The following is a 72,089-nucleotide window of genomic DNA, read 5'->3' as shown; positions in this document are numbered from 1 at the left end:
TCGGTAAATGGCCCCGCGTTCCTTGATATCAGTGTATATCAAGTCGACTGTTTGTTTTTGTTCATCCCCTGCAAAGTGCAAATTGCTACGGTTCTTTTGGTATTCAATCCCTGTTTACCTTGAAGGTCTGACAGCCGCTGCTATCACCCGTTCAGGTTCCCAGTTGATTGAATAGGGGAAGCTGTAGCACCTCAAATTTGCACCCTCATTCATGCATTCATTTCATTTTTTAGGTCATTGACATTGCACTAACATTACATTAACATTGCATAGTGTATTGCATCTTATCAGTCAAGACTGGCATCAGGAGAATTCCTCAGTGCAAGAGAGCAAGGTTTTTCTTGAGATGAAGGCCCTATGGTTGTTTTAGAGAGCTTATATGAATCAAGGTTCATTTTGAAGTAATTGTACCAAGTGTTGAAGGCTCAAAGTCCACAGTGCAGTTTTAGGTCATATGGGGCCCATAAAAGTCAACTGCAAGTCATCTGAGGGCTAAGAGGTGAAGAAATGGTTTGAGACACTTCATTCATGTCCAAAAGAGGTTTATTCATCATGTCAAACATATACCTTGAAGGATTTGAAGCCAGATCAAAAGTTTCCCAAAATGGAAAGTGACCTGTAATTTCAAGTTTCCAAAAATGGCAAGTTTTTGAACCAAATTCAACTTGACTTTCCAACATCAAAGAAGTTTCAAATGAAATTTTGTCCAACATGAAAGTTGAAGATCTTTCTCTCCCATTTCCAAAAAGTCCAAGATCATGAGCATCTGATGAATGGTTGAGAAGATATGATCAAAGCATTGCTAAGTGTGCATGGAAATTCAACAAGCCATAACTTTTGATCTAAAACTCCAAATTGAGTGCCTCTTTTTGCATAATGCTTGTCATGACTCATATTTTCCAAATCCATCAAGGCATTGCATGAAATTTCATCACATGACCATTTGCTCATTCATGCTCATTTTGGAGGGAAAATCATGAATTTGAATTTGGTGCATCATATGAGCTTTTTAACCATTCCAACATGTTCATAAGATGATTTTAAGTGAAATTGCATGGCTATGTGGTACTGCTCACGTGCATGTTGCATGCATGGGGTGAAAAATCAATTTTTGCACTACACCTTATTTCTCACTAAAATTTCATTAACCATGCTTAATTCTAATTAGCAAATGGATTAACACAGCATATAAAAGGATAATCCTAACAGAATTTTTAGATTTTCATCATTCTAGATCTAGATTCAAACTTTCCCTCCAAAATTTCTCCAATTTGAAACTTCAATTTCTTCCTCATAAGCCTTTGATTTTATTGCATATTGTGGTTCTCTGAGCATCATTAGGTATAGATCAAGCTCTTGATTGCAGCATTTGGCCAAGATTCGTGTTGTGCAAGCTCAAGAACAATGAATATGGAAGCTTCCATCTGAGCTAGATCCAAGCATCTCCAAGCTTCAATTCACACATAAAGCTTCATAACATCATCTCAGGACTGATTTTGGAGCTTGTCAAGCCTTGAATTGCTCGTTTACTCATACTGCTCTTCAAGAGGTAGGTTTTTCGAAGCTCTTAATTCTCCAATATTTTGCCATGTTTATGTAGAGCTTCTCATGTTGAGCGTTCTGGTAGTTGTAGAATTGAAATTGGTCGTATATTGAGCAAGTTATGATGATTAGAAGTTTTGGATGTCAAACTGTTTTTGCTCGATTTGCATTTGTTATGATGAATTAATATGATTTGATGATGGATTCGTGTTCCTCGTGTGATAACGGTTCGAATGATATAAATTTTGGCCGATTCTGCAAAAAAAAATTGGAAGCAGTTACTGTTCCTCCACCGTCTTCATGAAGAAGACGGTGGTTTCCACCGTGCGCGGCCGTAGGTGAATAGTTTTAGGGTTTGTCTGGTTCATGCATTGCCAGATCACTGTAGAAGTGCCCTTTACTTCGCTATTGTGCGTTCGATCCCTCCATATTGCATTTGTTTTGTCTAATTCGTTTTGACCTGGCGCTTGCATGGCTCTCTCGTGGCACTTCTATTGGACCACGCTTCATTGACTCATCCACGCAAGCTTGACCATTGATGTCGCTAGCCACATCAGATTAGTGGAACGCAGTGTTTAGACGCGCTTCCTTGAGCCAAACGACCGTGTTTTGGATGTACACGATTCGAATCCTGCTGATGCAATTGCCATTTTATTCATTCATTTCATTATTTTCATTTTTTACATTTTTATTTCATTTTATGCATGCTCATTCAAAAAATCATAAAAAATAGCTTGATGATCCAAATAATTCCAGATTTTTTTCTACATGATCCTTGAGATGTCTACTATTTTATGGTTGTGATTTCATGATTTTATCTCTTCTGGATTTTTAATGGTGTTTGATTGTTTGAGTATGTACACAATCATGTTATGCCTCATTCAAATTGGTGTGAAATGCTCAATACTTGACCAATTGCCATTAAATTTTATATGTTGATTCCTAACATGTTGTAGGATGCTTGAGATTTTATTTGGCATTTTTAGCATTTTCCTTTTCTGTTTTAGGCATGTGTTAATATGGTATGACAATGTGTGTCACACAATTTGATGTTGATCTTATTCATTTTCATTGCCTTATCAAATGAGCTCCTCTGTTTCCAACTTTTGGCATGATGATTGTGTTTGACATATTGTATGCTCATAAAAATTTCCATGATTGTTTGAGTCATTTCTGTTTTAATATGGAATTTTGATTCTTGTTGACCAATTGTATGCACCTTTTGCTTGCCTTGCCTTCTCTTGGTTGAATGATGACTTTGCTTAATGCTTTTGACTTGGTCCTTTTTAGGACATGTTCTTACTTGTTTAAAGTTGCTTCATGTTGAGTATTAGCTTCTGTTTTGAATTTTTTTCCCCACCTTTGACCCTAGGCTTTGCCCTAGGGGTTTGTACTCATCTTTTGAGTTTTGCATTTCAGGTTCAAGCTTATAGTCCTAAGGGATGATGTTGATCTCATGATTTGAGATGCCTTTACTTTGTCCACTAACCCTTGCTGTTTGTAGGTCATTTGAGATGATGAAACAATTTGAATGCTTGCACATAAAGCTTGCTTGTTGTGTATATTGGGAACCACTGTTGTTAACTGTTGATTGTTTGTCGGAACATAGTACTGATTGGTTAGCTTTTCTTACAGGTACTTTAGCCGCTTTAACTCATTGCTTGAGTTGCTTTGCTTTGCTTGTGGTTGGCATACCACCTAGGTAACTTCCTATTCTCCATGTAGTCTGGAAGACCTGTCATTTTCTTTTGGCAGGCACCTGTCTAAAGCCCTCCTTAAGAGGCAATGTTTGTGGTTGTTTATGTTTGTGCCATGTACTTCAAAGACCTCCTAAGTGAAGAGGCATTGGCAGATAGAAGGGATGTGCAATCCATCCCCTGCTATTCAATTGAGTCTTTCGTCTTGCTCACACTATGTGCTGATGCATTTTGAATAAACACCCAAGATCCTTTGTATATAGAGTCGGTCAAGTGGAGTAGAGTCCCACATTCTGGACTCCCACGTTTTTATTGATTGAAGCTCACCCAGACCCGGGTTAAGAGCTATGAGGACCAATCCTCATCGCCTTTCATCTGCTCACCCTGACGGTCAATGTCAGTGGTTAAGAGCCCTCAGATACCCTTCCAGCCGGCTTGTTTGTCGAGGTTGATATGACCCCTTGACTAAAGCCTCACCCTTGATGTTTGAGCCCCTTGTTGGTGTGTTTACTTCATGTTGTATGTTTGTGTGGTGTGATTGTATCCCCATAGGATTGCTAGACTTCGCATAGTCTCGTTTGCATGTCAATTAAGGTAGCACGGTTCCTTCGTCTAGGACTTCCTTTCTTGCGTGAGCTTTCCTAAAACACAAACCAACTTTATCCCCTCTTAAGAACACGTTAACTCCTTCTACTACAGGTGAGTAAGTCTCCAAAGGTCGAGCATCTGGTAGATTGCGTAGTGACGTTGTTCATCTAAAAACACAAAATAAATAGAAATAGTTTAGCCGAACTACGGCAACTCTGATTCTCATGTCCAGATGAGATACGTAGGCACGAGATGCGATGTCTTGTCGAGTTTGACTAACAACTAACTGTGATCCTTTTCTCTCGCCCTCGTTGCGATTGAGACCTTCCCTTTCTCTTGCCCTAGTTGCAATCGAGACCCTTCTGTTTTGTGTGCGTGTTTGGAGTCTGACGTAAGCCCAGCGATTGGCAGTCGGTTTCCTGTTTGCAATTCTTTGTTTGGAGTCTGATGTAAGTCCAGCGATTGGCATTCGGTTTCCTGTTTGCGTTTCTTTTGTGGAGTTGGATGTAAGCCCAGCGATTGGCATTCCATTTCCAGTTTGTGTTTGTGTGTTTGCTCTGACATCTCAGCGTCTTCTTTCAGCGTTTATTTGGCATGCATTAGCCGAGCTACGAGTTCTCTGATTCTTCCTCTGGTTAGAGAAGATACGTATGCATAGGATGCGATGTCCTAGCGAGCACGTTCCCCATATCCCTTCTCCCGTCTTCTTCCATCTGTGTTTTACTCCAGTTCTGTGCAGTTTTGAGCAGTTTCTTTTAGCAACCTTTCTTCTATTCTTTCTGAGCGTGGATCCCGTCGAGTACGACAGATGCGTAGGGATGCTAATACCTTCCCTTCGTATAACCGACTCCCGATCCTTGCATCTCTGGTCGTAAGACCATTTCCTTTCCAGGTTTACTTCGAGCGTTTCCTTTCCCTCCTTTGGGATAAATAACGCACGGTGGCGGCTCTGTGTCTTTTCCCGCCGGTTTTTCGCGTAATGCGACACTTATATTTATGAAGCACTTTCTGAAGATGGATGGATGGTGGCAACGCAAGAAGAGATGAATCAGTTCCAAAGGAATGATGTCTAGGATATGGTACCCAAACATTATTAGAGGAAAATCATTGCAAAAAAGTGAGAATTCAGAAACAAGTTTAATGAGCAAGGAGAAGTGGTAAGAAATAAATCTAGGCTTGTAGCTCAAGGCTACAGTCAGCAAGAAGGTATAGACTTCTCTGAAACCTTTGCACCTATTGAAAGGTTAGAGGAAATCATGTTACTTCTCTCCTATGCTATTAATCATGATATTATTTTATACCAAATGGATGTTAAAAGTGAATTTTTAAATGGATGTATTTATCAGGAAGTGTATGTCAAACAGCCACCTGGGTTTGAGGATTCAATCCACCCAGATCATGTTCTCAAACTTAAGATATCACTCTATGGATTCAAACAAGCTCCCAGTGCTTGGTATGAGAGACTGAGTAACTCTCTATTAGAAAATGATTTTCAAAAAGGGAAAGTAAAAACTACACTCTTTAGAAATACACTTAAAAATGATATCTTAATTGTCCAAGTATATGTGGATGATATTAAGTTTGGTTCTACTAATGCTTTCCTTTGCAAATAATTTTCAAAGTCAATGTTGGCTAAGTTGGAGATGAGTATGATGGGAGAGCTGAAGTTCTTTCTTGGTATTCAAATTAATCAATGTAAGGGTGGGGTCTATGTTCATCAGAGAAAATACATAAAGGAGCTTCTGAAGAAGTTCAAGCTAGATGATTGCAAGTTCATGACAACTCATATGCATCAAACCTGCAATTTGAGCAAAGAGGAAAGTAGCATTAAAGTTTGTCAGAAGTTGTATAGAGGTATAATTGGCTCTTTACTTTATTTAACAACTTCTAGACCACATATTTTGTTCAGTGTCTGCTTGTGTGCAAGATTTAAGGCAAATCGTATAGAGGCTCACTTAATTGTTGTTAAGAGGATCTTTAGGTATCTGAAGGGAACAACCAATCTAGGGTTGATTTATAATAAAAAAAATCCCTAGATTATAAGCTAGTTGAATTTTGTGATGCTGACTACGTTGGGGATATAATTAAGAGAAAATCCACTAGTGGAAACTATCAGGTCAAAGGTGAAAACCAAATATCTTGGGCTAGTAAAAGACAAGCAACTATTGTTTTATCTATAACAAAAGCATAATACATCTCTGTTGCAAGTTGTCGCACACAAATACTTTGGATGAAATATCATTTGGAAGACTATCAGATATGTGGAAGCAGTATTTGAAGGTGAGAAAAACAAGAAAGGGGGGGTTTGAATTGTTTTGAAAAAATAAGCGCTTTTCAAAATGAAAATCACACAAGGATTTTATACTGGTTCGCTTATAACACAAAGCTACTCCAGTCCACCCGGCCAAGGTGATTTCGCCTTCAACAAGGACTTAATCCACTAATCTTGAAAGATTACAAACAACACCTAAGAGAGAAGAAAATCTCTTAGTCTTCTCAAGTCTACAGACCACACAAAGTCACTTGAGGAAATCAAACAAATAAAAGATACAAGATATGTAATCTAGAGTGCTTCTAAGAAAGCAAGTATTACAAACTTAAGAACAGATTTTTCACTTAATAAACAAAAGCTTAGTGAAATTCTTTGAGAGCAAAGATGATTTTCTTGAGCGTGAAATAATTCAGTATAGTTTTGGCTAGTTGATTTCTTGCTTACTGAATGTTGATTGCATCTCTATTTATATAAGAGTTGGAGTAGAGTTGAATCTGGTGGATATTAAACTGAGTTTACTCCATCACTTAAATAGCTTCTGCAGTTTAACTTTTCATCCTTGAAGTGACTACTTACCACAAGTAGTATCTTCTCTCTTGGAAGTGGAGATTAACGTCTCTTTCTCAATTAGGAAATCCATTTGAAAAACTTTACTTGTCTTCAACGTTACTCTTTCATGATTAGCAAATCCATAATCAGAGTATTTGTGTATCTGGAAAACCTTGGAATCTTGCTTCTGATGTTGATCTAAATAGAGAGTTCAGATGGCGCTGATAACTTTCAGAATATACAGATAACGTTTCTCCAGAGTCAGAGCTTCTTGAACGAGATTCCACTTCAGATGCTTCTGATACTTGAGAATTTGTATCTGATCTTGTTGTGCATCTGATGACATCATCAGATTTATTACTTCTTTCTTTAGAACCCTGCACACTTAGAAACTTTTCGTTAGGGTGCCATTTTTCGTTTCATCCTTTGTTATCATCAAAATCAAGGAATCTGTTGTAGAACAATTTTTGTTCTTACAATCTCCCCCTTTTTGATGATGACAAAACAACTTAAAATAGCAGATGAAACATGAATAAAATAAGATCAGATAGACAAAAGCTCCCCCTGAGTTAGTGCTAGGGAGTTCAGAAGGTCTTACCAGAGCTTTCCAAGTAATGAGATTTCTGAAAACTTTCTGCAATTTCTTAAATTTAATGTTAGAGCTATTTAATCAGAGTTATTTTTATCAGAGCCATTTCTACAATTGTTGCAGAGTGCATAAGGTTTTTAGACAATTTTCATCAGAGCTATTTAATGATTTCTCCCCCTTTTTGTCAGAATCAAAAAGACACAGTAATAAAAATTGAATTAAAGAGAAAAACATTTCATTAAAAATAGAAACACAAAACATCATATTCAAAAAAAATCAAGAACAAAACATCAGATCCAAAAAGAAGACAGAAGCAAAAACAACAAAAGGCAAGCAAAACATAAAATCCTAAGTGCCTAAGGGTTCTGAGGCAATTTCTGCAAGATCATGGCAAGCATCTTCTGGATGTTCTCATTGACCGTATCTTGCTTGTCCATTCTGTCTCGGAGGATGTTCTGATCTTCCTTAAGGTCCTTCAGAGTCTGAAGGATCATGGGAACAGCAGTTGAAGACTCCCCCTGAGTCAGAGCCTGCTGGGCTTCAGCTTCTGCAGCAGCTTGAGCTTCTGCATCTGCCAGAGCCTTAGCTTCAGCTTCTTGTTGCCTTAGGATTTCTGCTTCCTGAGCAATTCTTTCCTCTTCTAACCTTTTTGCTTCTTCTGCTTCTCTAGCCAACCTTTCTTCCTCAAGCCTTCTGGCTTCAGCCTCTCTGGCAAGTCTCTCCTGGAGTCTTGCCTCAGCATTTCTGATGTAGTCATTTTTGACTTGTTCAGATATGCTCTTCAGCCTAAAGGACTCTGATGTCATCCAGCCAATGACTCTGTTCCAGTGTGTCCTTACAGATTCAGGATCATCACTGATTTCAGAGTTAGTGACCAGGGAATCAACCTTTTGAGCTGAAGCCTCTGCAATCATAAAGATGGCTTCCTTAAGGGTAGGTTTAGAAAGCTCAGGTTCAGGTTCTGGTTCAGAGGTATGAGGTGGAGGGCTGAGATTCAAGGTTTGAGGTTCAGATTCTGACTCAGGTTGGAGTTCAGATTCTGCTTCTGGTTGAAGATTGGGGGATGAAGCATAAAGTGGGTTTAAATCTAAAGGGTCAGAGTCTGGTTCAGGTACAGCGGGAAGGATTGGTGGGGTGATATCAGAAGTGTGGGGATCGGATGGTTGAATTTCAGAGGGTATGGTGGTTGTTTGTTGTAGTGGTGAAGTTATTTCAGGTTCTGTGGTTTGTGGTTGTTGTGAAGCAAGTCTATGAGCATATAGAGTGGCTATTGTTGGGGAGTCAGGATCAGAAGGTTCAGGGTCAGAGGAAACAGTAACGTAGGGAGGTGATTCAGGTTCAGAGGATGAAGAAGAAGAAGTGCTTTGGTGAGTTTGTGCAGGTATAGAGGGAGGAATGAAAGTTCTAGCTATGTTTAGAACTGGTGTAGGTTGGGAGGTTCTGGTGATTGAGGGTGAAATGTCGGAGGTTGTATAAATGGTTTGAGAGGAGAGAGGTTTAGAGGAAGCCATCAAAAATTCAGAGGTAGCAGGAGGAACAGACTTACCAGTAGAAAATTGCAGAGGAGCTGAAGATCCGCTTCCAGAAGCTCCTTCAAATCTGGCTTTCTTTGCTGGTGGTGCTATCTTCTTCTCAGAAATACCTCTCTTGTATCTGACTAAATCTTCTTCAGAGTCCAGACAGTCATCGAGGCTGAAATCAGAGACATCAATACCTTCTTCCAGCAGACGATGAAGATAGAGAGCAACAGCGTCTCTGGGCTCATTCTTGAAGAATCTGGCCAGGCCATGAGGCATCTTCCTCTGATCTTTCAAGTTATTCCAGGTTGTATCCAGAGTTGGCTTGACTTGTATTTTCTTGATTATCCCCATACTCTTGAGGTTTCTGGCATTCAGAGGCTTCCCCACATCAATTGCCAGATCATCCATACATCTGGTCTTTTCCAGATCGTCTACCAGTCCATGCTCAATGAAGATGTCAGATAGCAATCTTCCCAGAGGAATGTAGGATCTGGGCTTCATGTTATTCCTGGTTTCTCTGACTGAATCTCTCAGATATCTGAACAGGAGAGCAGGGAGGTTGATCTTCACACCTTTCTGGATGCAGTACAGAATGCATTTCTGGTCTGCATTAATGTAATCAGAAGAGTTGGAGGCTGGACGATGGTGGATAGTTCCCAGAATAATCTTCAGCCACACTCTGAGGTTCTGGTGTAGCTCCTTGTTCTTAGAGGGGTTTCCTTCAACATTGGGTTTGAAGATTGTTGGGTTTATCACATCTGTGATGCGTTTTGACCTAGGAGGAATGTTGTAGATCCTTTTTCCTCCACAACTTTCCATATTCAACAGAGAGGCAATGGATGCTTCTGTAATAACAATCTTCACTCCCAGAACGAATGAGACTATGAAGTTGTCATCTGCATCTGCATGTCTCCAGAACTCTTTGACCAAAAGAGGGTAGATTGGACCATACAACCTTAGGAAATAGTTCTCCCACCCTTGTTGATGCAGTTCTCCAGTTAGATCAACGCCATTTCTTCTTAGGTTGTCGAAATCAACCAATGATTCACACAATACATCCAAACCTTCAAAGGGAGTTGAAAGGTTTATGTGGCGTTCACGGTCAAGAACGTGAGGTTCTTTGTAAACAGGGGTTATGGTGACGCCGGTAACAGTAGGAGTTTGAGTGTTTGAGGTTTGGGGATTAGAACTGGATTCCATCTGTTGAGAGAAGTTAAAAACTTCTTGTTGTTGAGCATCCATGAAGAAGAAAAAGATGAAGATTGAAGAACTTGCAGAGAAAGCTGAGAGAAGGGTTTAGGGTTTTAGAGTGAGTGAAAGTGATAAGTGTGTGAAGTGTGAGAAAAGTGTTTATATACCTAAGTTCAAACACATGCAAAACGACACACATTCCAGCGTTAGCACAAAAATCAAAATAGCACGTTTGGGGGGAAAAAATAATTACAGCTAATAAATGAATGTCTAATCCCAACAGTACGCACACTGCTCAAGGAGATTTCAAACATTCTGACCTTTGATTTCTTTTGACAGCTGTCTAGAAGTTCTAGGGTTAGACGTTTTAATGCTCCACGTGTTGATGTATCTGATCTTCAGGAATACCAAAGGATTGGTTTCTGAAGATTTCTAACTCAGATATCTTCTTAACTTGTAGAAGTATCAGAGTCAGAGGCAGAAGTGTATTTGTTTTTATCAGAGTCTCATTTTACATGTTCAGAGCCAAATTTTACTCAGGGCAATTTTTAATGTTCAGATTTTCTAATATAAAAAGAAATCTATCTTCAGCTAGAGGCTTAGTAAAGATATCTGCCCATTGATGTTCTGTATCAATGAACTTCAATGTTACTATCCCTTTCTGAACATAGTCTCTGATAAAATGATGTTTTATTTCTATGTGTTTGGCTCTGGAATGTAGAATGGGATTCTTACTTAAACAAATAGCAGCAGTATTATCACAAAAGATAGGAATGTTACTCTCAAATATCTGAAGATCTTCTAGCTGATGTTTCATCCAGAGCATCTGAGTTGTGCACAGTGATGCTGAGATATATTCTGCTTCTGGAGTTGATAGAGCAATAGTTGACTGTCTTTTGCTAGCCCAGGAGATTAGATTGTTTCCCAGAAGCTGGCAATTTCCAGATGTGCTTTTTCGTTCTATTCTATCTCCTGCATAATCTGCATCACAATAACCCGAGAGTCTATACTCTGATGTTTTCTCATACATCAGGCCCAGGTTAGGAGTTCCTTTCAGATACTTAAGAATTCTCTTAACAGCTGTTAAATGAGATTCTCTAGGATCTGATTGGAATCTGGCACAAAGACAGACACTAAAGAGAATATCAGGACGAGTAGCAGTCAGATAGAGAAGAGAGCCTATCATACCTCGATAGAGCTTCTGACAAACTTTGCTGCTTACCTCTTCCTTCTCCAGAATGCAAGTTGGGTGCATGGGAGTCTTTGCAGAGTTGCATTCAGTCATGTCAAACTTCTGCAGAACGTCTTTAATATATTTACTTTGATGGACGTACGTGACTTCTGGAGTTTGATTAATTTGAATTCCCAGAAAGAACTTTAGTTCTTGCATTAGACTCATTTCAAATTCTGCCTGCATTAACTTAGAAAATTCTTGGCAAACAGAGATATTAGCAGAACCAAAAATAATATCATCAACATAAATTTGGCATATCATGAGATCATTATTAAGGTTTTTACAGAAGAGTGTAGAATCAACTTTCCCTCTGATAAAATTTTGTTCCAGAAGAAAATTGCTTAAGCGTTCATACCAAGCTCTGGGAGCTTGTTTAAGTCCATATAAGGATTTCTTAAGTTTAAAAACATGTTCTGGAAAATTTGAGTTTTCAAAGCCTGGAGGTTGATTGACATACACTTCTTCTGAAATATAACCATTAAGAAATGCACTCTTGACATCCATTTGATATAGTTTAATAGAATGATTAATAGCAAAAGATACAAGAAGACGAATAGATTCTAACCTCGCGACTGGAGCAAAAGTTTCGTTATAATCAATACCTTCTTGTTGACTATAACCTTGAGCTACCAGTCGTGCTTTGTTTCTGACAACTTCTCCTTTTTCGTTCAGCTTGTTTCTGAAAACCCATCTGGTTCCAATGACATGAGTGCCTCTGGGTTTAGGAACGAGATCCCAGACATCATTCTTGGAGAATTGATCTAACTCTTCTTGCATAGCTGCCACCCAATCGTTATCTTGAAGAGCTTCATCACAGGACGTAGGCTCAATCAGAGACACTAGTCCCAGAGGAATATCTTCAGAAGTTCTGAAGGTAGATCTGGTTCTAACAGGTTCATCTTTGTTTCCCAAAATCAAATCTTCAGATATGTTAATACGACTTTTAACTTTCCTTGGAATTTCTGGAGATTTAATTTCTTCAGAGTCTGGAGTGACAGTTGCTTCTGGAGTTTTCTCAGATTCTACAAGAGTGATTTCCAAATCTGCAAACTTTTCAACTAGCTTTGACTTTTCAGGGTCAAGCTTATCATCAAATCTGACATGAATTGATTCTTCCACAATTTTGGTTTCTGTGTTGTATACTCTATAGCCTTTAGAGCGTTCAGAGTATCCTAACATAATACCTTTCTGTGCTTTGGAATCAAACTTGTTCAGATGTTCTTTAGTATTTAATATAAAACAAGAGCATCCAAAAGGATGAAAATATGAGATGTTGGGTTTTCTTCCTTTACACAGTTCATAGGGAGTCTTTTCTAGAATAGGTCTTATAGAGATTCTATTCTGAATGTAACACGCTGTATTTACAGCTTCTGCCCAAAAGTGCTTTGCTACATTAGTTTCATTGATCATGGTTCTGGCCATTTCTTGGAGTGTCCTATTCTTCCTCTCTACAACTCCATTTTGTTGTGGAGTTCTAGGGCAGGAGAAATCATGGGATATTCCATTAGAGTCAAATAATTCCTCAAAATCTTTGTTTTCAAATTCTCCACCATGATCACTTCTGACTCTAACAATTTTAGAGTCAAATTCTTTTTGCACTTTAGAACAGAAACTGGTGAATACAGAGTGAGACTCACTCTTGTGCTTTAGGAATTTTACCCATGTCCAGCGACTGTAATCATCAACAATTACTAGTCCATACTTCTTTCCATTGACCGATGCTGTTTTCACAGGACCAAATAAGTCAATGTGAAGAAGTTCCAGAGGCTTAGAGGTAGAAACAACATTTTTCTTTTTAAAAGATGTTTTTGAAAACTTTCCTTTCTGACAAGCTTCACACAGAGCATCTGAAGAAAACTTCAGTTTAGGTAAGCCTCTGACTAACTCAAGTTTAGTTAGCTGAGAAAGTTTTCTCATGCTAATGTGGCCTAAGCGTCTATGCCATACCCATTGCTCTTTGTGAACTGACATTAAACATTTAACATTTTGATCTTTTAAATCAGAAAGATTTATTTTATAAATGTTGTTTTTCCTCTTGCCTGTGAAAAGGACAGAGCCATCGTTCTGATTAATGGCTTTACATGTTTTTTGATTAAAGATTACATCATAACCGTTATCACTTAATTGACTTATGGATAACAAGTTATGCATTAATCCTTCTACATAAAGAACATCAGATATAGAGGGAAGAGTACCATTACCAATAGTTTCGGAGCCTCTGATCCTTCCTTTCTGATCTCCTCCGAAGCCTACAAATCCAGCGTCTTTAAGTTCCAGGCTTTGGAACATAGACTTTCTTCCCGTCATATGTCGCGAGCATCCAGAGTCCAGGTACCATGACTGGTGTCTGAACTTTGCTGCATAGGATATCTGCAACATAGATAATCTTATCTTTCGGTACCCAGAATCTCTTGGGTCCTTTCAGATTAGTTTTCCCAGAGTTTCTTACAACTTTGGGTCTTCTAGCATTTTTAAATTTGTGTTCTTGTGTGTGTGTGTAGTGATATGAAAAAGGCGATTTAATTTGGTTACTGGTAGAGGTTTCATCTTCCTTAGGATCATACCCAATTCCCCTTTTATTATTCTGACTTACTCCATAAATCATGGATGCCATAATACTCCTATCTATTCCATTCTTCAGAAATTTTTGAAAGGCTTCTTCATATTTATAAATAATTTCATTTGAAGTTTGTGGTGCTTGAGACAACGCTTCTTCTAATTCTAAGCTTTTTGTTTTAGCTACATCTCTTTCTAACGTTAAAGACCTGATTGTATCTTCACGTGCTAGAATTGTTGTCTCAAGTTTACTACATTCTTCAGATTTTGCTTTAAGAAGGCCTTTAATGTTTTTAATTTTTTGTTTTAATTTCTGATAAGAAGTAAGAGTTTCTGACAAACATGATTCCAAGTCAGATCTAGAAAGTTCAGAAAATACCTCTTCAGATTCTTCGTCTGAGCAGCTGGATGTGGTAGCCATAAGTGCTACGTTAGCCTGTTCATCAGAGTCAGATTCTGATGATCCAGATTCACTGTCATCCCAGGTAGCCATCAGTCCTTTCTTTGTTCTGAAGGTGTTTTTCTTGAAGCTTTCTTTTCTAGGGTTGTCTTTCTTCAGCTTGGGGCATTCATTTCTGTAATGACCTGTTTCTTTACATTCATAACAGGTAATATCTTTGTTAGCTTTACCTTTTGAAGTTGACTCTGATCTATCCCCTCTGGGTCTTGGTCTTCTGAAGTTGTTGTTTCTCTTTTTCCAGAGTTGCTTGACTCTTCTGGTTAGTAGGGACAACTCTTCTTCGTCATCAGAGTCTTCTGGTTCAGAATCGTCAGTATCTTCAGTTTCTGCCTGGAGAGCTTTGGTTCTGTCAGGCTTCCGTCTTTCAGATCTGGACTTAAGCGCTACGGACTTGTTCCTTTTCTGAGGCTCATCCTCCTCTAGTTCTATCTCATGGCTTCTGAGAGAACTAACAAGTTCTTCAAGGCTGATATTGTTCAGATCCTTTGACAGCTTTAGAGCAGTAACCATAGGTCTCCATTTCTTTGGCAGACTTCTGACAATCTTCTTAACATGATCTGCAGTCGTGTATCCTTTGTCTAGCACTTTAAGACCTGCAATAAGAGTTTGGAATCTGGAAAACATAGCTTCTATAGCTTCGTCATCTTCCATTTTGAAGGCTTCATACTTCTGGATAAGAGCCAGAGCCTTCGTCTCTTTGACTTGGGAGTTTCCTTCATGAGTCATCTTCAGAGAGTCAAGAATATCTTTGGCTGTCTCTCTGTTGGTGATCTTTTCATATTCGTTGTATGATATAGCATTTAGAAGTATTGTTCTGGCCTTGTGGTGATTTTTGAAGACACGTTTCTGATCTTCTGACATCTTACTTCTGGGAACTTCAGCTCCATTTAAGACTGGAGGTTTGTATCCATCTGTGACAATGTCCCAGAGGTCAGCATCATAACCCAGAAAGAAACTTTCGATTCTGTCTTTCCAGTAATCAAATTTTTCTCCATCAAAAACAGGAGGCTTGGCATTGTAAGAATCTCTTTCATTTGAGTGGGCCATTGTTTTTCTCGTACTGGATCTCTCTACACGGTTAAGTGTTTGATTAGAAAATCAATAACAGAGCCGGAGCTCTGATACCAATTGAAGGTGAGAAAAACAAGAAAGGGGGGGTTTGAATTGTTTTGAAAAAATAAGCGCTTTTCAAAATGAAAATCACACAAGGATTTTATACTGGTTCGCTTATAACACAAAGCTACTCCAGTCCACCCGGCCAAGGTGATTTCGCCTTCAACAAGGACTTAATCCACTAATCTTGAAAGATTACAAACAACACCTAAGAGAGAAGAAAATCTCTTAGTCTTCTCAAGTCTACAGACCACACAAAGTCACTTGAGGAAATCAAACAAATAAAAGATACAAGATATGTAATCTAGAGTGCTTCTAAGAAAGCAAGTATTACAAACTTAAGAACAGATTTTTCACTTAATAAACAAAAGCTTAGTGAAATTCTTTGAGAGCAAAGATGATTTTCTTGAGCGTGAAATAATTCAGTATAGTTTTGGCTAGTTGATTTCTTGCTTACTGAATGTTGATTGCATCTCTATTTATATAAGAGTTGGAGTAGAGTTGAATCTGGTGGATATTAAACTGAGTTTACTCCATCACTTAAATAGCTTCTGCAGTTTAACTTTTCATCCTTGAAGTGACTACTTACCACAAGTAGTATCTTCTCTCTTGGAAGTGGAGATTAACGTCTCTTTCTCAATTAGGAAATCCATTTGAAAAACTTTACTTGTCTTCAACGTTACTCTTTCATGATTAGCAAATCCATAATCAGAGTATTTGTGTATCTGGAAAACCTTGGAATCTTGCTTCTGATGTTGATCTAAATAGAGAGTTCAGATGGCGCTGATAACTTTCAGAATATACAGATAACGTTTCTCCAGAGTCAGAGCTTCTTGAACGAGATTCCACTTCAGATGCTTCTGATACTTGAGAATTTGTATCTGATCTTGTTGTGCATCTGATGACATCATCAGATTTATTACTTCTTTCTTTAGAACCCTGCACACTTAGAAACTTTTCGTTAGGGTGCCATTTTTGGTTTCATCCTTTGTTATCATCAAAATCAAGGAATCTGTTGTAGAACAATTTTTGTTCTTACAGTATTCCAATATTTTTTGATAATAGTGTTGCTATCTATTTGACAAATAATCATATTCAACATTCTAGAACCAATCACATAGAAACAAAATACCATTTTATTAGAGATTATGATCAGAAGGGTGTGATAGATATACAATTCATTGATATTATTCATCAACGGGCTGATATATTTACCAAGCCTCTTACTATTGAAAGATTTGATTTTATTAAAAATAATTTGAACATGCATTTTGTAAAAGATTAATGCTTGCTTCTAAATGGAGGATCAGAATCTGATGATGATCAGAAGCTACTGTGATCAGAAGCTACTGTGATCAGAAGCTCTAAAGTAGCTTCTGATGAATAGTAACCTCTGAAACATCTTAGCCTATGATGCTCATAATATGATTAATTGTCTCTAATAGCATTTAAGTGGAAAACATTTTAGCTTCTAGTAACATATATCCCACTTATGTGTCACGAATCTGAAAGATCTTCTGTCACTTGGTTCTCTTTAGCTATTGGGTAATAATTAATGGATAGTGATGAAATTATTTTTTAGTATTGTGTCTCGCGCTCATTTGTCATTCACCTTTGTTTTATTCAAAATTAAAACCTTTTTTCACTCAAGTCACTTAAAAGTTTCAGTTTTTCACACACATTATCTCATTTCCCAACCCACGTTTTCGTTCTTAAGCTTTCTCAGAAAAACACTCATTTTTTCTCTAAACCCCTTAAGAACCCTAAACTCCACTTCAATGCCATTTATCTAAAATCAAGCTCCAATGGTTGTAGATTCTAGAAAGAATCTCTGTATCAAGCCCAGAACTTTAAAGCTCAAAGAGGAGGATATAAAGCGGATAATATAACAAATTGTTGACTTTGAATATTTTAGGGTTAATGAGTATCCTTTAAAAGTATATTTCGAAGCTCAGGGTTGGATGAACTTCTTTTATATGCTCAATGGTCCAATCTTTCCCTGCCTAGTGAAAGATTTTTGGATTAGGGTTGAAGTCTTTCATGAAGGTGTTGCTACTATTGGAGAAATTCGAAAGATTACTGAGAATAAAGATTTCAAAGGGAAATCTAGGGCTGAAATGGGTCTGAAGGAGTTCAAGGAGGTGGAAATCAGGTATGTTGTGATGGGGATAGAAGTGACCATCACTCAGAGTCACATTTCCAAACTTATGGGTATAGGAAACAAAGGAAGATGTGCTCTGAACACTAAAGACAACAACCTAGAATCTAGTGTGATCAAGCAACTTAGGTTCCTTAACTCTGATGATTTTGGTAAAGTGAAGAACATGAAGATTAAGAGTTGGCTTTTGTTCAAAATTTTGATTGGTTGTTTGATTCCAAGAGAAGGAAGTATTGATCAAATCTCTTGGGGTCGTAAACACTTTCTCTAGTTTTTAATCAATATGTAGAAGATTAACTTACCTGCATACATCTTCAACCATATGTGTGAAGCAATCAAGGAAAGCACCAAACATGATAAGAAGAATGTTCCCTGTGCAAGGCTTCTTTCTGAGTTGTTTCATCTGAGTATGTTGATTGAGGCTCTGATGGCTTTTGGTACTACAGAAGATTTGGAAGAAACTTATGGAAATATTCTTTCAGGTGTTATGCTGGGAAATATGAAGATAGTTAAGAAGAAAATATGGTGCAACCTACAGTTGGCCTAAGGATCGGAAATGTCAAAGCTACCTACATTGATGATTTACCAACCATCAACAAGATGGGAAATCCTGGAGTTATTCATGAGTACATCAAAATAACTAGGGAAGAAGTTGGAGCCATTCTGGCCATAAATGACATTCTAGAAGCCCTATAAGGTATTATGTGCAAGCCTCCAAGAAAAAGGAAGATGGTTTCTTCTAAATTTGATAAGGTAGTTAAGAAACCACGTAAGAAGAAGATTGTGCATCAGAATGAAGTTCAAAAGGAGGTACAAGAAATGGCCTCTATAACAGTTTTGATGCCTACCAAGACAAGAAATAGAGCCACTAGCAAAACTCCTTAAAAGATAACCTCTTATAATCTAGTTATGTTTGTGAAAAAGAAGAAGGTGAGGAATATGGTGTTGCAACAACATATGGTCAAGAGGACCAAGGTTGTGAAAAAGGTATCTCAGAACCTCTCTGTAGAGGCTATTCAAGAAGGATCTAGATTGGTAGCATTTGCATTTCTTAATCAACCTGTGGAACATCTTTCTATTGTTGAAGTTTTGCTGAAGCAAGTGGAAGCTAAAGTTGAAGCTGAAATTATCCCCATAGTTTATACTTCTGAAGTTGGAGCTTCTCTTGTGTTAGAAAAAGCTACTACACAGGCTTTTGGCACTATTATAGAAGAAGAGCAAGATGCTTTATATGATGTAGAGACTATCCATACAGGTAATCATATGAGTTTTATGTCTGATAATATCTTGAATTCTTCCATGTCACCTCTTATGACCAAATCACCAACTCCAACACCACCTTAATCTCATACACCATCATCATAACACACACCATCACCTAAATTTGATTAGAACCTATTTGTAGGTCCTACCATGCCTTCTCCCAAACCAATCTAAAAATAATAAATTGTTGCATCGAATTCTCACAACATTGGTCAGATGCTTAAGGACTTTATTCAACCAAAAGTTGTCCTTGGTACATCTGCCTTAGAGAATCTAACAAGTCACCTAACTGGTGAGTTACCTTCTTAACAAAACCAGATATGTCTCTATGATTATGACTAACCTCAACCCTTAAACATCATGAGTGAACCCCCTATTGAGGTTCCAGTGCTAAGTCTTCAAGCTCAAGCTCAAGTTCTGATTTTGATGAGTCATACTTTAGTCCTCTTCAAGCCATTCCTCTTGAATCCATACCCTTTATTGAACCTAAACTAACCAACCTCGTTCAATCTGAAACTGAATAAGAAATCCAAGACCAATACTAGAACCCCAAACCCAACCTGAATCTGAATAAGAAATCCCAACAATAACCATACATGTACCTTAACCAAGCCTTGTTCAGCCTTAACCTGATATTGAAACTCAAAATGACCTTGATCAAGTCACTAATAACAAACCTTAACCAGAAACCACAAAAGACCAATTTATATCAGAAACACGCCTTAACCAACAACCTCAACCATTTGATCATCACCTTTCTCCTTCTAGAGAAGTAGATGTTGTGTCAGAATCTAGCATAGTAGCTCTACCTAGTCCCTCTACACCTCACCCCGCTCTAAACCTAAACATCACACATCATATCAAATACCAAATGGAAGTGTTTAGGACTGTTATCTTTGATAGAGTTCAAAATCTAGTTGTTGAGAGGCTAATTGCATTTGATCTCATACCATATGCAGTTAAATGGGACACTCTCAAAAAATTTGTGGATACAGTTCTGCAGAATCTAGAGTCCTTCTCATCTGAGTCTAAAGCCTCTTCTAGTCAGAAGCATGAGCACTTAGAAGAGAAATTGGTTTATGTTGTTGCCACTCAAGAGGTTATGGCTGCTAAGCAAGAAGAGATGGATGTTCCGGTGAAGACTATGATTGCTAGGCAAGATATCATGGGTTCTAATCTCAAAGTTATCTTGGAGCTTCTTAAGCATAAAACCTTAGGCTTTAGGATTTAGCAGACCTTTTTTTTGTCTTATCAACTATTTTGAACTCTTACTCTCTTCTTCTTTGGTTAATAAAATACTTTCTTCAGTGTCTTTTCTATTTCCTTTATTTTTTTTTTGTTAATGACAAAATGGGGAGTAGATATATAAGTATTTAAGCACCTGAATCTGACAGTTATTATTTATACTTAAATTCTGAAGATTTATTAATTGTGCTTTGATGTTTAAATTTAATTAAACTGTATAGAACTTAGAGGGAGCTTACAAACGTCACCCTCTAGGGGAGATTACAGACCTCAGACCCTGAACTCAACTTGTTAATTAAATTAACAACCATTGTTATTAAATACATGTGTTTGTCATTATCAAAAAGAGGGAGATTGGTGGAACAAAATTGGTTTGTACCATATCCCTTAGGTTTTGATGATAACAAGTATTTAAAGAATAATTCAATATACTACTATTTGTTCAAGTATGTAGGACCATAGATTAAAATTTAATGAATAATCTAAGTATCGGTTCTGATACTGGACATCTAAGAGAAGCTTAAAGATCATAATCTAAAGGATCAGAAGTCTACTTTTGAAGAACAGACTCTGAAGATGTCAACGCCTGAAGATAAGACTCTGAAGAAGTAAGTCTATGAAGACCAGACTTCGAAAAAGTATGCTTTTGTATATCAGAATTTGATGTCAGTCAAAGTGCAAAGACCAAGGTGACTCTAATAGGTCCCTGTCAGACTCGGTGGCCATTTTGTCTTCTTCTGATCACGTGAAGACCTAAGCTATTTTTCATATAGATAGCTAGGATGCATCTGATAATTCCTTTTGAAGCAAAGGAATTTAAAATGGCCTTTCAACGACATTAACCATTTGAAGAAACATCACAACATCTCTATTCAAGATTCTCAAAGACTCTCTTGTGCAAGCTCTCCAACAACTCTTTTCCTTCTCTATATAAGGAGTTGGATGCTTGAAGAACAATAACGAACTAGTGACATTCAAAGAGTTGTTACTTTGTCAAAACATGAGCACAAGTTTTACTTAGGATTTCTTATATTTGTATATTCTATAAATACCTAAGTCTTAAGAGTTTTCTTGCATTGTATTTTGTCTACACTTCTGATTGTATATCAAGTGTATTACTGATCGGTCACCATTTCCATTGAATTCCCGCCGTTAATCCGACGTATTTTCATCACTCTGGTAATATTTATGTTTGTTTTTAGTTGCATTTGAGTCAAGTATCAAGTTTTGTTGGTTTGGTATTACATTACATTCGATTACGAGTTTAAGTCAAAAAGACCTCGTTTATGCTTCGTTTGGGTAGTGTCATTGTTCCAGGTTCAAAAGCAAGAATGGTGAAGTTCGGGACACTCTGAAGGACGAAAATATGACAGAACAGCAGGTCAACACGGCCACCCGTGTGCCACCACACGGCCGTGTTGTTGGTCAAGCAGAGAAAAAGACGAAGCAGAAAACAGGGATCAACACGGGCACCCGTGTGTACACACACGGCCGTGTTGATTAAAACAGTGCATCTACACGGGCACCCGTGTGTAGGGACACGGCCCGTGTTGTTGCTACTGTAACAAATGCTGAAATTAATTAATGCAGGAGAAAAAACACGGGCGCCCGTGTGTACACACACGGCCGTGTTGATTGCACGCAGCCTGGGAAACCTAATTTTGCATTGTGAACCGATTCTTCTCATTAAGGGCAGTATGGACCTTTTGCTTGGAGAGGAGGCATCTGAAACTATAATAAGGCTTGGAAGAGAAAGAAAAAAGGACCTTTTGACAGAGGAACGAAAGCATTACAGTGGAGAAGATAGCGAATACAACGGATTCGAAGACGGCGAGATTCAAGGGTAGCCACCATTGAAGATCAAACTCTCCTAATTCTTTGTAATGTCTAATCTTTACTTTATGAGTTCTTTAAGTACTATGAGAGGCTAAACCCCCTGATGCTAGGGGGGTGGTCCTGATGTTATCGTATGTATGAATCTGAACCGATAATTTCCTGATTTCTATGTTAAGTATTTCAATTTAATTGTGTGATGTTATTATGCTTTTGTATCGGACAAATACAAATTAATCTATGACTTCCAATAACAGGACTGTGATTGGTAGGGTTTTCACACAATTAGGTTTATGAATGCATCATCTAGGACTAGTAACTTTCGTAAATCACCGTAAACCTTGATATTTTGTATGATTAAAACCAACGATTAATTAAATGGACATTTAAGTAATAATCGGTAGTTTAATAGTTTCTTCCTTAAGGACTTAAGTAAGAGCATTCTGAGGTTAGGTGATTGAAGGCTTCATAGGCAGTAAGGAAATTGGAACGGAATTCATAACCGGGTAACTCAACCACTTACCCTAGCATCCTTTATCTTAATCTATTCTTGTTATCAATTTTGTGTTTACTATTCTAAATTCCAAAACAAACCAACCATTATCTTTTTGTTTGAATAGAATCGAATTGAAATAAGTAATTCCTACGCAATCCTCGAGATCGATACTGGGAAATAAACTCCCTATTACTACATCGGTGAAAATAGTACACTTGCTATTTTTCCGATCAAGTTTTTGGCGCCGTTGCCGGGGGATTGCCAAACTACATATTTTAATTTTCATTCTATCGAAATTTTGTTGTTTACCAACCAAAATTTTGTCTGTGACAATTTTGTTATTCAATTTTAATCTTTGTCTAACTTGTTTATGCGAGGTAAGTCCTCAGCGAATTTTTCTTTTGACGCAGATCCAGAAAGAACTCTTCGTGCTAGACTAAGACAGGCCAAGCGAGAAAAATTGGAATTAGCAGAGAAAGCAGACGAGGAAGTTGTTTCAGTGCATTCAGAGAATTCAGATTCAGAAGCGGAAACAGTTCCTGAAATCATGGCTGCAGACCCACCTCCACCGGAGAGACTTTTAGGTGACTATGGCAGACAGAATAATCCAGCAGTGCGGTTGACCATTGTGAATCAACCTGTTAATGTTGCTCACTTCCAGTTGCACCCGTCTACTATCCGCCAGTTAGAAAGCAAACCTTTTGCAGGAAAGATCAATGAGGATGCAAACAAGCATCTGCAGAGGTTTCTGACTATGACGACATCATTGAAAATTGATGGGCATTCTGAGGAAGCAAAGAGATTGGTCATGTTTCCATTCACGTTATCTGAGGACGCTGAGGAATGGTTTTATTCCCTACCTGCAGGAAGCATTACTACATGGCAACAAATGGAAACAGCATTCTTGAATGAGTATTTTCCTGCTTCTGTGTATATCCGTAAGAGGTATGACATTGTGAATTTTAAACAGAAAGAAGGAGAGACACTTGGAGATGCCTACAAAAGATTCAAAAGATGTTTAGTTGCATGTCCTACACATAATCTGGATGAAACTGAACAAATGCAGAATTTTGTGAATGGGCTGAAGATGAGAACTAAGCAACTCATTGATACAGCTGCTGGTGGCTCGTCTAATTTTTCTACAGCAACCGGTATCAAAAAAAATCATCGAAGCTATTGCAGCAAATGAGCATTTGGAATTGTATGACCGTACTGTAAATCAGCCGGAGGGAAAAATTGACTTGAAATTAGCAAATCAGGTAGTGAAAATGGAAGACCAGATTGCTGCTGAGGTTGAAAGGAGATTGAAAGCTATGAATTTAGGTACCCAGACTGTTGCTCAAGTTCAGCCGGTTCCGACCATGATTTGTGAAATTTGTAGTGGACCACACAATACTGTTCATTGTTTTGCAACACCGCAACAGATTGAAGAAATAAAATTTTTAAAGCAGAACAATCCCTACTCCAACACATACAATCCGGGGTGGAAAAATCATCCCAACTTTGCATGGAAAGATCAAAGAGGGAACGTGCAACAGCAGGCACAAGGTCAATATCAAAATCAATATCAGCAGCAGCAACAACAGGTACCTCAGAAGGCAGATTGGGAGATTGCAATTGAAAAGATGGCAGCTCAAAATATGCAATTTGAAGAAGAGACTAGAAACAATCAGAAAAACACCACCGCCTCCCTAAGGAATCTCGAAGTTCAGCTGGGGCAGATAGCACAACAACTGTCAAGTTCTAGAACACCAGGTTCCCTACCTAGTGAAACAGTTCAAAATCCAAGAGGTCAGGAGAATGTTAACATTGTCACGACGACAGAAAAAGAGGTTGCTAAGAAGGAAAAATTTATATCACCGAGCGAGCCGACTAAAGAAGAAACTACAAAAGGAACTAAACCGGTGATTAAGTTGCCCTACCCTCAGAGAGTGACAAAGAAGGAACCTAGTGAGTCAGACTTCGAGAAATTCATAAAAATGTTTAAAAGGATTGAGGGTCATATGACTTTGTTTGAAGCACTTGAAAGGATGCCCATGTACAAGAAATTCGTGGAAGAGGTAATGGCTGAAAAGAAACCAACCACTGAAGAACAGGTATCTGGTAAGGAACAATATAATGCAAACTCCCTGGAGCAGAACATTCCTAACAAACAAAAGGATCCAGGAACCGTCACAGTACCGTGCACAATCAAAGAAAGAACCTTCAAAAAGGTACTAATAGATTCGGGAGCCAGTGTGAATCTGATGCCATTATCGGTCTATCACAGGTTGGGTATTAAAAATATTAGTGATATAAAGACCAATCTGAAGTTTGCGGATCACTCAAGGAAAGATGCATATGGTATAGCTGCAGATGTGCTGGTAACAATAGCGGACTTGACTTTCCCAGTTGATTTTGTAATCCTAGACATACCTGAAGACAATGAGGTAACCATTATTCTGGGTCGACCTTTCATGAAGACGAGTCGATGCAAGCTCGACATGGATGAGTGCACGCTAACCTTGAAAGTTCACAACAAGGAAATAACATTGAATGCTATTGAAAATCAGGAGATGGAAGAAAATACAAAATCTCAGTATCAAGTAGGCTTAATCAAGACATTGAATACTATCAAAGGCTCACCACTGCCAGTAGCCACCCGAAATGGAAAGATTCCTAACACTGGAAGGATAGTTAAAAAGGAATCGTGGTACAAAGGAGTCCACACTGATAAAAGAGACAATTTCCGTGTTGTAGACAAGAGGTGCAAAAAGGTTTTGAACCGGAAATATCCCCCATGATAAGGGAAATGAACCGTCGAGCCATGCGACGTTAAACGAAGCGCTTCGTGGGAGGCAACCCACGCGTTCGATTTCTAATTTATTTCGTTTTTATATTTTTGGTGTGTGCTAAAATTTTGTGTAGGGGAGGAGGAGAATTAAAAGGGCAAAGTCACAAACACCTCCAAGTGGAAGGAAATTACACAAGTGCATTAAACCAACAATAGTCGCTGTGAGTCCCCTTAGTATCTGGATTTAAACATTGAGGTCAATGTTTAGTTCAGGTGTGGGGGGGTTTTCCTTTCATGTTTTATTTCCATCGCTTTTGTTTTTGTTTGTTTTCGTTGTTTACTTGTGTGTACAGAGTGATGAGAAATGGTTGGACGAATCCGGGATCAATGGTAGTGGATGAATGACACCCCTCATACTTATTCTGATATGGCACCCCGGAAGTTGATGCAACCATGAGAAGGTAAAGTCGGACACAATTTGGGGACACTAGACCAAGAGAGCGGTATGGAAAGACCAAGTCAGGAAAGAACCACATAATACGAAGAGACTTCAGAGCTTGCAAGCTAACCAACATGGTGAGATCACAAAAAGCCAAACACGAAATATCAACATGAGAGTTCAGCCAGGTATGACTTTATCACTCTGATTTTGCGTATGTTCTGTTGACACGTCACAGCATGACAACACACACTGAGGCAAGTTGTTTGTTTAGCCAGGGCCTTTCTAGCCATCCCTATATGTATGTTTCCCTTCGTAAACCCCGTTGAGCCTTAGCCATTTGATTCGTTGTAAACCCCATGTTAACGTTTAACCATTATTCATCGTAAACCCCCTGTTAACTTTTAATTATCCATTCCCTTTTGTGTCATAACTCGGTATGATTGTGTGAATTGCAAGATGTGCAATGAAAATAAGTTTGGGGTGAAAATTTTGAAAGGGAAGGCAAGTGCATAAGATGAGATCATACAAAAAGAAAAACAGTATGTATGTCCTTTATAAGAAAAAAAAAAGAAAATAAGAAAAGAAAAAAAATTGCACTTGCTGAGACCTTAGAGTCCAACAGATATGAAATGCTCGGAAAGTTGAGTAGAAAAAGAGTCAAAAGAGTTTTTACCCCAAAAATATATGTGATGCACAGGAAAAGAAGAAAAAGTACACAATATGATTACCGAGTTCAAAACCCTTTGTTACCCATTTTTTGTTTATCCCACCGTACCCAAGCCCCGTTACAACCTAAAAAGACCTCAAAAAGTGTGTGAAATCTGCTGTGGTAATGACATTAGAATGTGTTCAAAGTTAAGAGTCTGATACTGTATACTGTGCTGTGAGTGTACACACCTAACCCCGAGAGATATTGTGAGTGAGTGAAAAGCTTGCAGGTGAAGAGGTTTCTGATGTGGAAATATGGTAAACTGCCTGAATTGGAGAGACCTGAAACTCGATTGGAAAGGAAGAACACAAATGGTGAAAGACTAGGTTGCATTGTGGAAAACGAATTCGGAGGTAACCTTTGTTTGGACTCAATACATCACTTGAGGACAAGCAATGAGACAAGTTTGGGGTTGTGATCGGTCACCATTTCCATTGAATTCCCGCCGTTAATCCGACGTATTTTCATCACTCTGGTAAGATTTATGTTTGTTTTTAGTTGCATTTGAGTCAAGTATCAAGTTTTGTTGGTTTGGTATTACATTACATTCGATTACGAGTTTAAGTCAAAAAGACCTCGTTTATGCTTCGTTTGGGTAGTGTCATTGTTCCAGGTTCAAAAGCAAGAATGGTGAAGTTCGGGACACTCTGAAGGACGAAAATATGACAGAACAGCAGGTCAACACGGCCACCCGTGTGCCACCACACGGCCGTGTTGTTGGTCAAGCAGAGAAAAAGACGAAGCAGAAAACAGGGATCAACACGGGCACCCGTGTGTACACACACGGCCGTGTTGATTAAAACAGTGCATCTACACGGGCACCCGTGTGTAGGGACACGGCCCGTGTTGTTGCTACTGTAACAAATGCTGAAATTAATTAATGCAGGAGAAAAAACACGGGCGCCCGTGTGTACACACACGGCCGTGTTGATTGCACGCAGCCTGGGAAACCTAATTTTGCATTGTGAACCGATTCTTCTCATTAAGGGCAGTATGGACCTTTTGCTTGGAGAGGAGGCATCTGAAACTATAAGAAGGCTTGGAAGAGAAAGAAAAAAGGACCTTTTGACAGAGGAACGAAAGCATTACAGTGGAGAAGATAGCGAATACAACGGATTCGAAGACGGCGAGATTCAAGGGTAGCCACCATTGAAGATCAAACTCTCCTAATTCTTTGTAATGTCTAATCTTTACTTTATGAGTTCTTTAAGTACTATGAGAGGCTAAACCCCCTGATGCTAGGGGGGTGGTCCTGATGTTATCGTATGTATGAATCTGAACCGATAATTTCCTGATTTCTATGTTAAGTATTTCAATTTAATTGTGTGATGTTATTATGCTTTTGTATCGGACAAATACAAATTAATCTATGACTTCCAATAACAGGACTGTGATTGGTAGGGTTTTCACACAATTAGGTTTATGAATGCATCATCTAGGACTAGTAACTTTCGTAAATCACCGTAAACCTTGATATTTTGTATGATTAAAACCAACGATTAATTAAATGGACATTTAAGTAATAATCGGTAGTTTAATAGTTTCTTCCTTAAGGACTTAAGTAAGAGCATTCTGAGGTTAGGTGATTGAAGGCTTCATAGGCAGTAAGGAAATTGGAACGGAATTCATAACCGGGTAACTCAACCACTTACCCTAGCATCCTTTATCTTAATCTATTCTTGTTATCAATTTTGTGTTTACTATTCTAAATTCCAAAACAAACCAACCATTATCTTTTTGTTTGAATAGAATCGAATTGAAATAAGTAATTCCTACGCAATCCTCGAGATCGATACTGGGAAATAAACTCCCTATTACTACATCGGTGAAAATAGTACACTTGCTATTTTTCCGATCAATTACCTTAAACAATCTTTTATCTGTTAGGTAGATTTTTAGAAGTCTCTTAGTTAGTGTTTGAGTATTTGAAGTCTCTTTCTTGTATGCTTGAGCATAGAAGTCTCTTTCTTGTGTGCTTGAGCATTGGAAGTCTCTTGCTTGTGTGTTTGAGCATAAAAGTATCCTAATTAGTGTTTGAGCACTGGAAGTCTCTTGTTTGTATGCTTGATCAAGTTGTAATCTTGTGTTATTATAATGAAAATCTCCTGTAAGTACAATGGGACTTAACTAGTCTCGATTTGTGAAGAACCAGGATAACTTTACGTGACTCCTTTTTTATTTCATTTCTTATTAGCTGTTTATCACTCACCTATGATTGGTTCAAAATATAGACTTTGTGTTTAGAGTCTGACTAGACTTTTAAAAAGAAAGAAAAAGTCAACAAAATTCACCCCCCTTCTTGTATTTTTATCACCTTCAATTTGGAAGGTTGTGAATGAAGGTCCATTTTTCATATGCATAAAGTTAATGGTGTTGTAGAAAACAAACCCGAAAATGATTGGACAAAAAATGATAAAGAAAATGTCCAACGCAGTTTAAAGGTGAAAGCTATCATCACTACCGCTCTCAGTCTTAATGAGTTTTTGAAGCTTATCATTGTGAAATTGAAAAAGAAATGTGGGACATCTTCCAAATTACCCATGAAAAAACTACTGGTGTAAAGAGGAAATTACCCACAGGGACATCTCTCGAATCCTTCGTGCACAAAATAGGCTTCAATTTTGTTGTACCAAGCTCGCGACGTCTGTTTAACGCCATATAGTGCCTTCGTCAGCCTATAGACTTTATCTTATTCTCTTTTCTTTATGAATCCCTCATATTGTTGCACAAACACCTCCTTCTTGAGCTCCCCGTGAATAAAATCATTATTCACATCGAGTTGAAAAATCTCCCAACTGAGTGGAGCAGCCATTGTAAGTATCACACGAATGGTGTCAAGTCTTACCATTATAGCAAATAATGTAGTGTAATTTATTCCAGGACGTTGTGCATACCATTTTCCACCAGCCATTCTTTGAGTTTTTCCATATTCCCATCTTCATTAAGCTTAGTTTTGAACACCCACTTAACTCCAATAGGTTTGACTCCCTTAGGCAGCACAGTAAGTTCTCATGTTTGATTCTTTTCTATGGCTTAAATTTCTGTTGACATTTTTTATCTCGAATTTTTGCTTTTCATAGCTTCTTCAAATGAAATTGGATAATTTTCAGTCACCATCATCATTGCATTCAGATTTTCTTCCATCATTAAATTCAGGTTTTCTTCTTCAAATAATCCTTCCCCAATTTCATAATTATCCATCCATATTAGTCCTCTTCTTTCTCTTTAACCCCCTCATAATTATCCATTCATTCAATTCTCCATATGTATTTGGCTCATTTGGAGATGACTTTGTTGGACTGCTACTCAAACTCTTTGAACATGTTCCACCATTTTCCCTTTCATTATGGTCATCCTCTCCATCACTATCATCTTCCCATTCTAATATATCTCGCTTGATTTCTTCATTTGTTATGCCTCAGTCCCAGATTTCTTCTTCTTCAAAAATAACATATTTGCCGACAATAATATTTTTTGAAATTGGATCATATAATCTCCACGCCTTGTTCCTCCTTTGATCTGGTATATGAACATAGGTTTTTCACCACTCCAAGCCTCTTTTAGAGTCTTGTTTTCAACTTCCACAATTAGACATCAATTATAAATATGCACACACCATCTCACAGCCTCGGACAAGAAAACTTTAGAAACTTGCTTCTTATTTAACATGGATTGAACAACATTCATAATCATTCTATTTTTCCCTTCAGCAACTTCGTTTTACTGAGAAGTATAAACTACTGTCAAGTGTCTGATGATGTCATGTGATTGACATGACTCTTCAAATTCATTTGAGGTGAACTCACCACCCATGTTTGTCCTCAAACAAGTTATGTATGCACCTATCTCCTTTTCAACACAAGCCTTATAAATTTTGAATGTTGCAAAAGCTTCTGACTTCTCATGTAATAAATAACGAGTAAAATCATCAATAAAACTTAAGATGTGCCTTTTCTCACTATTCGAAGGTGGCTTGATAGGATCACATATATTTTAATGTATTAGTTGAAGTTGCTTTGATGCTTTCCACAAGCTCTTCCTCAGGATAGGATTTCTATGTTGCTTACTGGTTAACCATGTAGTGTATATCTTATTTGGAGACTTCAAACTTCTCTGAAGTTGAAATTTCATCTAACCTCGGAAGAGACGGTTGCATAAACTTCTCTAAAGTCAAATTTTGATTTTCTCCTTATTTGACTCACACTCTATCAAAACCCTTTCGAAACTCTAGTACCAGTTATTAAAACTTAAATACTAAGAGATAACAAAAAGAAAAATTATTTATTGAATGAAACAAATAGAAGTATATTATAGTCTTTTCACATAACACAAAAGTGGCAAAACCCACATTTACAAACCTACAATGTAGGACTCATAAATACTTAGGATCTGTTTGATTTAGTTTTTAAAAATAGTTTTTTTATTTTAAAAAATTAAAAAACTGTTTGATTACATTGTTTTAGAAAATTATTTTTAAAAACACTTTTCATTTTTATTGTTTTTAAAAGTAAAAAGCAAGAACAGATTAAACATGATTTCAATTTTCAATTTTGTGTTTCTGTACTTAATTTGAAATGAAAAACACGGAGAAAAGTGGTAGTTTTCATTAATGACAAAATTGTAATTATAAGTAATCTTATTTTGTTGAACCACTCAATCACGTGAATGCATAGTCAAATACAATTAAAATATGCAATGTAATGCGCTTGCTCCATTTGTAAAAGGATTTTTTTAGTTTAGTTTAATTTTCTAAACCGTCTTTGACATAGCAGAGACTCATAGTTACATGATACTACAATCTATTATATCATTTCTTATAATATTTTAATAAATGTAAAAAAGAGAATATTATAATTATTAAATATTTTTTTCCTTTCAAAATTATCAAGTTTTATTTCTATTATCATTATAAAAAATCATATTTTAAATTTTATAAAATTACCATGCAAATAGTTTTAGTCTCTAATATTAAATCAACCTATTTAAATTATTTTTGTAAATATTTTTAGAGTTTTTTTTTTTTAGAAAAATAAGTTCAAAATTTAATATTAAAATTCAATTTGTATCTTAAACTTTTGGCATTGAATATATTTATAATTAATTTTGATCATAATCCCACTTTTGAGAAGGTGAGCTTAGGTTAATGATGAATTGGAAGACTAGAATGGTATTTAGAAGCTCTAAACCTTTCTCGAGGGTTGCTATAAGGAAATATTTTAACGTTCAAGTTAGTGACTATCGAAAATGAGAGGTATTTAGAGTTACAAAAGTTTATACCTTGATGTGACCCATTATAGATACACTCGAGAGACCCAATATATCCATAATGATTTATGTGACTGATGTGACAACAAGACTAATATAGTTGACATGGATCACCTTGATTATGAAATAAATTTAGAATGAAACTTTATTATAAGTTGTAATTCGATGTTTTGTAGAAAAGTTAGTATTCGACCTTGTTGAAGTAGTTAGTTAAAATAATAAGAGTCAGACGAATACAACATATAGTTGTGTTGAAGGAAAAATATAGATGTGTGTGTGTGCGCGTGTGCGTATGTGCGTGTGTGTGTGTGTGTATGTATATGTGTGTGTGTGTGTGTATGTGTGTGTGTATGTGTGTGTACGTGTACGTGTATGTGCGTGTGTGTGTGTCTGTGTGTCTGTGTGTGCGCGCGCGTAAGCGTGCGTGTGTGCGTGTGTGTGTGTGTACAGACCTTTGTAGTTTTCAATAACACTTCATTTTGTAATCACTTTAGTTGTGGGGTGTGTGTGTATGTGTGTGCGCGCATACCTTTGTGGCTTTCAATAACACTTCATTTTGTAATCATTTTAGTTTGCTCAATAACACTTTTCTCCATTCTCTCTTCTTCTTCGTATTCTTGAAACCCTAATTGTTCCATCAGTTCTAACAAATTATTCCCAGAGATCTTCTCGAAGTTGAAGGTGTGAAAAATACAAGAAAATGGGGTTTAAATTGGGTTTTAAAAGTAAAAGTTTTTTCCAAAACAAAAACACCACTAACAAGTTAATAACAAAGAGATAAAAACACAATGATTTTTATCTTGGTTAGCTTGAACTCAAAGCTAATCCAGTCCATCCGCCAAGGTGATTTTGCCTTATACATAAGGATTTAATCCACTATAATCAACAGATTACAATAAATACAAAGAATAACCTTCTTTGTCTTCTCAAAAATCCAACTAAATCTTAGTCTCCTTAAGGACTCATAAAGAACAACTTTCTTTGTCTTCTCAAGGATAACCTTGTTAAGGACTCAAACAAAATAGTTTGAAGAAATATTTAGTGTCTTACAAGATGCTTATACACAAGTAGATTTTACACAAATGAATAACAAATACTTAAAAAAAACTATATACAAAGAATGATAGCTTTTTACAAAGAAAAATAGCTTGTCAAAAAACTTATGCAAATCCGCGTTTTCTTCAAGTCTCCAATGCATGCTTATATAGTGAAGCATGTGAACGTTGGAGGGGAAAATGGGGAAAGCTCCTTTGAGCGGCTATCCACTGTTGGATGGGAAAGGAATGATACCACGTATTATCCTTTCGTCCACAAAAGCAGTTACAGATGTGAGGAATAGTATTGTCATTGCTTACGAAATCGGATAGTGGAAAGGTTGTTTGATTTGTACCATGTACTATTTGATCACGTTCCCATTTTGATCTTATCTTCAGATTCATTGGCTTCTGATAAAATATGATTGGACAATGAAGTAAAGAAGTATAGAGTTGGATTCAGAAACTTCAGAACCTTGGGTCAGAACCTTGAAAGCGTCAGTAGTCTGGCTTGAGGTCTTTAGTATCTTCAGAATCTTCAAAATCTTCAGAATCTTCAAAATCTTCAGAATCCTCAGTCAGAACCTTGATAACTTCAATCGTCTGTCTTAAGATCTTCAGAATCTTCAGTTACATAACACAACTTCAGAAGCTTGCCATTCTTCAGAAGTTTGATGATCAGAGTCATGTCCAGAAGCAAGAATTGAGAGAATATTACAACAGCAACATAGTGTCTCCTCATAAGCTTCTGATGGATAAAATAACATAGAAACAGAAAGAACATTGCAACGTCAATATTGACATCTTTCAGAACTTCTAATTGTAAGCGCATAAGCGGATTTGGAACGCAAAGTTTAGAAATTGATGATGTTGCATATCATATGATCAGAATCAGAACTGGTTGTTAAAGGTAGACAATAACAAACCACTAGGATACCAAAATTGTTCTAAGACAAATACAACATTGTTATCATCAAAACTCAATGTATAGATGCAGAACCAAATCTTGTTCTAACAAAAGTCACTATTTTGAAAAAGAAGAGCATGATCTTTTAGATTTTCTTATAAGCAACTTATACGTTTTTGGTGGTTATGAATACTTATGTTTATTTTGTTTGATATTTATCCTTCTGATATTTATATGTGTTATAGATAACAAAATATTTTGTATAAATAAATTTATAACTCGACTCTAAAAAGAGATTCTATTATATTTTATTATAAGAAATTTATATCTCGACTTTATTTAGTAATAAAATTGTACATTTGTATATTTAAATATGATTTCTAAATATTTAATTATTAATTATAATAAAAATATTTTTAATTTTACATTAGTTAGTAAAACAATTTTAATTTTTTTTATCAAATTGATTTTTTATTTTCCCATCTCTAAAACGGTTTCTAAAAATTAATTCATCAAATAAATATTTTTACTTTTTCATTTCTAAAACTGTTTTGAAAAGTTATGTTACCAAACAAATTTTATAATAATTTTCTTCTTAAAAACACTTCTCTAAAACAATTTTATATAACATATTTTAAAAAGTAAAAAACAAAAATGATTCAACCGAACCCTTATTCTTCCTAAATATTTGATAAAAACTAGTTTCCCTTTTCTTTTATTGTGTTGGATACGCCATCATAGTCGTATTGAGAAAATGATATTTCTTAGAAATCGATGTATTTCGGTGGAAAGGTATTTAGAGGTATGACTTCTCTACTTCATAAAATAGAAATTGAAAAATGTATATCAAGTTCCCAACTTCACCCATCTCTTTTTTGGGTCAAAATTCAGTCCATCCATTTGAGAAAACGATTTATAACTAGTAGAAAATGCTAAGCAGAGAAATTGACTGAGGCCTCATCAAAACTCGTCAAGTATAAAATGCTAAGCATATTAATTGACAGCGGCTTCATCACATATAGTTTAAATTGACTTCATGAAACCATTATGCAAAACAAAAATCATTTTCGTTTCATGTCTATGAATTCTTAAGTAAGAATACATTTGGAGAAGTATCCTATTAATAACTTAGAGCAATAGCAATAAATGACTATGTTACTTATAATTCCCTATTGTTTATCAGTGGTTCGTCTATGACAAATTGATATATCTGTTACAACTGAATAAAACTTATGGCAAAAGATACTATACCTAATTTTAACCAATTCAAAAGGATGACTTCTTTATAGTCATAGAATACAAATTTCTAAAACAATATTGTTAATATTTTATACCACAAACAAATCTAAATGTTCATGCAGATAGTGTACACAATAATTAGTCAGAAATCACAAGTTAGCTTCGGCGACACCCGAATCTTCAATCTCAAATGGGGAGGCTTGCCCAGTAGATTGAACATTACTTAACTGATCAATTGAGTTTGGCTTGATTTTTTCTACAAAATTCATGGCAACATCATTTACATTATCTTGTACACTTGGATTTTCATGTTCTTTACTCCTCAACGCTACCTTAAATTCAATCAACTTAGTCTTCAGCATCATGGTAACTGCATTTGCCTGATCAGCAAATAAATCTTGTGACAAGGGTGAACCACATATTTCTTTATAAGTATCATAATTAGCAGCACATGTATTTCCACCATCCAAAAGTTTTGACAACGGATGCAAAACCAAGATTGGACCATTACTTCTCTCTAATTTTTCCTTCAATAAAAGAAAGTCGGAAACTAGTTCAGTCTTGCTAAACTGAACGAACACTGCAGTTGCATCCATTTGGTATACAGAAACTACAGAAGTTAGACCAAAAACTTTAGATATACACTCTCGTACATCGCTTGATTTCACGTTAGAAGGAAATCCCCATATAATAACTATGTTCTCAAACAAAATATTTGGGTGGCGTCTTTTGGGGCTATAGCTTGGTGAAGAATTTGAAACCTTATCACCTGTACTTAGATCAATAATATCCCCATGCATCCAACTAAGATATAGATGATTAATGTATTTCTGTAGTTTCTCATTGGAAGCTAATTTTAAAGATTCATGGAGTTTAAAATCAACTCCTAAATCACTGCATAACTGGGCAAAGATGCATCCAGTCATGAAAGCATCATATCCTGCCTCATGCTTGCCTCCAGGGTTCCAGCTAGACGATCTGCAAACACACATTTTTATTGGTATGAAAAAGATACTAATGAGGAAGCTAAGACAACACCGGGAACAGAGGGAAAGTTGAATTTAAGCAGACAAACATGAGTAATTATTTAAACTTGTCAAAATTTTAAACAAAACACCTCAAATTATATGCAAATTATGAAGACAAATATTCTGTACAAGAATAAAAATGTTATCCATCGTTGTACACATTTAAAGAAAAGGGAGAATGAATAATATATGTATATAAGTATATAAGTGTTGTCCATGGCAGAGAGCCAAAATCTCGCCATATTGGACGCTCTGCGGTGCCATCATAGCAGATTATGGCAGAAAATCAGCAATATCGACCGATATTTACCATTGTGACGAGCCCAAAAATTGCCATGTATATCCGCCATAGCGGATATTTGATAACACTATATATAAGCTTCACATTACTGAGGTAAGTTATAAAGAAACTAAGAAAGAAAAACAAAGAAAGAATGACAAAATGAATAAGGAAACAGCTCTGTCATGTATGAAAACAGTTGAAAACTGTATAACTAATATTTGAAACATAAACTCCAATGTCACAAACAGTGTTTGTGGAATCGCAAGCATGACAGTGGAGTCGCACAAATTGATCATACAATTCAGAAAGGGCTTTTCTGAGTAGCACGGTGCTGTTAAGAACGTAGCTTCTTGGATTGGTGGAATTATTGGAAGGATTGCAGAAATCGCGAGTAAGATTACCGCGAAAAGTTTCTCAATCTGGACCGGGTTCTGAGGCAAATAAAAAAACCTAATTTTTTTAATGCTGGCGTGCTCAGGTCGGGTTTAGAGAAAGAACAAGTTTATATTTTAAAATTAAAAATAAAAGAACAACATTTCAGTTTTCTTCATCTTCCTCACATGACACACCTTGTTTACCCCCAAAACACTTCCCTTCTTGCTCGCCTGCAACTGCCACTGAGATGCGGTCACGGCCTATGTTACCAGCGACTGCCACTGTGCGTGTTTCTCTGTTTTCCACGAGACACCATTGTTGCTGTGCCAAATCCTCTTTTTCATGTGATGTGCCAGTTCCTTGTTTCTGTTATTTTTCATGTTATTGGCTTCAAACAGTGCCTCTGTATTTATTAACTTACAGAATTTTATGGTTATGAGCTTATGAATATATGATTATGAACTTTGTTTAATGTTGTAATTTGAAGATTATTTCTTCATCTATGATGATTTTTATGTACGTGTATCTTTTCCCTATTACCATTAGCGGGATCTTACGATCTTTCAACCCCCTTCAATCTTGCGTAGACTCTTGATTTTTAAAACAATGGTCACAAACTCTAAAATCACTGAATTGGCATGCACTTCCGATATAAAAGAAAAAATCGTCTTGAAATCAAAGGCGAGAACAAAATCTTTTATAACTACTATACATAGATAAAAAGAGACAAACCTTGAATCATCAACTTCAACATCTACTTTTACATGGGATGGTGAAACTAGCTCAGTGCTTTTGGAGCCTGCAGCAATTTGTGGACAAAACACAGAAAATGCAGAGCCCAGTGAATTTCTGGACTTTTTCATTCTTGCTTGGAGTATATAATCAGTGTTCATGAGTACTTTGGTGTCAATAATATGTGGAAAGCACTTGTTAATAGAGACAACAAACTCTTCAGGAGTCCCAGGAAGAGGACCAATAAATTTGTTGTACACATGAGCAATATCTGTATCATGGAATTATATATTATCATCTCACTGTCTCACAAAATTATATAGCTAGTTAAGGATTAAGAATTTCAATGATACCTAGAAGACAGTTATGACCAACTATCAACTTCTGTTCTGACGAAAGGAGATCAATAACATGGCGAAATCCGACTGCAGCTTGGATCTTCGTCTTTTTGGCCCTGTGATTTTCCTCTTTTACCTCCTTCTACAAGAGATTAAATAACATTTTTCAAGAAATAGATACGGTGGTGTAGCGTCAATAAATCTCAATTCACCACTTTGTTCAGCCTTTACTATATGTGAGATTGCCTACACTAATAGAGCATAAAAGCATCACCATTTGATATAACTGTGTCCATTTATAACTAAAATTAGCGTTAAGCTTCGCTTCTAGGAAGTGCTTAGCCATCTCAAAATTCTATATTAACAATAAAGGCCAATATAAAATTATTTCAGATTTTTCCATTTTAGTTGTGGTCAAAAGATTCAGTCAGCTAACCCCTTTCGCCATCAATACAAAAGTGCAAAAAAAACTATTAGATTCCCAAAACCCATTGACAATGTAGAGCTACACATCACAAATTAAAAAGAGAAAAAACATAATATTGAGATTTAATCACCAGAAGTAAGTTTAGTTCATCCTCCGAGTCTGTATATACAACTATTTGTTGGGAACTAGAACCCGCATTGTTCACGTTGATATAAGAAAGATCTTTGAAGTGTTTTTTGATGACCTGAAATTTCAGATTATAATCCCACAAAATTTAGCAATTGTAAAACTCTAGTACATGTGCAATATATAATATCTTTAATCAAAAGAAGTGAATAGATGATGATATCACAATATAAATACGAGAGGAGAGACAAAATGTGAACATATCAACAGTAGATAGAGACAAGTTATAACAACATTACCAACTGAATTAACTTAAGCTGACGTGAGGTGAATCCTTCAAGCTTGAGAGCTGGACGCGTCTTAAAGAAAATCACTTCAAATCGTTGTTTCAAGACTTTTCGAGATCCTTGAATTTGGTCTGATTGACTTTGCTCCATTAATAATCCATCACGCCACTCACTGAACTTATTTTTCATTCGCTCAGTGAACAAAATGTCTGCCATGTTGACAGATGGTAGGTCCCTGACATCATTTAATTTAGAAATGTCTGAGCACTCACTATCATGCATCGAATTCAAACTCCTTATTGCTTCCCTTTCTTGTTCTCTGGACAAATAAGATATTCCTGACATTATCCAAGGGTGCAAAATCTCAAACTAAAGAAATCGTCAAAGTTATAATGGAATTATGCGGTAACCAAATTTCTATTCTAATTTCTTATTTCTTATAACTCTAAGAGTTGTCTATAAGGATAACGGAGCCTTTCAGGTTTGTATATAACCATGACAGTTATCTATCTAGAGTTCTTCCTATATCACTTATTTTCTAATGAACCACCACTCAAGCATCCAAGTAATAGACCCAAAAGTGTAGAATCCACGAGTTACAATGGCCAAGACCTTTTAATGCAAAGCTAAATAACAAAGACAATAGCACGAAATAGAAGGAAAAGTAAGCAACCTTCATGTATGAATGCATTGAAATCAAACTGGTATTTAGCCAAGAAATTTATCGAAGTAGTCTGACAGAGAAATTCATTACATGGGCCGAAACCATCAAGCTCCTGACGTGGAAAAACATAGAAATTGTACCTAAGAAAGAGCAAGTTTCTATATCAGAACAGCAACAGATAATTCACTGCATATTAAAGAAAAGAAAGGAAACGAAAAAGAGTAAGATGAAACCACTTCCAGCAGGTACAGTATTTACAACTATAATATTAAGTTCAACCTAACGCACACTTGAAACTTGAAACCAAACAATCTATATAGCTTTTCAATCTAATATCACTTCGCTACAATTTTCAACATAAAATCATCAATTCAATTAAACTTAATCACAAATGTGTAGGTCTTTTTTCAAAGGAGTCAGTGATACATGCTTAATTATCCATTCACCAAAAAAGAGAGAGAAAGGGAGAGAGTTTACGGATAAGCTACAAATGACTGGTTGGATGAATCCCATCGGAAGGGACAAACGCCGAACTGAACGACGGCGAACCTGCTCGCGGAGTCTCTGATCTTGAGATACCTGACGTCGGAGCGGTCAAACTCCAAGGACTCACGCCAAGGAGAACTAGTTATGCCGGTCATCTCGAGGTCGATGGCCACGAAGTCTGACGACCGGACATGGTGCCGAAGCTCCGCTAACGACGGCTCAAAGTTTGCAACGGTAACCGTCTTCAAGGGAAACGCCGATCCGCATTGAGACGGTGTGGTTGTGGCCGTTGAAGAGGTTATGGCACGTGATAGAGCACGTGAGAGTGCCGGAGAATATAGTTTTCGCGGCTTCATGGTTTATATGTGCTAATGGCATTGCATTCTTAGTTCGGGGTTTAAAATAGGGATAATGAGGTTTATATGGGTTGGGTTAAATTCATTAAAAAAAATTATAAAAGTGGTTGGACCGGGTAATTTAGTGGATATAGATTAAAAATTAAAACATATATTAAAAATTGGTTTTTAGATAATATCAAATTTAAAAATCTCATTGACTTAATAATTGAATATTTATTTTATAATTTTAATTAGAATATTAATGTAGTTGTTGTAATTTTAATCTTTTTAACCTTTATTATTTTAATGAACTATGACTTTAAGTAATTTTGAATATTTTACTCTTTGATTATTTTGATACTAATACGATTTTATGTCAAGTAAATTTTTGTTGTTAGTATTTTATGATAAATTGTATTAGTTGATGTATCATTTATTATTTTATGATGCTAAAAAATAGTAAAAACATGTTATCTAATTTTTTTTTTAAGAAGATAAAAATATTGAATAATTTTTATGAAAAAATATGATGACTCACCATTTAGTCATTTAATATTAATAAAACAGAAAAATTTATTTGGGAAACCCACTACCCAACCCAATTCAATCCGAAAATTAATGGATTTGTCCAAACCGGCTCATTGTGTAGTGGATGGTTATTTTATCCCACACAAAGCGGAGTGTCCTATATGGATTGCGTATTGAGTTTGGTCAAACCTAACCCAAATCGGCTCATGTACATCATTACGAGAGAGTATTATGTCTATGATAGTAAATCGAATGTGAATGTCAAAACGACGTCGTTTATGTCTTTTTACAATTTTAATGCCTAGCCCATATCTTTTTAAAGAATGACCCACAATTTTAATGTCTTCAATCAAACATGATGGATTTGATGGTGTGTTATCGATAGCTCGAGCTTGGTTGAGAATATATAACGATCCATATCTTCCCAAGCACAAGGTTCAAAAGGTTGAAGTGTTTGAATGGTCATGATCAATAATCGTCTAAAGATTAATTAAGGTTTATAAACCCCAAATATGATGTCTAAAAGTTTAAAGTATTTAAATGGTCATGAATTGTGATGGTCCATAGTCCCCTTTAAGTACGAGGCCTAGAAAGCTAAAGTGTTCGAATGGTCATGGACGTTGATTATCTAAAGTCTTATGACGATTCACAACCCCTTAAGAGAAGTCATAAAAGGTCTAAGTGTTTAAATCAACATAGGATGGATTTATGAAGTCGGAACCTAGAGAATCTTTAATTGAATTAGTGCATTTTGTGGCATTTGATCCACTCTTTATGATTTAATATGTTTTAACTTATTTCCTTTTTATTGTTGTTTTGTTCAAATTTTGGATAATGCAATATATCATGTTACCTTGATGACGACTTGGTTTGAGAAATAGTAGAATATCAATCGTTTAGTTTTTCATCAAATGAGAAGTCTATTTGAACAAGTTGTGTCTTAGGTATACTAACTCTTTTATATCTCTTTCATTTTCCTTCATTGTTCATCTTTTATTTTCACTTTAGTTTTTAAAAATGTATTTTCTTTTATCTTTTCCTATGGTTTGCTTCAATACTGTAATTGTAGTTCATTCAAGATACAATTTTCACACTTTTATATTGTCTTTTTTTATTTTTATTTTATTTATTAGTTTGTTTTTATTGGACAAGTTACTCCAAACATAAGAGAAGGTGAATTATGTAGGTTGAAAAAATGATATCCATTTATAAAATTCTTGATTTATAAAAACGTTTAACTTTATTTTATAAACCAAATAGAGAATAAGTAGCACAACGTTTAAAAGAATGAAAAACAAAGAGATGAAGATAAGGAAATCCAGCGAAAAAGAAATAAAAAACAGGAAGAAAAAAAGAGATAAGGGAAAAGAGAAATGCACTAACAATTTATACAGGTTTGACATAACCACTTGCCCTACTCTTTGTCCCCAAGAGTTTTTTCTTGAGATTTTTCATTATATCAAATGTGAGTTTTTCACAACTGCTTTTCAAAAATAGAATATCAGAGCTTTTTCGAAAGTGCGCATAGAAGATTTGGAACAAAAATATGAAAATTATACTTTTATTGAAACTTGACCACGTTAACGCTTAATCAATCTACAAATACCAAAGATGGTTTTATGATGAAACATAGGGTATTCAACTGATTAAATTGTATATTCCACAAGGTGTGTTTATACAACAATTCAATATCAATGGATTCTAACATCAATTGTTTCTCAGAATTTAATCACCAATTCAGTTCGATTAGGCACCAATTCTAACAAAACCTAGTCTTACATAACTAATCGCTGCCAATTGAATAAACGATAAACTATGCTAGAATTAAAATACCTAAGCATGCAAATCATATTAAAATTAAATGCAAGGGTATGGGAGAGAGATGACACTGAGATTTATAATGTTTTGGCGTTCGTCCTACTTTGCCTACGTGCACTCTTCAATGGTTTCCCATTGGAACCTGCATTGTTCATTTTTATTTGATAAATATTTGCAATAGTTCATATAATCATCAATCCACAATAATGTTGAGAAAAATAAATCTTCTATCAGGATCTTGACTTGTATACAACATAATGTCAAACTCTTCTTTGTAATCTTTACTCGATTGACGCTTCTTAAATCTTCCAATATCACCAATATGCTCCAAGCCTTCGTGTGTAGCAATTACCCCTTGATTTTATTGATTCCTTTAGAGATGAATTGTTTGAAGATTTGAGAATAACTCATTATTCAGTGGACAATGCTTCTAACTAGATACATTCTCCAATGTCTCTCTTGGCATGCTTTTTCACTAAGTTTGCTCTTATGTTCAAATCCTTCAACTACTTTTTCTCTACCTCTATAAAAGGAAGCTGAAGATTTGAAGGAAGGTGTACAAAAACAACGCAATACAATATATTTAGCATACCTATGAGCTTTCATTTGTAATTGTTATTGCATAAGATCTTAAGATTTTTTATCTTTTGTATATCTTAGAAATCTTAAGAGGTTAAGAACCTTTGTGGTTGTTTCATAACTGTTATACTTCTGATTGTGTATCTAAGTATAGAGGTTACCACTTCTACTAAACTATTTGTTTAAAGTAGAGGAAGTCTCTTGCCTGCGTGCTTGAGCAAGAAAGTATATTGTTTGTGCACTTGAGAAAGGTTAAGTTGGACGTACTTGTCCCTCTTAATCCCGAGTGCTTGGATGATGGTCGTAATTAGCCTATCGTCCGAGTATTTCCCATCCGCTCCAAAACACATTAAATAACTTAATCATGTTTATTATTTCGTGGAGGAAAAAGTCTAGTTGAACATAATTGTCCTCTTTAGTCCTAGGTACTTGTGTGATGGCCATATTTAGCCTCCCCCGCGAATACTAGTCATCAGTTGAAAAAACGTGACTTGATTCACCACACAAATTTCATAAATAACTCAAATAAAAAAAGTTTAGGTTGGACGTACATGTCTCTTCTAATCCCGAATATTTGGATGATATTCGTAATTAGCCTACTGTTCAAGCACTCATCGGCCACCCAAAAACATTCAACCCATCAAATCATTTTCTCTTCCCGTGTGATCCAAAACCTTTTCATAAAAGAGCAATGTTTAGTCGGTTCAACTGCAATACAAACAAATTCTTAAACCTCCAATTGTGAGCATAAAAGCAATGTTTAACTGCTAGAATGCGACATAAGCATTTATTCAATAAAATCAACCAACCAATACGTAGTTTTTTACAAAGAACTATGTGGCTTTCAATTCCTCGTCGCACCCGAGGATACATAGAAGTAAGACCCACAATCTTGTCAAGCACCTTTATAAAACCTTTTTGTGACATTTTATTTTTCCTTTTCAATATTCCAATAACCCGAAGAAAAAAAATGTAAGCTAACATTCTATTCACAAATCTAACTAAATGGTTTCCGCTGAGTACAACGGATGTGAGGGATGCTAATATCTTACCCTTGCATAATAGACTCCCGAAACCAAATTTGATTGCAATCACCAATTTCTTTTTCTTTTAAGGGTTTTATCGATATTTTTCTTTTTCTCCTGGAATAAATAAAATTTGGTGGCGACTCTCTTATCATCTCGAGCATATAAGTGCTCCAGGTTATTTTTTGCTCTGCGATAATTCTTAGCCATTTCATGTTAGGTTTGTGTGAAATGGTAGAACCTTGCTTAGGATATGTGAATATTTTATGTTTGTTGAATGCGTGATGAATTTAGTGTGATTAAATGTTAACAACTTGCATGTGCTATTTTAGTTGTAATTTAATCCTTATAACATACTAGTACATGTTAGGAATGAACTGATTGTGAATTGGTGTGCTGAAAATGGTGTTAGAAGATGAATTTTTGAAAAGATTTGTAGGTGCAATAGATTGCACTATGAACAACATTAGATTGTCACCCCTGAATTTGCATTATTTTTGAAACAGGATGCAGGAGCAATCAATTGCACTAAAACAACAATCGATTGAAACCTTTGAGAATTTGAAAAATGAAATGAATAATGGTTATGAAATCGGTTACACCTCTTGCAAACTTATCTCTCTTCACTTGTATGTCCTTGTCGTGTGACTTGAGTGCTAATAAGACTTGTACTTGTGATGTGATAACATGTTTGAATGTGTTGTTCATGATTAACAGTGATTGAGTTAGCATGTGTATGAGTTAAACCTTAATTGGTTAATAGATAAAAGTAAGAAACCCTAGTTGGTTGATAACGAATGTGTGAAATATAATTAAATTAGACAACTGTATGCAAACCCTAGTTAAGTTGAATAGTTGTGTATGTTCCCAATGGAGTTGATTAATTACGGATAACCTTAGTCGGTTAAAGGATTGTGTATGAGTATGCTTACCTAAAGAGTATTAATTGGCAAGTGAAGAACCTATCCCTTAAAGTAAATTAATCAGAGAAAGGATGTCAGATAACCTTTCTTTTGTATATAGACTTACCTAATGGATATTACTTGATAAGTGCGAATACATATGATCGTGTTAGAATCTGACAATGAGTATCATAATTCCTAGTACCGATCGAGAGTAGGATATGATTAGGTTTTGTAAGTCCCCAAGGTGGGTATTTCTAGAACTCCAGGGGTAGGTCCCATCGTAAAACCCTTCATAATAGATAAGGTTTAGTAATTCACTCTACTTGATGAGACTAGCCTTGCCTTAACATATCTAATTGACCATGTAGCTAGAAGCTAATCTTCATGTGTTGTGTAATCAATAAGACAGACACTCTCTTATACGCTTGCCCATTACGAGTAGGGTAATAGGTGATTACGTGATCACACATTGTGAGAACTTAAGAGTTTTAACCTCTTAGTTTGTTCTCATGATATGCGAGTATAATATTAGGTTAATGAGTAATAATAGGCACCTTTGATCGAGTAGACCCATAAGATATGGGAACTCCATTGAGATAAGTTGTATCTCACTACATGTTCAATATTTCAAGTGGATCGGGTAAGGATAAAGGTAAAGGAAAGGCATGAAGACTTTGAAGACCTTGTTGTTTTGACTTTTGTTTTCCGCTACATCTCTTTATCTTTTGTAGAATTGTATCAGACATCCTTTATATGTACACATTGTATTTTGTATCTTGGCAAATGTTATCCATATATTTAGATGTCATTCATATAATGTATGTACTCAGGATCAGTTTAACGGTTCACTATAATACCATTCTAGACGTGTATTATGTTGGGTTGTTACAATTTTGAAAGAAAAGAAATGAGACAATGACGAAGGTAAATAATACATTAATTATATATTAACTAGTTTTTTTTATGTGATTGTATTCTTGAATAAAATATTTATGATAAAATACATTACAACATTATATTTTAATTAAGCATACTATGATAAATCTATAGTATTTATAATCAATGTATTGTATTTCAAATATTTATAATGACAAATCTATAGTATTGGAGGGGATACTATGATAGAATGCACATTTCCTATAAATAACCAAGGAATGCCCTTGCTACCTAATTATTATTAATGTATGGATGATCAAGGATGAATTAAAAGTTGAAAACTTGCTTCTATAAAATTTATGTCAGCTTATTCAAGTTAGAGGCGACGGAGTTCACGTCGTGGATTAATGTGTCCTCCGAAAATAAGCATATGATAATTTGACCAAGTTATATGGTTGTTGTGTGGAAAGAAATAACATGATTTTATTCTACAATTACTTTGAAAATATATTCAAACATTTCATAGTTGTCTTAACATTCAAATAAGTGGATCTTATATAGAAGAATAGTTAACAATTATCAAATTCTATGAGTATTGAGACAAAAAAATGAAAGTCATTCCATAATCATAGGCATAACACATTACTAAATGATTTGTATTAGGATCTTGAAACTTTAATAGTTTGTAGTATTAAACAAAATACTATGATTTAACATAAAATAACAAACTCAAATGAGTCCAATTTAACTTATTTAATATTACATTCATGTTATCGAAATTTAAATCAAAGTGTTTTGTTTATTTCTTTTATAAGATGTATGTTTTTATATATAATAATTTTTGTTTCCTTTAAGAAATAAAAGTTAAGTGTCACTCTTCCATGCAATCATTCATTTTCACATATGTCATAATTGTGTCTCTCTTTAAATAAAAAAGAAGTTGAAGCATGTGTCTTACTTATGCCAAGATGGATTAAGAGCAATTGAGTTTTTCAAGGAACCATATTTACCACACACCCAACACAAGCAACCACACTCTCTCCATTCTTCCAAATCTACCCCTAATTATATATAAAAACACTTTAACTTAAGTGCAATAAAGTAATTTCATCATTTTCACATCTAAACTATGAATTACTCTCTGTCTATAAAAGCTCTCAAAACCTCTCATTGTAACAAACACTCATTTCTCACATCACATCACAGTTTCTCCCTAACAAGTTCAGTTCAGTTGTTTCTTTCATATAAATATGGTAAGAAACAACCCCAACGTTGTAGTTGTAACCATTCTATTTCTATTATTATCATTACCATTAGTCTCGTGTGAAGAATGTTCATCGAAATATGAAGGTGGTTGTCACGATAAAAATGAAGCACTAAAGTTAAAGGTAATTGCAATATTTTGCATATTATTGTCAAGCATGATTGGTGTTTGCATTCCGATTTTCACAACTTCGGTTCCGGCTTTAAAACCCGACGGAGACTTGTTCGTCGTTATAAAAGCTTTTGCATGCGGTGTTATACTTGCTACCGGTTATATGCACGTGATGCCAGATTCATTTGCGGATTTAACTTCTCCTTGTTTGCCTCAACACCCTTGACATAAATTCCCATTCACCACTTTCATTGCTATGATCTCCGCCATTTTTACTCTCATGGTTGATTCATTTTCTTTAAGTTATTTTAAAAAGAAACTTCCTATGTCTTCTTCTGTGAATAATTTGTGTCGCATCCGCGAAAAAAACAACTGGCGAGGCTCGAAAACAAAACACACACAGAGCCGCCACTGCGCGTTATTTATCCCAAGATAGGGAAAGGAAACGCTCAGAGAAACCTGGAAAGAACATGGTCTCGCGACCAAAGAGAAAGGGTAAGGGAGTCGGTTACGCAAGGGGAAGGTATTAGCACCCCTCACGTCCGTCGTACTCGACGGGATCCACGTCCTAGAATAAAGAAAAGGTTGCTAAACATCACACACACACACGGGGAACGCAGGTGGGGTTAGGAGAAGGAAGCTCGATAAGGTATCGCACCTTATGCCTACATATCTTGTCTGGAACAAGAATCAGAGCCACTGTAGTTCGGCTTACGCACGCCAAACAACACAAAACATACAAACAAGCAAGGGTGGCAAACATGGAGCCCGACAACCACTGGATGGAATTACGTCGGCATCCGAACCAAAACACACTCAAAAGGGCAAACGTGGAGCCCGACAGCCACTTACTGGACTTACGTCGGCATCCGAGCCAAACATACAGTCAGATAACAAGTAAACCCACGCAAAAAAAACAAAAGGTTGCCCGGAGTGGTCTCGCACGACCACCTGCCTACATACCTCGTCTGGCACGAGGATCAGGGCGATGTAGTTCCCCTGAAAGGGACGAAATAACATGCAAACTAGTAGGGAGTCTGGAACTCGAGCCTACAAGTCATCAAGCAAGCCAGAAGAGACGCCGAGACGTCAGAAGAAATGGCACACACAGACTAACAGGGAGTCGGGAACTCGAGCCTGATAGCTGCCAAACAAAACACACGCAAAAAAGAAAAGGGTGCCCGGAGTGGTCTCGCACGACCACCTGCCTACATACCTCGTCTGGCACGAGGATCAGGGCGATGTAGTTCCCCTGAAAGGGACTGAATTGCTAACCAGAAACCGGGGAAAGACACACTACTAGGGAGCTGGACTCGAGCCTAGTGTTGTCATGCATCGTTACCCTAAGTTCGGTTTTCTATCCTACTTGCATAAGCAAACTATTCCTATCCAGGAAAGAAGCCAGCACACAAGCATACAAAATAATTCAAGCACACATCAAATGAGAACAAGCATCTCAAACAGATATCCACACAGCACGCACTATAACCAAACAAGTGGCTCACACAATAGGTTTGACTGCCGAAGCGAGTCGTCTGTACGGGCTGGGTTTGCTCTTAACCTTGCCATTACGAGGCTAAGGTGAAGCAGATGAGAGGTGAAGTGAGGATCAGACCTCACAGCTCTTATCCCTAACCAGGGAGAGCTTCTGACAAATGAGCATGGGTCCAGAATGGGGGAACCCTTCTATACTCAGAGACTCTGACACAATGTGCACTGCACAGGATCTTGGGCTAGGATCTCAATGCTACAACCATGTAATGGGAGCAAGGAGAAGACTCAACTGAATAGTGGGGGGTAGACTGCATACCCCTACCTTCCACCAATTGCCTTATTTAAAGGACTTTCACCTGCTTGGCACAAAATTAAACAATCACAATCATTGCCTCTTAAGGAGGACTTCAGACATTTATTTGCCCGGCCCGGTAACAGCCGGGTCTCCAGACTACATGAAGTTAGGAAGTTATACCTCAATGCAAGTTGCTTAAGCAAAGCAAAGCAAAAGTTCACAAGGAACTGAGCAACTAAAAGTACCTGGAAACAGTCAAACACAGTTAGTACTCAGACAGACAAAACTAAACAGCAAAAGTTTTCACTCAATCAAACTATACAAATCAATGTACAACAAGGCAAGCTCAAAGCTTAAGCCCAAGCTTCACCACCTACAAAACAATGTTATGTTAGTGTACAAACATCAAACAACATCAATTGCATTTAACTCGATTCATTCTCCATGTGCATTATGCTTTTGATCCTGAAAAATCAAGCAAATATTAGCAACAAGACCACTAGGCTAAGCCTAGGGTCCAAAGGCAAGAAAAATTCCTAAACAGCAAGGTATTCACCAACCAAAGTCAAATTAATGTCAAACAAGAGCAAACACCATTAGTCTCATGTTTATATCATTCATCATGCTCATGTTATGCACAAAACAATCCACATTGGTCCAAATGAAGCACCAAACATGCAAACAGAACTATTGCATTCAAATCCACATCAAAACAAATCCAAAAATTCTCAAATAAATTACACCTAAACAGGGGCTAATCCAGGTATGGCACACCAAATTTCAGCTTAATTGGGCAAATGGAACCATGTCAATGAAAATCAACAAAAACAGATACAATTATAGGCTCCAAATCACAACATCAACACATACATCCACTTCAAAAATTCATAACTCAATGAAAACAAAAAAGAAATGGATGAGACCAAAACAGGGATGTCACATCATGTGTCTATTACAAGCATATCAAATTTCATGAACACTCAATACCACATGAGCATTTCACATTCAATCTACCAACCTATGTCACACAAGCTTGCACAATTGGTCAACAGAAATGAAAAATCACAATCAATTTGAAAATGCAATGTAAAATTCCACAAAAATTCATACAACATCTCAACATGTTAATGATTCACCATGCAAAATTTCATTTCATTCTAACAAGTATAGACCACTCAATTAAATCCAGCAAGTTGACATCAAGAGGTGTGACACAAATTGTCACACCTAAGTTCCAAAATTCATAACTCAATGATCAGGTATCAAAAACTCATGAAATTTATATGGAAATAAACATCAACCAGTCAACAATCATCACAAAAATTGGCAAGAATTTCTTTTACAATATGAGAATTTCATGATCAAATTGGTATAAGGTGTCAAAAATGCACATGTGTGAAAGAACCCTAGGTCAAACCAAAAATATACCATGCACAACTTTGACCAATAGGTCAAAAAAAATCTACACTCAATCACAAAGTCAACAAAACAATCCTCACATTTTTCTGATTTTTTACAATTTTCTATGAATTATTTAACATGTTTATGTATTTTTTAGAATTATTTGGAATTAATTGAATTAACACAATGGCATAATTGTAATTATGGAGGCGGGGGCGGTAAACTCCTAATTTGAATTTTCAAATGGAAAAACGGATTAAACTCAGTTTTGCGCAGAAGACTTCATCTCCTTCCTCCAGCCATTCAAGAACGCGTAAATCTCAAACCCTCACCAAAATGGACAAACCGATACTCGTTGGAATCGTCTAACTACGTGGATCACGAATATGAACTTAGTTTTGACTAACAGTCCCTAAATCTCAAGAATCGAACGCGTTAGGGTTTTAGATCTAAACTTCAGGTCACGATTTCTTAGCCTACAGTTGTCCAATTGCAAATCCAAAAGCATCATCGCATTCTACGAGCAAAGGACTACATCACGCACACAACAATTCAACAAAAGCTTGAGATCGAATTCCGATGATACCTGCTATGGCAGTAGTGAAACAGGACGAATTGGCACGTGAAAGCTCCAAACAGATGTAGAATGACCTTCCAGAAGTTGAACGCAATGCTCCAATTCGACCGAAGCTGCTCCTAATGCGCAAAAATCAAATTCACCATTGGAGGAGCTTGAAGGTGCAGTTGAGAAGGGCGCGGTTTTGGATGCTAAAAGGTACAAACAGATCGAGCATAGGCTAGTACAAGATCACTGCAAAAGGAATCTTCCAAAATGATCAAAGATTGATGGAGTTTTTTGGATTTTGGTTTTTTGAGTTCTTGAATGAATTGAGAGAATGTTGATGATTTTGATCTGAATTTTGGTGAAATGAAATTCAGTTATGATTAGAATGTGTTTAGGTTTATATATGTGAGCTTAATCATCCCTTAATCATGCTTAATCAACCAAATGCATTGTTAGTGTAAATGTCATTTTCAAGTGAGGGGTAAAATTGGAATTTCACCATGCCAGCTCAATGCCACCTATTTGACAGCTCATACACCTTCCAAATGTCATGTGTGAGCTGTAGAAACTTGTCTCACTCTCATTGGTTATGTAATTCTCAAATTCACCTTGTGTTTGCATTTGTCCAATTTTAGCCATTCCATTTTTCAAGCCAATTCTCAAATTACAAGGCCTATGCATGAAGTGATGATTCCAACAAATTTTAAATGCCATTCATGAGGTGTAGCAAAAATCCCCACTCAAAAATTCAAATTATTTTGAAAGTTGGACAATTTTGCCCTTGGTCCAATTTAACTGTCCAGTTGAAAATTGACCTTTTGCATTGACCACTTTTGGAAAAATCCAATTATGCACCATGAAATTACATGTCAAATGGAGTTTGTGCATATAAAGAACTTGCAATTTGGACAAACCATGTGGAAGTTATGGCCTCCTGATTATGGGTCATTTTTGAAATTCACTGAGCCATAATTTTCCAACCATACATTGGATTTTCAAGTTCTTGGACTTTTTGGAAAGGTAAGAACAAGATCTACAACTTTCATGTTGAACAAATTTTCATTTGAAGCTTCCTTGTACACGTGGCTTTGAGGTCAAAACTTTCCATTTTTGGAAACTTCAATTACAAGTCACTTTCTATTTTTGGCAGTTTTTGTCCTGACTTGATTTTCTTCATTCTTAAGCCTTGAGATGTCAAATAACACTTGTTCCAACATGAATGAAGTGTATCCAACTCATTTCCACCTCCAAATCCATCAGATCATGTACAGTTGACCACAGTTGACTTTTCCAACTGATAGATGAATCTGGCAATGCATAGATCAACTTTAACCCCAATCTCCAACTGAAATGGCTCAAGGGTGAAACCCTAGCCTCAATAAGCACAATATAATCATGAAATGATCCTCATATCCATCACAAACCCCATCTCCTGATTAAGCCCTGATTGGCCCAATGCAGCTGATTGGGGTTGACCAGTGGTCAAAACCCTAATCTCAAGGAATCTTCTTCAATCTTCTGATGACATCCAACCATGATGATGATGATGTATCATTGCAATCAAGATGAAGACCAACATCCATTGGAGAATCATGAAACCCTAATTCACAGCCCAATCCTCAGATGGCTAATGATCAGTCAATAAACCCTAGGCTTGCACTTTGACTTCCTCATCTCCTGATCAAGACTTGGGAGGATAGCTTGCACAATGTAACCACATGATATGCAATATGCAATGCCTAATGACCTAAAATGATATGCAACATGTTAAGCTTAGTCCCAAGAGAGGAGGGCAAATTTTGAGGTGTTACAGCTGCCCCTATTCAATCCACTGTGAACCTGTCGATACGAAATAGCCTCGGCTTTCGGATGATCAGGATGAAGAGTGATTGAATACCAAGAACAGACGAACAATTTGCACTCCGATGGGATAATAATTAACAGCGCCTGTCAGCATCGGCGAAGAAACAAACTCGAAAAACGTCAACCTGGATACCAAAATAAATGGTAACGCAGGGATAACCATGGCCTGAACACCACTCATCCGCTCGGGATTATTATTCCTTTCTTTTTTCATGCTTTTCTTGAACCCCGAAATTTCTGCTGATTTCTTTTTCTTTTCTTGAACCCCGAAATTTTCTCCGCTCTTTTTCATTTTCTTGAACCCCGAAATTTTCTCTGCGCAAACGACCCTCAGATCTCTGCATTTGAACCCCATTCTCCTGTTTGCCAAAATAAATGGACCCCATTCTCCGATTTGGACCCCAGTCGCCTGACGATAACCCGCGATCGCCAATATGAACCCCGTTCTCCAGAAAATGCCGCAACATCTCCCTTTCTCCGTTTGAACCCCATCTCCAGAAAATGTCTCCACATTTCCTTTTCTCCATTTGAACCCCGTTCTCCAATCTCTCGTGATAATTCCGCTGGCAACGCCGGAAATAACACCAAACCACTCTGAGGGCGACATGTCAGAGGGTATACCTTCACAAAAGGAAGGTAGCATGTGTATCTCTTCCTCAGAAGACACCTATAACGACCTCCACTGGCATCCGCCAAATTCTAAGGTGACACATGAACAGAAGATAATCCCAAGGACCTCACCCTGGATATAATCTTCAACTCTATCTCCATTTGAACCCCAGAAAATGCCTCAGCATATACTCTTCTCTGATTGAACCCCGATCTCCAGAAAATGTCGCAACATCTCCTTTTCTCCATTTGAACCCCGGAATCGCGCTGATCGCGTAACGTCTTCTGATATCATTTCCATCTCTGTCCGACGGAAACATTTCCTCCAATATCGCACTACTGGGGAACACTGCTGATCTGACGCCATGGTACCACACTCCTCAGAGTAACACTTTCAACCAGACACTGACTGATGACTGGGAAGAAACTCGACGTTTTACTGGACATCGAACAATGATGTTTACAGGACATCGAACAATGATGTTGACAGACATCGAACAATGATGTTGACAGGACATCGAACAATGATGTTGACAGGACATCAAACAAGGATGTTGACAGGACATCAAACAATGATGTTGACAGGACATCAAACAAGGATGTTGACAGGACATCGAACAATGATGTTGACAGGACATCAAACAATGATGTTGACAGGACATCAAACAATGATGTTGACAGGACATCAAACAAGGATGTTGACAGGACATCAAACAAGGATGTTGACAGGACATCAAACAAGGATGTTGACAGGACATCAAACAATGATGTTGACAGGACATCAAACAATGATGTTGACAGGACATCAAACAATGATGTTGACAGGACATCAAACAATGATGTTGACAGGACATCAAACAATGATGTTGACAGGACATCAAACAATGATGTTGACAGGACATCAAACAATGATGTTGACAGGACATCAAACAATGACCGACCAGACATTAAACAATGACTGGGAAATAACTCGACGTTTACTGGACATCGAATGATGATGTTTACAGGACACCAAAGAAAGCTCGACCAGACACTTACTGATGACTGGGAAATACTGTTGCTCCAAAATCCCGCTGCTGAACTCCTCGGAGTATCGTCTTCACTATCCGGCAAAACCAATCCTCAAGCGGTAACCACGGCTTGAATTGCGCTGATCGCGTAACGTCCTCTGATGTTATTTCCATCTCTGTCCGACGGAAACATCTCCTCCAATATCGCACTACTGGGGAACATTGCTGATCTGACGTCCTGATGCTAAACTCCACAGAGTAACATCTTCGCTTTCTGGCACAACCACCTCTCAAACGGTAACCACGGCTTGAGACTAGCTCTATGCTTGCAACAATGATGCATGATCTTTTTCTGCGTAATGCTCCATAATTATGGAAATGCTACGCGATTTATTATTTTTTCTATGCAACATGCTATGCTATTTCTACATGATGAATGCATAAAAAGCATCCCCCTCAAGGGACTCTTCTGAGGAGCACGAGACGCTCTGCTGAGGAACTCGTCCATACTCCGATCTCCACCCTGCTGGGGGAATAGCACTGCTGCTGCTGGGAAAAGGCAACCCTTGCTGGGAAGAACCTCCTTTGCATCCAATCCTCTCGAGAAACTGCGGGGATAAGCACCACCAACACCCTGTGGGGATACAATAGTTTTTTGACTTGCTGGGGATATCAATCCCAACTCTGCTTCGGGAAACCCTCACAGATACCTGCTGACTTTACTGAGGAAATGCTCACAGATACTCCGCTGGGGAAAACAGCAATCTCCCGACTCAACTGGGGATGCATCACTCTACCACCGGCTGGGGATAACCATCCTGACCCTGCTAGGGAAACGAATACTACTCCGCTGGGGACAACCCGCGCAACCCATAGGTAGAATCAACTCAGCTGGTGATGCAAAAATCCGTCCGCTACGGGACTTTGTTCAATCCACTGGTAGGATGAACACTGCTGGAGATATATTTCATTGAAACCCGCTCCACTCGGGGAACTGCTGGAGATATATTTCATTGAAACCCGCTCCACTCGGGGAACTGCTGGAGATATATTTCATTGAACCCGCTCCACTCGGGGAACTGCTGGAGATATATTTCATTGAAACCCGCTCCACTCGGGGAACTGCTGGAGAGATATTTCTTTGAACCCGCTCCACTCGGGGAACTGCTGGAGAGATATTTCTTTGAACCCGCTCCACTCGGGGAATAGCAACCTTCAGACCTGGCTGCTGAGGAAACACCGTTTTAAACCTGCCCGGGATAACCATCCTGACTCGGCTGGAGAAGTCACAGACTTGGAATCTGCTGGGGAGTTGACCCTCATATTCTGCTTGGGAACCTAGATGGGAAATGAGAAAAGTTGGTACAGAACACCCGTCGACTCGTCGAACCACGGTATCCACCTCCCAATCTCGTATCAACTTTCCACTTTTGAGAATTCCCAGACTCGTCTGGACCTTTTCTGCTCCATCATCTTATATTCCCAATTGCTCCGCGCTCGACGGAAAGCGTACTCCTGGGACTTATACAGAAATTTTTCCAATTTTTCGACTTTGAAGAGTCTTCTTGGTTAATTCCAAAGGTCGTCGCACGTCTCGTCGTTTCTCCGTCCCTTCTTCATGCACTCGTCCCCGATCAGACTCCGCGGGGAATTACATACTTTCAAACCTTCCGACTTTGAAGAGTCTTCTTGATTATTATCAAGGATCGTCGTACGTCTCAACGTTTTCGCCATTTTCGTTCCTGAGCGAACTCTCTGGGGATTTGTTACAAAGCTTCCACATCACAACCTGCAAGTGAGTGAAGAATATCTAACAGTTCCTGCAAAACAGATCGTTAGATAAAACCGTGCCCCAGGCGTGTCAAGATTTCAACACTTGGGTCACTCAACCTTCCAAATAAGATTTCCAGTTTCAATCTTATAAGCATGCATTGGAAGGAACCTGTATGTCTTAAAATGCAAAATTCTTTATCAAAAATATCTGGATGTTTTTGCAATCAAAGCGGTAATGAAAAAACAAAAACAAAATTATTTGACTGAATATGCATTTTATTGATTGGAAAAGTGTGGCTCAAATTGAGCAATACAAAGGAAGCAATTCCTGAAAAGAGGTAATTGCGCACAAAAGGAAAAATCTATCCTAATGGCAATGTGAAACCCGTGATCTCATCGAGTTCCAACTCAGTTACACCCCATATGTCCTCAGACTCTCCATGCTTTCTGCCTTCTGAACAAGACGCTTCTGATTGATCCCCACCGGGTATTATCCATGATGCCTTAACCAAAGCGCAAACGATCATGCTAGACGCAGTTGTTCGTTTCAATCCCCCTTTTGCCTGGACCGCCCTTTCGGGTTTTCAGTCCACCGGGATACCCATTTTTGCCTAAGTCGCCTTCTCAGGTTTTCGACTTGCCGGGTGTACAATTTTCTCATTTTATCCCTAATTTTTGCCCGAACCTCTTTCTGTTTTTGGTTCGCCGGGATGCCCATTTTTGCCTGGACTATTTTGTTCTTTTCGTCCAGCGGGTCAATTTATACGAAGTATTTTTTAACTGCGTCCGCATTCACAGGGGATGGAAAATCTTCACCATCCATGGTCGTTAACAACAAGGCTCCACCAGAGAAAACCTTCTTGACCACGAATGGACCTTCATAATTCGGTGTCCATTTGCCCCTACGATCGTTTTGAGGAGGAAGGATCCTTTTCAACACCATATCACCTACGTGATATACCCGAGGTCGCACCTTCTTGTCAAAAGCACATTTCATCCTTTGCTGGTATAACTGCCCGTGACAGATGGCTGCTAGCCTCTTTTCCTTAATTAGGCTCAACTCTTCATACCGGGTCCTTACCCATTCAGCCTCTTGCAACTTCACGTCCATCAGGACTCTCAAAGAGGGAATCTGAACCTCAACAGGTAATACCGCCTCCATTCCATATACCAATGAGAAAGGAGTTGCCCTAGTAGATGTACGTACCGACGTTCGACACCTGGGCTATAAGCTTCGTACTCCGCCACCACTGTGGGTACACTCAAACGTTATCCGGGCAACAAAATCTTATTCTCCTTAACCTCCCCATCAGACATCAGAATCCGTTCGGATTTGGGGTCAGGCCCCTCCTCCAGGATCGGTCACTCTCAATCTTTCGATTTGAGTACCTCGAGATGTCCTCATCAGGGAACTCAAACTTCATCGGTTGACAACCTCAACGAGTTGCAGAGAGATGTAATCAGACAATACACCCCTTGATTGCTTTCTGAGCGGATCACAAATCAGTCAACATTCTTTTGCTCTCCCGCAACCCATCCGGTCGCTGTTGGCTTCTCAAACACATACTCGATCGGATCCATCTCGGAAATCCACAAAGTGGTATGAACCAGCATAAACTGTCTCAGTCGGCGAGCAGCCTATGCCAAAGTACAGCAAGTTTTCTCGAACAGTGAATGTATTGTTTCACAGTCGGTAAACTTTTTGCTAAGGTAAATTGCATGCTCTTTTCGACAAGACGCGTCATGCTGACCCAATACACCTCGTAGACCCCTCGAAGGTCGTCAAGTACAGATTGACAATTGCTCCTTCCACGGGAGGTATCAGAATCAGAGGTTCCTGCACTTATTCTTTTATTCCTTCAATGCCCCTTGGCAGTCATTATTTCACCTGACCGTTTGATCTGTTTTTTTTTCAACATCTTGAATATAGGTTCGCACGTGGCTGTTAAATGAGATGTGAACCATGACAGATAGTTCAATTTTTCTAAAAAACCACGAACCTCTCCTTTATGCTCTCGGTTCAGGCGTTTCTCTTATTGTTTTTTTTTTTTTTTTTTTTTTTTTTTTTTGCAGGATGAACCTCGATTCCTCCTTTTTACAATACACCCCCAGCAGCTTACCGGATCGCACTCTGATAGTGCACTTATCTGAATTCAACCTCAGTTTGAATCATCTTCTCCTGTCAAATAACTTGGCCAGATCTGCCAGATGCCCCTCTCCTGTTTGGGACTTTGCTATCATGTCATAGCATTCGATTTCATGATAAATCATATCATGAAACAAAGTCACCACGGCTCTCTGATACGTGGCACCGACATTCTGCTTCTTCAGAGGACAGTATTCTTTCCATGGCAGCTTGTGTACAACGATATCGGTGTTCAACCCCGGCATATCCTGACATGACCAGGTGAAGGCATCCACATGCTCTTTCAACAAGGCTACCATTCTGCTCTCGACTCGCCTCTGAAGCGGCCTCATTTTTCTATTTCTTTCCTGACCTCGGCGGTGCTTGGAGTAACAACCTCAATCCGCTCCTCGTGCGGCTGAATCACCTGCTCCTCTTGTTTCAACAACCTGGCTAATTCCAGCAGATCACAATCTTCTTCGCCTTTTTCTTCAGCAAGATAGATCGGTTTGTCGAAGTCATATGAGGTGTAACCAAATCGTTATCAAAGAGATCCGGAGAATTATTTTTCGACTTTGGGACGAGACAAATCAAAAAAGAAAAATGAAAATAAACATTGCCATTTTTATTTGTTTTTAAACTGCAAAAATAAATGAAAAACAGGGAACCCCGCTTTTTGACTGAAAAACATCCATTTATTAATGATGCAGAAAATGCAAATTTAAACATGAGGTGGCCCTTACAATGGACCATTACGTGTCGGGCAACACATATGGCTTTCATGCAGATAAAATAGAAACAGAAATCATTACTCTTCCGGATGAGTGGCAGTGCTGATCTGTTAGGCCTTCCAGCTTCCTGGTACACACGATTTTATCCATTGATCAATCTCCCAGTCACTGTCAGTTTCTTTACCCACTGTATAGGCGTGATCTGAATCTAGCATTCCGGCACTGACAAAGGTGAACGACGGACGACGTCCTCTGTTCTGCTCAGACGAGTCTTGACCTGGATGATAACCAATCCCAAACACATCCGCCTTTACCACAATGCCTACGATCTGTCCCCAGCCTGGGATCCCTCCATTTCTCACCACTTCCAATGCCTGCTTATAAGAAGAAATGGACGGCTTTTTCTCTTTCTCAACACCAATGGCATTTTCCACCTTGACGGTTTCAGCTGCCAGACTGAGTGCTTTACACCTTGCATCGTCCATTTTTGCTTTCATCATTCTTTGGACCGCTTCCCCAATTACTACACACTCTTTTGTAGCGATAGCGGCACAACAATCATCAACACGAGGAAAAGCTCCACTTTTTGTTGGACGTTTTGGGACCACAGACATTGGCACTTTTAACTGATCCTTCTCAGTCACCTCTATCCCTTTCTTGTCCTTCGACATCATTTCCACTTTTACAGGACCATGCCTTGTCACGGGGTTAGCACTATCATCTGCCATCGGTGCAAAGCTGATTGCCTTAGAATCCACCAAGTCCTGGACCACATGCTTAAAAGCTTTGCAATCCTCAATGTGATGTCCGGGTGCCCCAGCATGGAACTCACACCTGACATTCTCATCATAACTGGCAGGCCTCTGATCAGGTTTCAACAGAGTCAACATCCTCGGCTGCACCAATCCAAGATCCTTCAACTTTTTAAACAGAGAGGCGTAAGTCACGGGCGGCTTATTGAAATGACGATCTGTCGTCCTCCTTCTCACTTGGCCCACAACTCTCTGTGTCCTCTGTTGAGGTGGTGATTGCCGCTGTTGTGCAGATGAATCACCAACAGGAATGGTTACGGTGGTAGCATAAGGGTGGTAACGATCCTTACCGCATTCTCTTTTAGTCTGCGCACCACCTGATTCAACCTTCTTCTTGGGCTGACCACTGTCAAGGGATTTCTTCACTACAGAGTCAGAGGGATTTGTTACTTCGGATGACGGAGCCTTTCCCTGAACTTCTTCCTTAATCATCCAGCCCTCAATCCTTTCTAATCTCTCGGCCATAGCTTTCTGCCCCAAGGCAAGCCCTTGCACAACACTGACCAAATCCCTCACCATCTCTTTCAGTTCGAGGATGTCAGCGTTGGGAGGATCCATCAGTCTGGGAGCATTGCGCCTGGTGTAATATCTGTGAGGACGAGTTGAGTGCAAAGGTACAGTTCTGCGAGCACGAGCAATGATTCCTGCAAAACAGCAAACAGGTTAATATGCATGAATGCCACGTCTATCCATACGAGGAACACTTTGTCTCTTGATTCTGGTTTCATCGAGACGGATAATATTTTGACAATAACATTCTGAAATTCAAGATGTCTCTCAACCAGATTCTCAATCCATAATACTCCCCATATGGCTAGACGTAGGTTTGATGCAGATGAATGCAAAATGAGAATGATGCAGATGTATGCAATGCACGGGGCCATCCTCCAAGTCATCTGATCATTTGTTGCTCTGAGTCACAGCCTTGATTTCTGAACTGATCATAACCATCTGAGGGAATATGTAACCACCAATCTGACCCACGGGTTCCGAAATAAACGGTAGACAGATACATCATCATCATCATCTGACAATCTCTGAGCAGACATTCTCAACCATCTGACTTGGCCCGGGGAATCCTGAAATAAACGGATCCCCACTGATAAATATCTCGGCCCGGGGAATCCTGAAATAAACGGATCCCCACTGATAAATCACGGACAACACTCCGGCGTCACGGCAATAAATGACCATAAATCCGACTTATAAATATGACTCTGATCCACGGAACAATTAGTCACCATCAAAGTCACCCTCTGTACCTGTGATAAAGATCATTCCCTCCCCACTCACGGGTGTCATCTAGGCCAGGGCAAGGTCGAGAGAAACGCAACATAAATAACCTTTCGCAGAATACCATCATATACACACCCGAAGTATGTAACGATAATATCCCACCAGGGTCTGAACTGCTCGTGATGTCAATGTTCCGCTAAGTGGCGCATACCACCCGCTTCCCATGAATCACTCTATTCCTAGGTTTCCTAGATTTCACTCATAGCCTGGGTATTGGGCCTTTTACCTCGAGTAACCCCCACCCCAAACAGTGGAACCACCTGTACAGAGGACGGTGACATGATAGTATGATGCATGCAAATATTTATGCAAATATATACACAACAGAATAATAAATGCAATAAATAGAGCAACACAAGCAACCTAAACTATCCTAGAACGCTAGGAAGGACTCGCTTAGGGACGATGGACCAGCATAGGTCTACATCGTAGTTCCCCAGCAGAGTCGCCAGCTGTCGCATCCTGCGAAAAAAACAACCGGCGAGGCTCGAAAACAAAACACACACAGAGCCGCCACTGCGCGTTATTTATCCCAAGATAGGGAAAGGAAACGCTCAGAGAAACCTGGAAAGAACATGGTCTCGCGACCAAAGAGAAAGGGTAAGGGAGTCGGTTACGCAAGGGGAAGGTATTAGCACCCCTCACGTCCGTCGTACTCGACGGGATCCACGTCCTAGAATAAAGAAAAGGTTGCTAAACATCACACACACACACGGGGAACGCAGGTGGGGTTAGGAGAAGGAAGCTCGATAAGGTATCGCACCTTATGCCTACATATCTTGTCTGGAACAAGAATCAGAGCCACTGTAGTTCGGCTTACGCACGCCAAACAACACAAAACATACAAACAAGCAAGGGTGGCAAACATGGAGCCCGGCAACCACTGGATGGAATTACGTCAGCATCCGAACCAAAACACACTCAAAAGGGCAAACGTGGAGCCCGACAGCCACTTACTGGACTTAAGTCGGCATCCGAGCCAAACATACAGTCAGATAACAAGTAAACCCACGCAAAAAAAACAAAAGGTTGCCCGGAGTGGTCTCGCACGACCACCTGCCTACATACCTCGTCTGGCACGAGGATCAGGGCGATGTAGTTCCCCTGAAAGGGACGAAATAACATGCAAACTAGTAGGGAGTCTGGAACTCGAGCCTACAAGTCATCAAGCAAGCCAGAAGAGACGTCGAGACGTCAGAAGAAATGGCACACACAGACTAACAGGGAGTCGGGAACTCGAGCCTGATAGCTGCCAAACAAAACACACGCAAAAAAGAAAAGGGTGCCCGGAGTGGTCTCGCACGACCACCTGCCTACATACCTCGTCTGGCACGAGGATCAGGGCGATGTAGTTCCCCTGAAAGGGACTGAATTGCTAACCAGAAACCGGGGAAAGACACACTACTAGGGAGCTGGACTCGAGCCTAGTGTTGTCATGCATCGTTACCCTAAGTTCGATTTTCTATCCTACTTGCATAAGCAAACTATTCCTATCCAGGAAAGAAGCCAGCACACAAGCATACAAAATAATTCAAGCACACATCAAATGAGAACAAGCATCTCAAACAGATATCCACACAGCACGCACTATAACCAAACAAGTGGCTCACACAATAGGTTTGACTGCCGAAGCGAGTCGTCTGTACGGGCTGGGTTTGCTCTTAACCTTGCCATTACGAGGCTAAGATGAAGCAGATGAGAGGTGAAGTGAGGATCAGACCTCACAGCTCTTATCCCTAACCAGGGAGAGCTTCTGACAAATGAGCATGGGTCCAGAATGGGGGAACCCTTCTATACTCAGAGACTCTGACACAATGTGCACTGCACAGGATCTTGGGCTAGGATCTCAATGCTACAACCATGTAATGGGAGCAAGGAGAAGACTCAACTGAATAGTGGGGGGTAGACTGCATACCCCTACCTTCCACCAATTGCCTTATTTAAAGGACTTTCACCTGCTTGGCACAAAATTAAACAATCACAATCATTGCCTCTTAAGGAGGACTTCAGACATTTATTTGCCCGGCCCGGTAACAGCCGGGTCTCCAGACTACATGAAGTTAGGAAGTTATACCTCAATGCAAGTTGCTTAAGCAAAGCAAAGCAAAAGTTCACAAGGAACTGAGCAACTAAAAGTACCTGGAAACAGTCAAACACAGTTAGTACTCAGACAGACAAAACTAAACAGCAAAAGTTTTCACTCAATCAAACTATACAAATCAATGTACAACAAGGCAAGCTCAAAGCTTAAGCCCAAGCTTCACCACCTACAAAACAATGTTATGTTAGTGTACAAACATCAAACAACATCAATTGCATTTAACTCGATTCATTCTCCATGTGCATTATGCTTTTGATCCTGAAAAATCAAGCAAATATTAGCAACAAGACCACTAGGCTAAGCCTAGGGTCCAAAGGCAAGAAAAATTCCTAAACAGCAAGGTATTCACCAACCAAAGTCAAATTAATGTCAAACAAGAGCAAACACCATTAGTCTCATGTTTATATCATTCATCATGCTCATGTTATGCACAAAACAATCCACATTGGTCCAAATGAAGCACCAAACATGCAAACAGAACTATTGCATTCAAATCCACATCAAAACAAATCCAAAAATTCTCAAATAAATTACACCTAAACAGGGGCTAATCCAGGTATGGCACACCAAATTTCAGCTTAATTGGGCAAATGGAACCATGTCAATGAAAATCAACAAAAACAGATACAATTATAGGCTCCAAATCACAACATCAACACATACATCCACTTCAAAAATTCATAACTCAATGAAAACAAAAAAGAAATGGATGAGACCAAAACAGGGATGTCACATCATGTGTCTATTACAAGCATATCAAATTTCATGAACACTCAATACCACATGAGCATTTCACATTCAATCTACCAACCTATGTCACACAAGCTTGCACAATTGGTCAACAGAAATGAAAAATCACAATCAATTTGAAAATGCAATGTAAAATTCCACAAAAATTCATACAACATCTCAACATGTTAATGATTCACCATGCAAAATTTCATTTCATTCTAACAAGTATAGACCACTCAATTAAATCCAGCAAGTTGACATCAAGAGGTGTGACACAAATTGTCACACCTAAGTTCCAAAATTCATAACTCAATGATCAGGTATCAAAAACTCATGAAATTTATATGGAAATAAACATCAACCAGTCAACAATCATCACAAAAATTGGCAAGAATTTCTTTTACAATATGAGAATTTCATGATCAAATTGGTATAAGGTGTCAAAAATGCACATGTGTGAAAGAACCCTAGGTCAAACCAAAAATATACCATGCACAACTTTGACCAATAGGTCAAAAAAAATCTACACTCAATCACAAAGTCAACAAAACAATCCTCACATTTTTCTGATTTTTTACAATTTTCTATGAATTATTTAACATGTTTATGTATTTTTTAGAATTATTTGGAATTAATTGAATTAACACAATGGCATAATTGTAATTATGGAGGCGGGGGCGGTAAACTCCTAATTTGAATTTTCAAATGGAAAAACGGATTAAACTCAGTTTTGCGCAGAAGACTTCATCTCCTTCCTCCAGCCATTCAAGAACGCGTAAATCTCAAACCCTCACCAAAATGGACAAACCGATACTCGTTGGAATCGTCTAACTACGTGGATCACGAATATGAACTTAGTTTTGACTAACAGTCCCTAAATCTCAAGAATCGAACGCGTTAGGGTTTTAGATCTAAACTTCAGGTCACGATTTCTTAGCCTACAGTTGTCCAATTGCAAATCCAAAAGCATCATCGCATTCTACGAGCAAAGGACTACATCACGCACACAACAATTCAACAAAAGCTTGAGATCGAATTCCGATGATACCTGCTATGGCAGTAGTGAAACAGGACGAATTGGCACGTGAAAGCTCCAAACAGATGTAGAATGACCTTCCAGAAGTTGAACGCAATGCTCCAATTCGACCGAAGCTGCTCCTAATGCGCAAAAATCAAATTCACCATTGGAGGAGCTTGAAGGTGCAGTTGAGAAGGGCGCGGTTTTGGATGCTAAAAGGTACAAACAGATCGAGCATAGGCTAGTACAAGATCACTGCAAAAGGAATCTTCCAAAATGATCAAAGATTGATGGAGTTTTTTGGATTTTGGTTTTTTGAGTTCTTGAATGAATTGAGAGAATGTTGATGATTTTGATCTGAATTTTGGTGAAATGAAATTCAGTTATGATTAGAATGTGTTTAGGTTTATATATGTGAGCTTAATCATCCCTTAATCATGCTTAATCAACCAAATGCATTGTTAGTGTAAATGTCATTTTCAAGTGAGGGGTAAAATTGGAATTTCACCATGCCAGCTCAATGCCACCTATTTGACAGCTCATACACCTTCCAAATGTCATGTGTGAGCTGTAGAAACTTGTCTCACTCTCATTGGTTATGTAATTCTCAAATTCACCTTGTGTTTGCATTTGTCCAATTTTAGCCATTCCATTTTTCAAGCCAATTCTCAAATTACAAGGCCTATGCATGAAGTGATGATTCCAACAAATTTTAAATGCCATTCATGAGGTGTAGCAAAAATCCCCACTCAAAAATTCAAATTATTTTGAAAGTTGGACAATTTTGCCCTTGGTCCAATTTAACTGTCCAGTTGAAAATTGACCTTTTGCATTGACCACTTTTGGAAAAATCCAATTATGCACCATGAAAGTACATGTCAAATGGAGTTTGTGCATATAAAGAACTTGCAATTTGGACAAACCATGTGGAAGTTATGGCCTCCTAATTATGGGTCATTTTTGAAATTCACTGAGCCATAATTTTCCAACCATACATTGGATTTTCAAGTTCTTGGACTTTTTGGAAAGGTAAGAACAAGATCTACAACTTTCATGTTGAACAAAGTTTCATTTGAAGCTTCCTTGGACACGTGGCTTTGAGGTCAAAACTTTCCATTTTTGGAAACTTCAATTACAAGTCACTTTCTATTTTTGGCAGTTTTTGTCCTGACTTGATTTTCTTCATTCTTAAGCCTTGAGATGTCAAATAACACTTGTTCCAACATGAATGAAGTGTATCCAACTCATTTCCACCTCCAAATCCATCAGATCATGTACAGTTGACCACAGTTGACTTTTCCAACTGATAGATGAATCTGGCAATGCATAGATCAATTTTAACCCCAATCTCCAACTGAAATGGCTCAAGGGTGAAACCCTAGCCTCAATAAGCACAATATAATCATGAAATGATCCTCATATCCATCACAAACCCCATCTCCTGATTAAGCCCTGATTGGCCCAATGCAGCTGATTAGGGTTGACCAGTGGTCAAAACCCTAATCTCAAGGAATCTTCTTCAATCTTCTGATGACATCCAACCATGATGATGATGATGTATCATTGCAATCAAGATGAAGACCAACATCCATTGGAGAATCATGAAACCCTAATTCACAGCCCAATCCTCAGATGGCTAATGATCAGTCAATAAACCCTAGGCTTGCACTTTGACTTCCTCATCTCCTGATCAAGACTTGGGAGGATAGCTTGCACAATGTAACCACATGATATGCAATATGCAATGCCTAATGACCTAAAATGATATGCAACATGTTAAGCTTAGTCCCAAGAGAGGAGGGCAAATTTTGAGGTGTTACAATTTGGAAACGACAAAGGAATTGGAACTTGGTCATGTTCATGGTCATGGTCTTGCGATTGCAAATGGACATGAGAAGAATGTGAATGCCGAACAATTGCTTCGATACCGTGTTGTGGCTCAGGTTAATTAATTTCTTTGTTATTAAATCTTATATTTATGTTGAGTTTCTTGTTTCTTGTTTCTTGTTTTGTTGATATGATGTGTGTGGAATTGGGTTCAGGTTTTGGAGTTAGGAATTGTGGTGCACTCAGTAGTGATTGGTTTGTCAATGGGTGCTTCGGAGAATCCTTTCACAATAAAGCCTCTCATTGCTGCACTTTGCTTCCATCAACTCTTTGAGGGAATGGGTTTGGGTGGTTGCATATTACAGGTATTATTATTATTATTATTATTATTATCACTATTACTATTATTATACGACTCTAATGTGTTATGTATATTTTTTACAGGCTGATTATGGAGTGAAGATGAAAGTGATAATGGTATTTTTTTTCTCAGTGACGACGCCATTTGGGATAGCATTAGGGATTGGATTATCGGAAGTGTATAGTGACACTAGTCCAACTGCACTAATTGTAGAAGGGGTTCTAAATGCTATTTCTGCAGGGCTTCTCAATTACATGGCACTTGTTGATTTATTGGCTAATGAATTTATGGGTACAAAGTTGCAAAGTAGAATCAAGCTTCAATTATTGTGTTATATAGCTGTTTTTCTAGGTGCAGGAGGCATGTCGGTTATGGCAATTTGGGCTTAAAATATAGTAAACTTAGTTTAGTTCTTACTCATATAACTTTTATGTTAGTTAGTTGTAACCATTTTTTTAAGAAAAGTATGGTTTCCTATTATTCTAGTTTAGTCTAGGAATCACGTTTTTGTGACTTCATTATTTGATGGAATATAGTTACTTTGTTTATAGTTCATTCTGATTTTGCTCATTGGTGTTGTTTTTATTTTTTTTACATGTTTTGTTATTCTTTATTTGCTTCCTAGCATTCTGTAGGTGTTTAATTGGCTGCATTATATGGTAAAACACTAGCTGGATTCTAATGTCTTGACTGATGTCATGACATGGTGTGTATGTGTGACTGCATTGCAGGTTAGAATATCTAACTGTACTCTGATGTCTTGACTGATGTCATGACACACTTGAGTAGTTACTGCAGGATTAGCTAATACAGGATTTATTGAATGTCAAACTGGAGACTGTGACATTCATTCCTGTCAGCAGCTACTGAGGAATAGAACAGCTGGTGTTCTGTTAGAGCTCAGTATTCATTTGCAGTCTGGTTATCAAGGAAGAACCAGATCTGGCATAAGGCCTAATGTATGAATGTCAAACTGGATGTTATGACATTCATCATGGACAGTATATACTGAACATTAGACAGAGTGGTGTTCTGCTATACTTCAGCATGTTACTTAGTCTGTTCTTCAAGAGAATAACAGAACTAACTTAAGGCCAACTGTGTAAATGTTAAATTGGACACTTTGACATTTATTAATGTAAGCTGTTACTGTAGTATGGTCATTTTGATCATGTACAGGTCAGCAAAATTGTACAGTCTATTTTCTGGAAAAACAGACTCAGCATATGGACCTTGATGTCAAGCTGAATGTCGTGACATTCATTCCTGACAGCATATACCATATTGTAGGTTGTTTAGTTTTCTGTTTCAGCTTTTCTTGGGCTATTCTTCAGGAAGTCAACAGCTTAGAGAAAAACCAGGAAATCAACAACCAAGTTACATTTAATGAACCTAACAAATAGCCTATTTGTTAGTAACCTAGATATTGAATTTATGGGAACTCGCGTGACCTTAAATTCAGGAGAATACAAGTGCAAAAGCCCAGGTACTGCAATATAAAAGGGAAGGCGTTCCTTCATTCAGTTTCAGGGATTTTGAGGCGTGAAGATTTTATGTGTCCATCATATTTCACTGCTGTATTTATGTGAGTCTTGTATTAGACGTATCTTGTAAGCCAAGCCATTATCAAGTAGATGATTGTTGTGGCATAGGGTGTTCATTGAGTTGTAAGTGTTGTGTCGCTCAAAGCTTTTAAGCGTGAGTGCTGTGTATCTTGATTAAAGCTGTGAAGCACAATCAAGAGTTGTTTGAAGTGTGACTTCAAATTGTCTTTAATATTGATTAAAGGTAGTAATCACTGAGGTGATTGAGGGGGAGTGAGTAGGAACTCTGATCTTAGTGTAAGATTGAAATTGCATTGGGTAGGGATTAAGTGATAAGTTGTAAACGGGTGAGTTTAGCTTTGAATTGATACTACTAATAGTGGATTTCCTCCCTGGCTTGGTAGCCCCCAGATGTAGGTCATGTTGGACTGAACTGGGTAAACAATTACTTGTGTTATTTACTGCACTTACGTTCTGCATAATTCCTGTCTGTGCAGAATTGGATGTCATAACATCGCGTGTGACATCTAAAGTCTGATAACTAGAATTTCACATTCTATAATCCATAAAAGAACGCGTATATCCTCATTCTTTCATGAGCAAGAGTTTATAAGCAATTGAGATTCATTAAAGGTCACCAAAGTAGATGTTTCCTGACTCATACATTAAAAAAATAAAGCATATTTGTCACAAATAAATAAATATAACACAGTAAAATTTTGATTTTTTTTAAAATAACCATATTTTTAAAATTAAGTTTTTAAATAATCATTTAAAAAAATAATAATCACTTTTGAAACAGATGAACTTGCGCATCCCACTTAGATTACAAAGGATTCCAAAATATTGAACGGAGGCGTCATGCTTACTGACGCATGCATGTGTAGTTTAGCAAATGCGCCATGCATATGACGCATGCATGTGCTTGTGTGTGTGGCGTCTAACCCTCTGGCGCATGTATTTCATGGTTCATCTATAAATACATTGTGCATGTCACATATTTTTACACACAAGTTCTTACCCTCCAACCCCATCTTCTTTCATTCTACTTCAATCTCTTTCAATATTTTTCTTAAACCATGTATGAATACATTCGCAAGAGAAATGTCGATTTAATTTTTTCAGTCGTCGCACTTTCAATAAAGATTCGACTTTGGAATATAGATTCGTTTGAACGTCTTAATCGGACGTTGAACCGTTGGCTAGATGGAGAAATTGCAGATGGTGAAAGGCAGGGGCGGCTCTGTGGGGGTGCGAGGAGTGCTACCACACAGGGCCTCCGACTTTTTAGGCCCCGAATTTGATGGATAGGGTCAATATAAATATAAGACTAACGAATATATATCTCTAATTCCATTTTAATATATGATTGTAGTGTAGCCTAGTGGTTGTCATACTATTTTGGTAGTAAATTTGAAATAGTAGTTGTGAGACTTTGAAAATTTATAATTTTACATTGTTGATTGTTTATTAAATAAAACACTTCATTATTAATATTGTGGAAATTGTTCAAATTTTTTTTTCTTTTATTAAATGGTATGAACTTTTTTTTATAAATCGAAGATGGTAAGAGAAGAAAGACATGAATAACTAAACTTCGATAAATCAAATTTCTACATAGTATTTTTTATCATCTTTGTCTCTATATATTTAATTTTATTTACAATTAAATAAAATATGTTTTTTTAATTTGTTGTGTTTTCATCTATTAAATATCTAATTTTAAAATAGAACAGAGCCTCCAAATTGATTGGGACGACCCTGGTGAAAGGATTAGAAGGACTCAATGGCTTGTGTCCACGTTCAACCAAAATGGAGAAGTGCGTGAATGAGTGGATATTAAGACTGACATAGACGTTCACAGGATGATGCATAATATGTTCAAAATTGTTTTGATGGTTGTAATCGCTTAGTTATAGTAATGGTATTTTAATTGTTTTAGTAATGGTATTCTAACGTCGGATTCCGAAGCATAGTCAACATCAATCATCCAAATCGTACACACATGATGCCAAATTTAATTACTCGTTTATTCTTTGATTCATTCTGTCTTTATATCGTATTTATACAGAAAATAAACAGCTATCAGATGCATGATTTCGTAAGTGACTTTGATACCACTGAATGAGAAGAGCGATCCAAAATGCAACGGAATTTAAAATTTCTCCTTTAGTGATCCTTACGAATGAGCATGATCAGTGATAGAATCGTTACCTCTTGTGGCGATTGAAACCTTTGGTGCAGATCTACGAAGCGATCACGAACGTTGAATGGTGACAACGCCTCTACTCAATCCTCAATCTCAGTGCTAGCTGCTACGAATGAAGGCTTTGAGTGTGTGTGTGTGTGTGTGTGTGTGAGAGAGAGAGAGAGAGAGAGAGAGAGAGAGAGAGACGAAATTACAACTGCGCAAATGCTTCTGCACAAGGGTTCCATTTATAGAACCACTTGTATGGGTTGCAAGCTAAAAATCCCACTTAAGTGTATGTGGCTCATATCTTATGATATGCCAAAATCACTTAAGCGTGTGGTACCTTACCATATTTTGTATTCTACTTAAGTACACCGTACCTTACGATGTTCTACAATTCACTTAAGTGCACCGTACCTTACGGTGTTCCTTAGTTAATATATATCTCATCAATCCATCCTTTTGTGTGTGACCCTGTAGGTTTTCGCGACATTAGCAATTATATTAAATCACGTATTTAACATAATAAACAGTGAGCAGTATCTAGCAACACATCACTGCTATCTGAGACACGAAAATATCATGTGATCTGAAAAATACTTTTGTGATAATACTTATGTGTATAATTACCCTTTTGCCCCTATGTCTATATTGAACACAAGGCATAGACCGTGTCATCCTTGTCCAATTTAATATTGGGCCCGTAGACATTTATCCTGTTACGCAAGATGGGCAAATTCCATCTAGGTCACTCATGTCCCTTAGCATGCTTCGTGGAGTACCCATAAACTGTCTTTATGGTCATCCAGTTACGAACAATGTTTGATCAGTAATAAAGCACTCGACTATACATCTAGGGTCCATAATGGTTTCAGGTCGAATGGTGGTATACACCCCTATTACCATGAGAATAACTTATGACACTTTGCATAACATTTTATATAGTATTCTCATAGCGGGTCAATCTAGTATAAATATTACTCTTAATATTCATACCTATATTTAAGACTTGATAACTCCTTATCCATGATCCATGAGATGTGATCATCAGTCTGTATGCATAATAGTCTTAATGTTTTAATGTTATCCCACTTTATAATAAAGCTCGACTATGGATACTTTAAGAATAATGTCCTTATGTTTAATGGGGTCTCATGATTAAGTCACACTTGATACATTAAATGGACTAGCTATTCTAGGGACTTTATTAAACAAACATAATAAAGAAAAAGCCTTTTATTATTAATAAATCATTCAATACAAGTACCAAAAGTATTGACCTCTAGGGCTTACAGATGATCGTCTTAGAATTCGACAATGAGTATCATAATTCCTAGTATCGATCGAGAGTAGGATATGATTAGGTTTTGTAAGTCCCCAAGGTGGGCATTTATAGAACTCCATGGGTAGGTCCCACCGTAAAACCCTCCATAATGGATAAGGTTTAGTAATTCACTCTACTTAATGAGACTAGCC

General features: G+C 37.7%; 1 protein-coding gene and 1 pseudogene across 1 annotated transcript; one reads left to right on the top strand and one right to left on the bottom strand.

Annotated features, from left to right (window-relative positions):
* Positions 1–34,573: 34,573 nt before the first annotated feature.
* On the bottom strand, positions 34,574–39,809 carry LOC127084722 (poly(A)-specific ribonuclease PARN). The gene is made up of 7 exons (XM_051025229.1): positions 39,413–39,809; positions 38,945–39,075; positions 38,284–38,609; positions 37,989–38,102; positions 37,447–37,573; positions 37,094–37,364; positions 34,574–35,653 (listed from the first exon to the last, which is right to left on the bottom strand). The coding sequence occupies exons 1-7, from the start codon at positions 39,775–39,777 to the stop codon at positions 34,825–34,827; spliced, it is 2,163 nt and encodes a 720-aa protein (XP_050881186.1). The 5' UTR covers positions 39,778–39,809; the 3' UTR covers positions 34,574–34,824.
* A 6,889-nt stretch (positions 39,810–46,698) lies between these two features.
* Positions 46,699–67,267, top strand: LOC127079193 (fe(2+) transport protein 1-like; annotated as a pseudogene).
* The last annotated feature ends 4,822 nt before the right edge of the window (positions 67,268–72,089 follow it).

The sequence above is a fragment of the Lathyrus oleraceus genome, chromosome 5, assembly GCF_024323335.1.
Source record: "Lathyrus oleraceus cultivar Zhongwan6 chromosome 5, CAAS_Psat_ZW6_1.0, whole genome shotgun sequence".
Taxonomy (NCBI): domain Eukaryota; kingdom Viridiplantae; phylum Streptophyta; class Magnoliopsida; order Fabales; family Fabaceae; genus Lathyrus; species Lathyrus oleraceus.
This window is presented reverse-complemented; position numbering and strand designations above follow the sequence as displayed.

Coding starts and splice junctions, on each gene's coding strand:
- LOC127084722 (XM_051025229.1), bottom strand. CDS start 39,777: ATGAAGCCGCGAAAACTATATTCTCCGGCACTCTCACGTGCTCTATCA. Junction 37,574..37,988: donor ATGAACTAAACTTACTTCTG/GTGATTAAATCT, acceptor AATCTCTTGTAG/AAGGAGGTAAAAGAGGAAAA. Junction 37,365..37,446: donor TGGTCATAACTGTCTTCTAG/GTATCATTGAAA, acceptor TCCATGATACAG/ATATTGCTCATGTGTACAAC.